The sequence below is a fragment of the Podarcis raffonei genome, chromosome 8, assembly GCF_027172205.1.
Source record: "Podarcis raffonei isolate rPodRaf1 chromosome 8, rPodRaf1.pri, whole genome shotgun sequence".
Taxonomy (NCBI): Eukaryota; Metazoa; Chordata; class Lepidosauria; order Squamata; family Lacertidae; genus Podarcis; species Podarcis raffonei.
In genome coordinates this window covers 46,089,877-46,161,965 of record NC_070609.1, presented here as the reverse complement: position 1 = coordinate 46,161,965, position 72,089 = coordinate 46,089,877, and the positions used below count along the sequence as shown (strand labels likewise).

Sequence of the window (72,089 nt, the reverse complement as noted above, 5' to 3'; positions counted from 1 at the left end):
GAGAAATTTGCACTGCTCTGGACCTATGATGTTATTCTCATCAAGCCAAGTAGTTAGTTTATTTAACAGATGTTTGGCGTACAATTTCCCAATGTTTGACAGTAGACTTATTGGCTGATAGTTGGGACGGCAGCTTTTTGTCACCCTTTTTAAAGACTGGAATAATTATATATTGCTGCCATGAGTTAGGCATAATAGCAGATCTATCTATCATAGTGAACCTTTATTTTATTTTTTATTATAGTGTAAAAGAAAGAACTGGAGAAAACAACAAAAAACATTGTGGGGTTATTTTTTGAGATTCTATGGACAGCTGTCTCTCCATTTTAAAATGTGTGGTTCTGAATTTTCTGTTATTGGGTGACTCCTGCATTGTAAAAATAGCCTATCATTTGCAGCACAGTCTTCAGGGAAGGGAGAATGAAGGAAGGAGACTGTTGGCCCCCTGCAGAGGGAACAAACACTCTGTTTTAGCAAACCACTTCAATGCAAACTGCTTCAAAACAGAGCCCCCTCAGATGCACTAGAGAACTTCCTAGTATAGCAGATCTCTATGGTTCCACCTGTCACTGCTTATTAGCTGTGATCACTTTTCAAAGGAGAAGTGGAGAGCTCACTTTAAGCTCCTGATTGTTCTTTTGTAGCTATATCCTTCCTTGGCCAACAGATGATGACAGCGTGGTTTGGGGGAAATGACCTTGTGGGCCAAATTGGGACCTAATTAGGCCCAAGGGCTGTAAGTTCCCCACTGTTAACACAGGGTAAATCAGGCTGAGATGTAGGTTAGAGTCTAAGATCTCATGTGAAATGAGATATAATGTGAGACAAGGTCATTTCCTTCCTCTCCTCAACTCACTCTCAGACCCACAAGAATGTGAGAATCCAGCTATGTCTGGTCTCCAAGCCATGACCTCAGACCAAACTTTATAGCCCTCCTCTCCATCTCACAGACATCTGGAAACCTTTGTCTGGTTGAAATTGATTGATTTCTGCAGCTTACTGAATTTCTTAGTGCGCCCTTATGAATCAAATGCGAACTCCAATTTTTTGCCTTTCTTATTCTAAATCTCTGAAAATTCTTGGTCACGTTTATGGGAAATTTGTGACTGAATAGTCTGAATAGATCTGAATAGACTAGCAAAACAAATGGATTGATTATTTGGGTCATCAGCTTGCTGTTGAACTGTTGCCAGTGCTGCCTTTGCTTAAAAATTTTTTAGATACAGTATAATAATTCAGAGGAATCTTTACATTGTAAAGTAAGTATCTATGTGTCTGATCATGTGCATGAAACCTCCAAAAATTAGATGAGCCATAAACTTTTGTCACAGCTGCAGTGCCATACACTGGATAGTCATTACTGGAATGGAATTGATGAAATGCCAAAACTAATCATAATGAAAGGGTGTGGCGATCTGTAACCCATCATCATCACCATCATTATTTTAGGACATTGGCATTTTGAATATGCAGCCACAGCCCCATTAATCCTAATGGGTGATTCACATGCCCGGGGCATGCTTTTATACTGGAGTAATGACAGCTAACACCTATATCGTAATTCAGAAGACAACAAATGAAATATAAATACTTGGAAAATTCAGAAAATGTGACTCATTTGCTATGACAATGGATTCCAGCTAGATGGGGTGGAGTAGACACATATAGGCAGAAGGTCTAGTGGTCATATCCATACAACAAATGTAAGCCAGGCCATATCTGCAGCATACATTTAAAGCGGTATTATACCATTTTAAACACTCACGGCTTCTCCACAAGGGTTCTAGGAAGCGTAGTTTGTTAAGGATGCTGAGTTTTTAAGAGATTCCTAATTCCATCACAGAGCTACAATTCTCAGAGGTTTAACAATCAATCTCTCTTCCCATGAAACTATAGGAATTGTAGCCCTGTGGGTAGAATAAGGGTCTCCGAGAAACTCTCAGCAACCTTAACAACAGCTGATAGGATATTTTAGGGAAAGACATGACTGTCCAGGTGGTGTAGTAGGGCTTTAAATGTATGGTATGGATGTGGCCCTAATTTAGAACCTGTTCATTCTCATGACTCTTAGGCTCCTTGGAAAAGAGACCTGTCGTGCGATAAACTGTAACATGCCATAGATGGTGCTAAATAGGGGCAGTGTGTCTCGTTTTGCTGCTTGAGGTGGAACAGGAAGTGCTACTTTGCAATGTCGCCAGCCACCTGTTCCTGCTGCTGCCATGCACCTTGTTGCATCTGCCACTGGCGGAGAAGTGGCACTGCCGATGGTGCTGATTTTGGGCAAGTTCATGCTAATTTCGGGTGAGATCTCACTCAAAATGTATGCAATCTTGCCCGAAATGGGCGCTGCTGGCAGTGGTGCTTCTCTGGCGCTGGCAAATTGGTGCGGCACCTCTGGGTGTGCCGCCGGGGTGCTTTTGCCACCTGACACTGCAGCCTCACCATGGCTAATGGCTGGGCTGTCTCTGGTACCACACACACACACACACACACACACACACACACACTGCATTAATGGTAAAAAGCTTTCTTTCACTATATCATCACTGCTGACAGGAAGGTCCAGAGAAAAAGCATGTACTAGAGGAAGCTGCTCTATAAACCAGCACAACCAGCAAATCATATTTTCTAGTGAGTAAAAAATGCCATCCTGGAAGTGGTACAGTCCACTTTGCTTTCTCAGACAGCTATCACCTTGTTTTCCAGAAAGCCTGAATTTCTAAGAGGAAAGGAATTATGGGGTTTTGATTTGGAAAGCTGATTTTAAAGCAGAGTTCATATGAGCAGCAAATTCTTTTGGAGGAACGACAAGGGGAGTCTAATAGATTTTGGCATAAACAAAGTGAGTAAAAAGAGGGAAGGAGAGAATGTGAAACTTAAACAGCAATTAACTGTGGCTGACCCAGGGGGGACGATAACGACACAGCAAAATGCCTACTTCGCTCCCCAAATGGAATCCCTAATGGTGCAATTTTATCTTCCAGCTCAGCAGATGGTCAATAACCTTCCCGGGAGATTGTATTTCTTACCTTCCTTCATTTGCTTCTCCAGCAGAGAAATTACAGTTCAGATTTCACCATATATGTGTGTGTGTGTGTGTGTGTGTGTGTGTGTATGTATATATATATGTGTGTGTGTGTGTGTGTGTGTGTATATATATATAAAAAAATTTTGGTAAAGAAAAAGGTGTTCTTTCCCCACCCTTAAATCTATGTGCATTAGCATGGTCTGCTTAAAGATGTGAGGGGATCGTGGCCTTCATGCTACCCCCCGTTAATCCAAACAAAATGATTGAGAGAAGCATCTGTATAGACGTGGAGCGGGGGGAGTAGAGCAAAGAATGTGAAATTAAAATGTAAATCAAAAAGTAATTGGCTTTTTGTGCATAGTTTAGATAAGATTTACTTTTGAAAAATGGCTTTGTGTTGGAAACTCAGCGGGCCCATCTCCATGTGGCACGTTCACACTTAATAATGGCAACCAATCTAGGCCATAAATATTGCAAACAACGCCATTTGAGTGAGAAGCCCTATGAACCATAATAAACCCCCCGTGATTAATTCCAAAATGGCTCTGTTCGTATTAGACCTGCGGTGGCCTCCCTGATGAGATCAATACAGTGTAGCCGAGTGGTTCTGATAGAAGCGTTATTATCTTTTAATCTTCAGGAGAATGGCAACTTTCTCCTGCTTCTCTCTCTCTCAATACTTTGCCTCACTTGCTCTCTTTTTTTCTTTTCTCAGAGCAACCTTGAAGGTGCTCATTTTGAGGTTGGTTCTCTTTTTCTCCCCAGCCCCACCCGCAACATCTCCTGAAATGAAGATACATTAGAGCCTTTTCAAGGATTTATCAATAATATGACACGGTCACTGTTTGCAGAGCCAACAGCTAAAAGGCACATTTGTATGCTGAGACTTACAATTGGTCACAATGACCTTCCCTGTCAGCCTCGATTTCTGCAGCAGACAAATGCCTTCAGTGAATGAGCGGTAAAAGGACAGACATTTGCAAAGGGGTGGGGGGGGGGAGAGGGAGGGGATTGGCGGGGAGAAGGGGAGGGGAGACGGCAACATATTGTTCTCCAAGAGGCCAGAAACAACTTGTTAGAAGCTCGGCTGCATACATTATGCTTAGCACAGCCATCTCATTCCTTGACATATAGCCTCTGTTAATGGCAATATACAGCCAGTTTACAGTTTCCTTTGGTTAAACAACGAGATTAAAGCTGGCATTAAAGCTGCAGCTGCAGAGGCACCAATTAGGAAGCAGAGGCTTGCTCTGCTCTGGACTCCTGGAATCCAAATAGCATGATGTAGCTAAATGATCAGTCCCCTTTCTCCTCAGTCCCAAATATTTTGTGTGTGCACACACACACACACACAATTTTATTTGGGAAAATAGTGGGGTCGCGGCAAGGGGGGAGTTGACTGCACAACCACAATTCCCCTGCCGCAATATAGGGAGGGGAGAAAAGAAAAGGATATAAAGAAAATGCTATTTTTAAAGGGCAGGGTGAAAGTGGTAATAGTCAATTTCCAGAGAGGAAAAGCAGACCATAGAGAGAGAAATGGCTAGAGCACATTAATGGTGCACATAGTCCAGAATAGCTGTGTGATATCTCATCAACACCTAGGGAAATAGTACAGCTGTTTCAATATGCAGAATAAGTCAGGTTTTTTTGAGCTCTCAAACAAATGGGGGGGGGGGTGAACAGGGATGACATGGGAGGAAAAAGTCTTGCTCACCACATCCTGCAGATGTTCCGTAAAAAGTGAGTGAGTAAATCATGGCTATTCCACATCAAATGCCCAGTGTGGAAGAAACCCTTCCCTTTGTTTCGGATAAAATGTGATTATTTCTCTGACACAGTTATCTTTGTGGCTAACACGCAGCTTCTACCCAGTGAAGATCTGTTTAGATGGCCATGAAGAATACATATGTGTGAGGCTCATGTCCCCTGGGCCATACCTAATCTCTACTAGGGACTGGATGGAGGATGGCTTGGTTCAAATTTCAATGTGAACGTACCTAATTCACACATTCCAAAATTATACTCAAACTGATACCCAGCTATCTTACTCAACTTGCACTTCCTCAAATTTTTGAAGCTGTTCTCCAAAGAAACAAAGTGCAAAAAAAGCACACACTAGGATAAAGTGTGCAAAGAAATGCATATATTAATGAAAATAAATACATAAATGCATTGTAGTAGGGGAAATCACATTAAAATGTGTAAATTAGGATAATTTCTCAATATGTTGCTGATTAATTTTCATGAGAGCTTTTTGTTTTTTAAAAAATCTGAAACTGACGTGGAAATGTGGAGAAATGAACTTATGACTGAAAAAAATGGATCCTGAGAGAAATAGAAATTGACAAATTCATTGATACCTAGTCATGCCCACTTTTGTACTTTTGATATATCAGTTCAATAAATATTTATAGTTTGTTGCCATAGGCCATTGCAGATTAGATATACTGGTGGAATTGCCATTGCCAACGGTCACCTTAAAGAAAGGTGATCATGTTGTCAGATTCCTCAAGCCATAGGATTGAAAAATAGTTGGTGGCTTGGAATGTTGCCTTTGTGGATTTTGCTGTTATTTCAGATATGAAGAGGACTGATAAGGGATCACTGGAAATTTCTGTGTAAGCAAATGGTCTCCAGCAGGCTCCCACTAGCAATGCTAAGTGGTTTTGCAAGTGTAATCCCTCTTTTTAGTTTTGTTCCCATTTAATTGAATTAGGAACGCATAACAACTAAAAGAGGTTACTTTCATGTCCTTTACTCTGCGGTATGTATTTGCCGCATAATGATTTTCAAAAAAAAAAAAAAGGGAAAAAAGTGATGCTGTGCTTGGCAAAGAATGCTTTTTTTGGTCCCCCATAACAATTATAATTCATATTCATGTCCCTGCTTCATGCTTTAAATTTTAATCAGTGTTAATTAAAAGTATTTTTTCCAGGCTCCTTTTTTCATTTTAATTTGTGAAAACACATGCGGACTTTCTGACAATAGTTAAGCCTTCAGAGAGATGTTGCTACCAATTGTGATAGATGTCTACAATAAATAAATAAATTAAGACCAAGTTGTAGCCCGTCCAAAATCACTGGAGGTTCTTGCTGTCTACTCAACTTTTGCTGACTTTATCTACTGACATTAAAAAAAAATTGTCTTTCTCCTCCCATTTCATTCTTATAACAACTCAGTGTGTTAAGCTAGGCTGAGAGTCACACAGTTGAGCTTCATAATGGAATTGGGATATGAACCCACAAACAATTCTGTGTATTCATCTTCTCTATATGTTCTTTTCTAGTGTGGTAGGATTGGGGAACAGGTGGCCCTCCAGATGTCATTGAACTACAACTTCCATTATGCCTGACTCCTGGCCATGATGGCTTGACATGTTGGAAGTTATAGTCTGAAACATCTGAAAGGCCACAGGTCCCCAGCCCTGAGACCTAGATTTGAGTTGTGCGAATGGATGTCATGCTAGAGCAGTAAGTAGTATAGTGTTCCCTTTTTGCTGAGGCTGATGGTCTTCCAAAACATATGGGGGCCATCTGGTTGGGAAAGGCTTCAAAGGTGTAGAGGGACAATTATGCTCTGGTAACTGCTAGGTTAGATTACTATAGCGCATTATATGTGGGGCTGCCTCTGAAGACTGTTCGGAAACTTCAGCTGGAAAAGAAATCCCAGAACTGTGCCTAAAAATGCAGCACAAAAGAAAGTGTGGATAAGCCCTTATCGGTATTATTTTCACCCCACTTAATAACCCTTTTGGATTCTCAAAACATTTCACAATTAAAAGCACCAAAAATTCCAATAAATATTGTAGGCAGTGTCATGACTGGGCTATTGTCCTCCCCATTATATTTCTCTTTCCATTCTCTACATTGTCTCTCAGAACTAGCAGCTGTAGTACCATGTCTTGTGTACTTTTCCTACTTAATTAACTTAGCATATAACATATAGAGATTTCATTCATAAGTTGCTCTCATGTGGTGTATCCGAAGTTGCTATGGTTTCATGGCTCTATTAGCCCTGCGTGTTTTCAAGTCCCAGAAGAAATGAACGAGAAATTCTAAGAGACCTTTTTTTGTTGAAAAGCTGACATTCTTGAGAGATTGCAGCAAGAGATGTTTGTGCTATGTTTGTGTTTTTGTGTGTGATTTCTAAAGAGTGTTCTTGGTTAGGAGTAACCCTTACAGACTTAGATAAAACTGATCACTTCTGTTTTTATGGATGAAAGTTCTCTTGATGATCTACTGAGGAAGTCTCTAACACTTTCCCCCTTTACTCTGAGAGGTGAAGATTAGGTAGTGGTAATTGGAACTTTTTAAATTGGTAAGAATGTGCTGATCTATTCATGTTCCAGCTGAATTTTTTTTAATCAGATCCTATTGAAAGATTCTCATTAGATTTCCTTTCTTCCATCTATACTTGTTTAGAGAAAAGTATTAATCAGCCCAGAGATATAAAGAAGCAGAGGGAAAGTAGATATTCCAGACTGTAGAAATATGTAGTTTGATCAAGTTGGTTGGCTAAACTTTTTTAAAAATCCACCAATTCATTCATAGCAACTACTTTAACATATTAGCTCCTGGAAATGACTTACTTCAAACATCTTTTGATCATTTCTCATGGTGATTCTTATGGCACCTGAAATCGTATGAGCTTTGGGTTTTCTGACAACATTCTTTGACCCCAGAGGCACATTTGGGGATGTACTGGAAGACTGCCACATATAAAATTTTGTTAATATGGATGAGATCTATCAATTATTGTTAGTGTATGGAAGTTCATTAATAGGGTATTCATCGTACCAGGTTCTTAGGCAGAACTATGAAAATGTATTTATGAATTGACTGGCTTTTTATCAACATATGATCTGCATTCAACTACTAGCAACTCTAAGATGAGTCCTGCTGGACCAGACCAAAGCTTTGTCTAGCCCCACATCCTGTTTCTCACAGTGGGCAAACTAATGCCTTTGGGAAGCCCACAAGCAGGACACAAGCGCAATAATCCACACCTGTTCCCCAGTGACGGGAAATTCAGAGGCAACCTCAGCACTTTGAGGCACCATGTGACCATCATGATTTGCAGCCATTGATATCTTTTATGAATTCATGTAATCTCCTTTTACAACCATCCAAGCTAGTGACAATTGCCCACCTAGCAACTGCATGTCGCTAACTGAATGCTAGGTGAAGAAGTACTTCCTATTGTCTGTCCTAAATCTCCCACCAATGAGTTTCACCGAATGACCAGTTCTGGATTCTATAATTTGCATATGTAAATGGAATTAGACTAAGCAGTTCAAAAGGGTTCTATTTTTAAAGCTCTTTAGGACCATTGCCTTCCCCCTTCTCCAACCAAAGTTTCAGGGATTCCTCTGTCTCCCTTCTGCTTACTCTTTTGTCTACCTTTTATTTGTTCTCTTTTGACATGGCTGTGTTGGTGACTGTAGCATTGTGATTCCATTTCCTGCAGCCACTCTAGCTTGAAGCCACATTGAATATCTAGCATGGAACCATGTTTGACCCTTCCTTTGGTCAGCTTGCGCTTTGGTCAGCCCAGTGCCAATGTGCTGGGCTAGTCCAAGATATTTTACCACCTGAGGCACAAAGGACAGGAAAGTGTCCTTGCCCAGGTTACAAGTACAGAAGCTGATCAGACTGATGATGGAACAGTCTACTCCACTATACCTGAAGGTAGCAGTCTAGTTTACAGGGTGCAGGGCAGGCACAAAGGGCACACAGTTTTGTCCTCTAACACATTGCCACCATTCTTATTCCTTACTATCTCCTGCCTAAGATGGCTATCTCATGCTATGTTCATGGTAAGGCTTCTTTAACCTTTATGCAACTATCAAGAAAAAAGCTGCCATTGGAGGGATTCCTAAAGGCTGTGGTGGTGAACCTCAATTCTGGATGTCAAACATGGCCACCAGGCCACTTGGGTCTCTCCTCAGGCCACACCCTCTCTCTCCGGGCCATGCTCCTCACTGCCCTTGTTTCACACCCTTATTTAGTGTTTTTGCCTGCCTGGAATGCGTCCTTGAACTCTGATAATGACACTTGCTTCCCTGGATAGAGGGAGAGTGTGTGTGTGTGTGTTGAAATTAGCCTAGTGCAAAAAGCAACATTCATTTTAAAAGCAGATGCACCACCTATTTTGGCCACCACTTGCATGTGGCCCCCAGAGGGCAATGTAGCCTTCAGGCAGAAAGAAGTCTTCCTGTCTGGCCTGAATTTGCACCAGAGCAAAGTCAAAAACAACAGCATTGTAAATACCCTCATTCTCTTTCTGGATATGGAGCTCTCTAGCTCTGTTCCTGAAGGGAGTTTTTTTTTTTTGGTACTGCTCTCCTGTGCAAGAAGCCAAAGCAATCATCCCTGCGATGAATAAGAGGACTGAAGCTGCAAGGGGAAACCAAAGGTCTGGGTGGAGTGTCAAATTGCACTGCTGCTGTGGTGGTGAACATAGCAATACAGGCTCCAATAAACAAGGGGAATGCTGTGCTGGTAAATGAGAGAGGGAAGTAGGTTATAATTACTTTAAGCACAAAAGGAAGCAAAAGTATTGGTTTTGAAAGCAATTTGTGCATGTGTGTGTGTGTGTGTGTGTGTGTGTGTGTGTGAGAGAGAGAGAGAGAGAGAGAATGCATTTGTGTCATGATAACAGCAAGGAAAAGAGGGTGAAAGAGGCAGACAGAAGTAGCATGCAGGGGACGGAACTAGGCAAGGGAGGCCATCAAGTCATGTCAGCCACACTCAGGACCTGCAAAGTGGCTTGAATGGAAACTGGCATTAGAGACAGTAGGGGTTTCATTTATCGAAATAGGAAAGGCAGAAGGTGCCAGCAAAAGAATTTTTGTTGTTTGTTTGTAGAAGGGGCGGCGGGGGGGGGGGGCGCGGAGCAGACAGCAGGGAAAAGAAAGCATATATTGGAATAGTAACTCAAGTATAACCAGCAATAATCATAGTACTGCTGGACACTCACTCAATGCATAGAAGCCTACCATCACTGCAGAAAGAAGATGAGTATGTTTGAGCTTATTTCACTGATTTGCAAGGTTGTGTAGAGGGACATAAAACACACCCAGAAGTCAAGCAAATTCCTTATTGAGGATATGGCTTTCAGTGCTTAATGGCTATGCTCTACCTCCACTGTCCGAGGCAGAATGCCTCTGAATATCAGTTGCTGGGAATCACAGATGGGGAGAGTGTTGTGGTGCCCAGGACCTGCTTGCAGGTTTCCCATAGGCATATGGTTGGCCAGTGTGAGGAACAGGATGCAAGACTAGGTGAGCCTTTGGCCTGATCCAACAGGGCTCTCCTTCAATTCTTTCCCCCTCCCTTTTTTGGGTGGCAGCTTAGTTTTAAAGCAGGTTTAGGGAACCTTTAGCCCTCCAGATGCACCAGAACTACAACTCCCACCATCCCTGGCTTCCTGTTTTTAAACGAGCAAGGTTGCTGAGCTCTTGATTTAGGTGTTTCATTTGCAGCCACAAGACACTTTGCAGCCTCCCAGACATCTTTCTTGGACTGGAATGCAGACTTTTGAAAGAGGTAGCCTGTATGAATTCTGAAATCTGAAACTTAGAAATCCCTCCATCATTGTTCATAACTTCATTTAGACCTGTGATTAATATCTATTTGACAAGTTGTTTCAGTATTGGCTTTATACAAGTTGCATTTATTTATAAAACTTGCAGCATTATGTATAACTATCAGAAAGTTCTCAAATGAGAACTTAGAGCTCGGAAAAGGGGGGAGATTTCAGGGGAGAGGTTTTGAGGAGTTCTTGGGGACAAAAGTGGGCTTGTGTGATATGAGGTAAGGATGAGGGGAAATCCTGGTTTTTTTTGGGGGGGGGGAGGCCTTGCTAGTGGTGACCAGTGCTGCATGTTGTGCTTAAATAATGTTTGTCTTACCAAACCTCTTTAAGGCTATTCTCCCCACCCCCAATGCCCCAGTTGTAATTAGAATACAGTGTTTTTAAGGGGTGGGTTGGCAGCCCACCAGAAGCAGCCACCACCACCCCGATTGCCCTGTGATGTTGCTAAGTTCTGTGGCATGCTTGGTAAAAATAAAGGGGGGGTGTCAACTAGCAGCCATTAAAAAAGAGGCCACAGAGTAAAACTGTGTTAAAAAGTAATGTGGTTTTTCTTTTCTTTTAAAAAAGACCACTACTGCCAACACAGTGGCATGCCCAGTGTCATAAAAAACAAACAAAAACCTTTAAATAACTCCCTCCCCAAAAATCTCCCACCAAAATGTCCTTCAGTTCAGCACCTACAAATGAGTATTCTTTGTTCAGTACTAAATGGGTATTTTCATCCAGTGCTAAAAGTAAAGCTATTGAATGCATAATAGCAATTCTAGTTAACAATAAATGTTATGTAACAGTCCTATGAAAATTGCAAAACAAATTATGTCAATATTTCAAGTCAATAAAATATTCAACAGTTTGGGGACAAAATCGGTATTTTGGGAATGCAAGATAATGTTCCTCTAAACTTTTTTTCCAATTGAAGAACTTTTACTTTTTTCACATTCATTCACAGCTTTTGTTCCTTTGATATGTTACTGCTTTGATACATTCCCTCCACTTGGATGTAACTTCTTTCTCTTGCTGCATGACCCTCATCCAGTCAGGGAGCATGAAGCCACTTGTAGAGTAAATAATAATCACAGTGTTAAGTAGCAAAGGATGTTTTGTGTGTGTGACTATATCACTGAAGGCAAACAAAAGTGACCGTGGATGAGTATCACATCTCCTGGATTCCTCTCGAGGCCAGTCAAGGGGGATTCCTGATTGCTTTAATTCTGAATGGGAGAACACTTTTGTCACAGTCCCTGAAAAGTTTCTGAAAGGGAACTTCTTGCACCTACAGAAAATGCTCATAAAAAGCAACACACACCCTTTTAGCTCATTCCTGACTTGATGGTGTGTGAAACCTCAGAGATGAATGATCTCCATAGGACCGCTCTTGGAAAGAAGGCAAATTGTAATGTGAGCTGAATGGATTCAGTTTTATGATCCTCTTTGCCATTTTGTGTGACATTTTTTAAACTTAAATTGATAATGGAATCTTGCAGCAGGCATAAAATATGAATTAGCAGAGGTCTGGAGAGAATGCAAACAGAAAGGCAGGCACGGAAAGCCCCTCCGAGAAATTCAAATGAGGTGTGTACTGACACAGTTTGTTGCTGAGGTACCATACAATTATCGTCAAGGTAATAAAGCACGACAGAATATTTTCGGGGTACTTTAAAGTCAATGGAACTAATATTGTTGACAGTGGTAGTTCACAGGGCAATAGAAAAGAAGAAGTCACAGTTCCGTCAGCAGGGAATATTTGCTGAGTTGTTCTTTCAGCTCTTTCTTCTTGTAGGGTTTCTCTTCTAGTCTGTTTTGTTTTTGTTTAGTAATGAGCAGAGTATCTAGTTCTCAAGTTTTTCAAGGTATATTTGAAAGCGTGTGGTAAAATCTCAGAGGCTGAGTTTCTAGTCATTGTCGCAAAGCTTCAGTGGCTACATGATGGGATTCCACTCTAGGCATCCACAGTTAAAGGATATCAGGGGATGGGATAGGAAAAGAATTCTACCTGAGGAGAATTCTGTGGCCTAATTCTGTCCCATTTCTGTTTTGCCTGCACAATTTCAGTGGTTTACAATACATTTCTCCTTAAAATGTACATTTTCTACACTTTGCACATACTTTTCAGCATAGGTTTTGTGCACCAAAATGGCATTGTAAAATCTGGAGAAGTGCAGAATTTGACAGAGAGCTCCATTCTAATCCACAAGAAAGTTTGGGAGGGTTGGCTTGGGTCAGTCCATTGTGAATATTGGTCCAAATGAAGTCTTTCCCCATCCATAAGAGCGTAAAAGTGATAAGCTAAATTAGTGGTGGGGAACTGGATCCAGCCAGCAAGCCCCCACTTCTTGCAGGCCAATTTTGATAGGTAAGTGGGACCATTCATCTGCCCATCAAAGGAGGTCACAGCTGATCCGTGGTTACAGAAAAATCCTTTGAAGGTGTGCTTTCAGCATCAGTTGATTAGTACTGAGAGGCAACCTTTGATCAGCCTTTATAAGGAGTCCCTTCAGAGTTTGTTTCAAGGGAATGGTTTGAATCAGATACATTCCTTCCAAACGCACCATTTTCCATTCTGCAGATAAATTAGCCCTATGTTTATTTATTTTATAAAATTTATAGACTGCTTGATTGTAAAAACAAACATCCAAGTGATTTAGGAAGGTGTCTTGCGCTACTTCCTTCAAATGGAACATCCCCCCCATCCCTACAGACATCTGCAGGGGAAGAAATGCTCCAGTTGGAGGAAGAGGTTTGAATCCAAACACATACACACAGATATTCTAACACTGTATTCCTGGGTGGCAGACATGAACACCCACACACAAATTAGAGGTCCCAGTTCAAGGTGAACATCCCCTTTGAGTTTGATTTGATTTGGTTCTCACACTCCACCTCCACAAACATTTGCAGACAGAAATTGAGGATTTCCCAGTGAAATGATCCTCAACTGTCCAGGAGAGGCTTCATGGAGTCCCAGATAATTCAGACTATGTGACAGCCCAAACACCAACAGCTGCAGCTGACTGCACCACACTTTGGTGTGTAGCTTGTGTCAGTTCAGAGCAGCCTAGGAGCAGTTGCAATGACCCATGATCTCTGCTTGCAGTATACAAAGATTGCAGTGGAGATTATGGTGCCATGTGATCTCTGCCTGTGAGAGATGCCACACAGTGCTCTCAAGTATTTATAGCTGTGAATTGTGGAGCTTGCTAGCTCCTTGATCCTTGGCTGCAAAATGACAGCTCCATGCAGCCCAGGTGAGGTGTTCTGGGATTCTCAAAGATTGTAGCTGGAGATTGCATAACTGGCACACCCCATGATTCCCATCTGCAATCAGTGACCCCAGGATCTCAGCAGCGCTTTTGTCAATAGCGGTCAGGGGATATACGGCAGGTGGCGTTTCCTGGAGTAGATGGAGCTGCCTGTTCCATTTGTGTGGTCTCCAGTTGCTCTCTCCTTTCTTGAGGTAAGGATGTGAACTGGAAGGGTGTTAGATGCAGGAAGGAGTCAGCTGCTTCAGTGTTCAAGTGGAATGCTCAATAATAATAATAATTCCCCTTTCATTTTTTAAAGTGTTTGACTTGAACATCCCACTAACTGACTTCTAGAGTATGTGTGTACATGTGTGTGTGTGTTAAACAGACCTGAAGGGGTTGTTTATTAGGATGCTTTGAATGAATCAAATAAAGCGACATTCAAACAAAAATACATATTAGTAGTGGCCTTACACTGAGTCAAACCCTTGGTCCATCTACCTCACTATTGTCTACAATGACTGGAAGTGGTTCTCCAGGATCTTGGCAAAGATATCTTTCCCATTTCTACCTGGAAATGATAGGGAATGAACTTGGGAACTTCTGTATGCCAAGCAGATGCTCTACCACTGACTTACAAAAGTAAACAACATGGATGAGATGTTTTGACCATATAAATTGGAAAGAAAAACAAACTACCCTGCCGACTGCAATGTCAAAGTCTCAAGAAAAGCTGAGCTTATGTCCACATATTTTTCTTCTTTGCACTTTTGTCAATATACTGCCAGTTCAGATAAGGACAGGGAGTGCAAATTGCTAATCCCTTGTTTTACGAAAGGCCAATGACTTCTTCATCCAGTGCTGGAACATCATGTATTTTGTTGTCCATAATGCACACATGGCCCATTTGTTCACGGTCTGGTCATAAACCCCAAGCATGAGGGTCAGAAGTGGGCCAAAATATGTGTATCTTTGAAATGTACTGAGGTTTCCAGGACCACCACCACCTCCTCCTCCCCCTCCTCCTCCTCCCCTCCCCCCTCCTCCTCCTCCTCCTTCTTCATCTTCATTTCACCTGAACAAAAGCTTACGACTGGGCAGCTCCACTTCATATGACTAAGAGACCAATTTCTGGATCTACCCTGCCTAGATGTCAGTAGATCAGAGTTGGAGAACCTCAGAAATGAAGGCCAAATGTAATCTTCCAGGCCTTTCATCTAGCCTTCAGACAGTGGCTTGGCATTGGGGGAAGGGGGGGGGCTGGTGCAGCCGCAGCGGGCTGCCTCTGTGCCTAGCCCCCTGCATGCCCTGTGTGCCATGTGTCCACCCCGGATGGCAGTAGCATACGCTCCACCGCTGCCTTTGGAACCCTCTCCTGTCTGCAGTCCCCACTGCCCCTGCTTCACACTGTCAGGTCTTCCACCTCCCGAAAATGAAGTCAGGGGTCACAGATCCATGGGGGCTATGGGGCTGCAGATTGCTCACCCCTCCTTCAGATACCAGGCGAAAGCAGCCACATTATCCAGCACCTTTAGCATGGATTTAATTATGTGACTCTTTGTGATATTGTGCTTATAACACACTGCTTTTATGCTTGGTTCTAGCTTGATTTATTTTGTATTTTGTTCTTGTATTCTTGAAATTGTGTATGTAAGCTACCCTGGAGACTGCTGATGGAAAGATGGGGGTCTATTTTTTAACAATTTATTACAACTCACCCTTGTGACAGCAGCATCATAGCTGATGGAAATGTGAGAAAAATGAATCCCTGAGCAAGCAGAGATTCATTGCAACCCATTGTCCAGATAAAAATGTCCTATGTGCAGACAATTCATGGGGGACAGGATGGTTTCATACAATGGAAGACAAGTACAACCAAGGGACGGAGAGACACCAGGTTGGTCTTGACCTTTCTGAACATTAATGGGCTGCTCAAAATGTCAAATTAAATCACAGGAGTCTTTTCAGTTGACTTCAGCAGTCATTAATAGACCTACCATCAGTGGCCATTATCCATGATGCCAAGGGACAGGATGGCTGCAACTCGACTCATTTCATAAGTGAGCATCATAATATATTCAGTTTGACCTATATGTTCCCCATATTTAGTTGTTATTTCAGTAGTTCTTTGCATGCATGACTATGATCTCCAACAGAGGCGAATAGCCCTGGTACTTAGGGAGAACAGCTAGGAGTCTGTTTTCACTCTTCACCAGCATCTGCTATCTGAGGTGGTTGCTTCACTTTGCCTAATGGTAGGGTGGCCCTGACCTGATGTGGCTGGAGCAACAGGAGAGCAGTCAACCAATGGCTTCAACTTAGTCCCTTTGGCAAATGCGTCAAAAAAGAACTGAGTGACAAGATGCACCTCAGTTGTGCCGAAAGTAAACAAAGCAAAGATATGGTTCAGAAAGAGCAATGCAGCCAATAGAATATTCACTTCTACATTCCTAAGGCTGTCATATAAAAGGAGACATGGAGAGGTAACTTAAAGGTAGAAGGAGGATCACATAGCTTGAAGGGAACATCAGGGAATTGAAAGGTAGTATGCAGTCTTGGGACTTGGGAGCCAAAGTGCCATTTGAGATTTGGGGTAGAGCTGGAAAGGTTGCTTTTCACACATACCCCAAGAGAGGTAGGGCTTGTTGGGCTGGAAGAGATAGAACAGGGGAATTCATCCTCTGAGGTAAGTTCTCTTGGAATGTACTTCAGAAGGGTGAAATAAGGAAATGCTTCATGCAACCCTCCCTCTGGGACATATTTTGTTTTTTGGAATATGTACCTGAAACCAACCAATTAGACAAAGAAAGTGGAAATTTCCAGATAGCTTGATTGCTGAGGCAAAGACTGGATTTTATGAGCACGTCTCTTCATGTTCACAGAATCACAGTATTGTTGAGTTGGAAGGGACCCCAAGGATAAGGTATCCTGGTATGTATAACGAAAGTCCCTAACAATATGTAAGCTAAGGAAAACTGTAATGAGTTTAGGTTCTCTGGGCTATCAAGCAGCAGCTTGGTAATCTTGCTGCAATGCAGTAATGGGTTTAATGTTCAATCTCTGGTCAAATTAAAAGGAACAAAGATTTCATATCATAAATGAAAAACTAAGTATACTTTTGTTCAGCTTTAAAATAATAAATGTATCCAACTGGGAAAAGGTAAGTCACTTCCATTCCTCTACCTACTTTTTGGCCATACGGCTCCCATAAAGTTCCCAGTGAAGGAATGCAACCCTTGGAATGCAAGGTTTCCCACCCCTGTTGTAAAGGCAGCTTGGTACGAAATGCAAAAAAGTGACTACAGTGGTACCTCGGGTTACAAACGCTTCGGGTTACAAACTCTGCTAACCCGGAAGTAGTTGCTCCGGTTTGCGAACTTTGAACCAGGATGAGAATGGAAATCACACGCTGGTGGTGCGGTGGCAGCAGGAGACCCCATTAGCGAAAGCGCACCTCAGGTTAAGAACAGTTTCGGGTTAAGAACGGACCTCTGGAAAGAATTAAGTTTGTAACCCGAGGTACCACTGTATTTTAAAATGTATGTCGTGTAGAAAAACAGTGCAAAACTAAAAGGATGCATGGATTTCACACCTCTCAGTTGTTTAACTCAGAGGTCTTGGTAACCATAACTTGAGAGATTTTTGGAAGCTTATTCCCTTATAACTTCAGGACTTATATTTCGAGACTTGGATAGGAAATCACTTGCATCAAGTTCAAGTAATACGATAGTTGCAATGCTGGCACTTTCAACCCTGACATGTTATGTTCTCCTTAGGAGGGAAAAGGCCCATTAAAACATTTCTCCAATTATTAACATTTTCTGCACTGTCTAGACATTTAGGATGCAGGAACACACTGTTTATATGTCTGCCTTGTCTTGCTAAATGTACACATTTTAAGTAAAAACAGCTCAAGATTTTTCCCTTCTACTACAATATAACCTTTATTCACATTTTCCTCCCAGTAAAGAACCAGACAAATCCCAACAGGCTTAAGACTTAGGTTTGGCTCCAGTTCGATCAGATAGTCCAACTTCTCTGTCTCTTTTCCTGAATTTCATATGTCCAAAGTTGAATTGTGTCAAGTCCAAGGTTAAACATGATATGCAAATTCATTCCAAATAAGGGCCAAAATAGATCTGACATGAAGATGTGTTGTAGTTGGTGATGGTTGCTGCTGTGGCAGTGTTTTATGCTGGCTGTTGTGGCTGGTTGCTCTTGTTGCTGCTGCTGTGCCTAATTAACAGCATTTTGGAGGTGTTGCTTGGCTCCTATTTTCAAAGAAAAATTATTATTTCCCTCGTGTAAAGTCATTGTTTGTTTAAAACCATTTCTAGTTCTGAATTAGGTAAAGGTAAAGGACCCCTGGACAGTTAAGTCCAGTAATGGGGTTGCGGCGTCCATCTCGTTCCAGGCCAAGAGAGCCACCATTTGTCCACAGACAGCTTTCTGGGTCATGTGGCCAGCATGCCTAAACCGCTTCTGGCACAACAGAACACTGTGATGGAAACCAAAGTGCACAGAAACGCCGTTTACCTTCCTGGCGCAGCAGTATCTATCTATGTACTTGAACTGGTGTGCTTCCGAACTGCTAGGTTGGCAGGAGCAGGAACTGAGCAACGGGAGCTCACCCCGTCATGGGGATTCGAACCGCTAACCTTCTGATAGGCAGGTCTTAGGCTCTGTGGTTTAACCCACAGTGCCACCCGCGTCCCAAATGTGTGTAAGAAACATAATTAATAAATAATGCATCCATTCCAATTTGAAAACAAGACTAGGTAATTTGGAGCCTCAAAATCTGGGGGGAAATTTTGGAGAGGAAATTTGAAAACATCCCTCTAGCAACCAGAAAGTATTCCCAACTCATTTCGCAACACTGAAGAGAGCAGGGAAGCCTCTGCTTGCATGGATCGCTGCACTTGCCTCGACAGCCAGCATACTGCATAACTTTGTGGTCCAAATCACTTTGATCAAACCTTCAAAATGAGACTCCTAAAGAGCTAATTCATCTGTCAGTTCAACCTGCAAGGTGCTTTTCTTCTCTCATTACGTTTTGAAATCAAACCTCTCTTACGATCCTTACACAACTTTCATTTCCTTAAGCATCAGCAAGGTTCCACATTTCAAAAGCTCTTCACTCAACTACAAAAGGCAGCACATCATATTTATTTCTTAATCAAATGTGGGGGAAAAATAAAAGCAGCAGGACTCTCACTGAAACCTGTGGGTAAAGGAAAGGAAGTTTAAAAAGAAAGAAAGAAAATTATTCATATACTAAATCCCTAGCTTTCCTTTATCTTTGACACAAAGGAATAACATAACATGGTCAAAAAGATAAAACAATGTTTTTCATGAAACAATCAAGGTGAGAGCTTTGTTGTTGGCATCTGTCTGGCTTAAGAGACAATGGAGTGCATTTCTGGAGGTGAAGTCAAACAGTTGCGTTTGCAGTGGGCACAAGGCTGGGCAGTGTGTATGGAACTTTTAGGCTGCCCAGACCTCTCCCTCAGCCTGGCTGATTTGTGCTGCAAGGGAAAGCAGAGCATTACGTTTGGCACCAGCTTGGCTGCAGGAGTTGCCAGAAGGAGGCATGCAGGGTGGCGCTGTGGTCTAAACCACTGAGCCCTTTGAGCTTGCCAATCAGAAGGTCGGCAGTTCAAATTGCCATGACGGGGTGAGCTCCCGTTGCTCTGTCCCAGCTTGTGACAACCTAGCAGTTCGAAAGCACACTAGTGCAAGTAGATAAATAGATACCACTGCGGCGGGAAGGTAAACAGCATTTCCATGCGCTCTGGCTCCATTGCACTAGAAGCGGTTTAGTCATGCTAGCCACATGACCTGGAAAGCTGTCTGTGGACGAATGCTGGCTCCCTTGGCCTGAAGAGCAAGATGAGCACCACAACACCATTCCACTGTCTTGGGGACTCAACTCTGCATTTGTGTAGGGTTTACTCCTTGGCTTTTTCTTCTCCCCAAGATGTCTTGCAAGGCAGGATATTTTTTCTTCCCAGGTTGATGATCCCCATCTGCCCATCACTTCTTCCTACAGCACATGCAGAAACTGCCTTCTTGAGCACTGGATCCAATGTTGGTCTGTCTGCTCAATCCACTGGAGCCTGTCTTCGCTGAAGGATTGAGATTCATCTATGTGGCGTTCGTACGGAGCCCCCATACGGAGTCGTACGGACTATTGACCCATACACCACCAATCTGCTGCCACCAACCAGGTGCTCCCCAGTTAGTCTCGGTCAGGTTCTTAAGTTAACAATGAAGATTGTAGTTTACTGCAAACACAAATAAACTTTAATGCATTCGAAACACTGTTACCCTTTACCCTCTTAGTCTTATTTTATTCTGTCTCTAACTCTTCTACCTCCCCTCACACAAGAACCAACTGCACTAGCTGTCTCTCTATTTCCATCTGTCTGCCAACTGCTTTCCCAACTGCCTTTTCCAAACCAACCAACCCTCGGGCTAAGCCCTTTTATAAACAGGTAGGCTCCGCCTCTGGCTTTTCTATTGGTCTACCTATTAACTCTTTCTTTTCCCCTGTACAGACATTTTCAAAAGAATGGGCAAACACCACAATCTGCTACTCTCACCTGGTGTAGTCCAAACCATTCCTGGGGTGTGGTCGCTGTCGCATGCTGACAGCCTCTAGAAGCCACAGGTGAGAGCTGAATACAGGGTGGGAAAAAAGTTGGATGAACTAGATGAAGACATCTGAAGGCAGCCCTGTTTAGGGAAGCTTTTAATGTTTGATGCATTACTGTATTTTAATATTTTGTTGGAAGCTGCCCAGAGTGGCTGGGGAAGCCCAGCCAGATGGGCAGGGTATAAATAATAAATTATTATTATTACTACCCCAGAAGGGGCCTGACATGTCCCCCACCAGAGGTACTACCCCTCCCCTAGCTTCCCATACACCCCAATGAGAGCCTTTGAGCTTATAAAATTCATTGTTCTACTCTTGGAATCCAAAAAGGTGTTTGAGAAAGAAGTGCCCCCCTCCTAAAAAAATAAAATAAAATGGAGGTAGGGAAATTCCTTAACAGTTTTCTGGGAGATCTAAATCATATTCTCAGTTTTGCATACATAACATGTAGAGAATATTTTTTTATGCTTAGAAGTGAAATACTAACAGATGGGGAAAGTGACATGCAAAGAGAGCAAATAATTAGGAAAGATGGATGGTGGTATTTCAAAATCCCCAGCTTCAGCATTGTTGGAGATTTTCTAATGGCTCTTAAAGAAAATTCTAGGTTCTCCCCCACATTCTTAATAACACGTTTGTGACAATACGTCTTGTTTTGATGTTTCTGCCCACCAACCATGATATATCTAAACAATTTACAATTATTATCTCATGCATTTCCCCAACATTTATGACTCACTCTCTTCCAATACTTCAGGTCTAAAATAGATCTTGACTTTGCTTTCTGATGTTATTTGGCTTGAATAATCTAGTTCCAAATAGTATATTTCAGGCAATGGACCTGTGGCTAATTTCAGAAGAGCCACACCCTCCTGTGACATAAATGGCTGTACCTGGAAGACTTTGGACCCAATTCTTAAATGTGTTAGAAGGCAGGGGGAAGCCTGAAATTTGTATGATCGTGATCTAACACTGTGAGAAGGTGACTATATCAGTTTTTGTTTCTCTCATTTTTTCAGTCTTCAGTTCCCCACATTTCCATATCAGTTTGCAAGTTCTTTTTTTCCTTCCTTCCTTCCTTCCTTCCTTCCTTCCTTCCTTCCTTTACAAAAAAAATACTTCATAAAAATGCATTCAATTTTTCTAACATTTTTGCAAAGCAAGTTCCCTAATACAATGCATTTTTACATGTTATTTTCGCTAATTCATGCATTTGTATTCACATTTCGCCTTTGCATGTGCATCTTTGTGCACATCCCTTGGCAGGCAAACTGCATTTCAAAATAATTCAGAGAAGTAAAAATGTTGAAAGCTGGCTGTGTGTCGATTCATATATCGCTTTGGAAAGTGGGAATTAAGTGGTGCGGCAATAAAACTGCTAGCACAGTTGCAAAGCTAAGCAGGGTCCACTATGGTTTCAAATTCGATGGGGAACGGCGTTTTGAGATCCTTGCATTGCAGGGGGTTGGACTAGATGACCATTAGGGTCCCTTCCAACCCTATGATTCTATGAAATGTGAATTGAAATTGTCCTCCAAATGGCGCTTGAACTGGAAACCCATGGGTCTGGGGCAATAAGATTTTATTTATTTATTTATTTTAATATTTTTATTAAACAATTTTTATAGCCACACAAACAATCAATACATAACAACGACAAATACATAAACAAACAATAACAAAAAAAAACAAAAAAAAGACAAGTACCATTTCATATCCTAATTTCTTAAACCTTTCTTCCTCGACTTCCTCATGCCTCCCTTTTCTGTATTCCAAATTCTAATCAATTACTCAGCAAATCTTCCCTTATTTTACTTCAAATTTAAGCTAATCTTCCTTATTCTCCTTGTCTTAACCATTGCTAATAGTAACCATTTACTTTCCAGTCCAACATCATTCTAACTTTCATTAATTTTGTAGTATTTCTTTAAATAGTCCTTAAACTTTTTCCATTCTTCTTCCGCTGCTTCTCTTCCCTGATTTCGGATTCTGCTCGTCATTTCTGCCAAGCCCATGTAGTCCATCACCTTCATCTGCCATTCTTCCAGTGTGGGTAGATCCTGTGTCTTCCAGTACTTTGCAATGAGTATTCTAGCTGCTGTTGTAGCATACATAAAGAAAGTTATATCCGTCTTTAACACCCCTTGGCCGACAATGCCCAAGAGAAAAGCCTCTGGTTTCTTAGTGAAGGTATATTTAAATACCTTTTTGAGTTCATTATAGATCATTTCCCAGAATGCCTTAATCTTCGGGCACGTCCACCAAAGGTGAAAAAATGTACCTTCCTTTTCTTTACATTTCCAACATTTATTATCAGGCAAATGGTAAATCTTTGCAAGCTTGACTGGGGTTATGTACCACCTATAAATCATTTTCATAATATTTTCTCTTAAGGCATTACATGCCGTGAATTTCATCCCGGTGGTCCACAACTTTTCCCAGTCAGCAAACAAAATATTATGACCAATGTCCTGAGCCCATTTAATCATAGTTGATTTAACCGTTTCATCTTGTGTATTCCATTTCAGCAGCAAATTGTACATTTTTGACAAATTCTTAGTACTGGATTCTAACAATTCAGTCTCCAATTTTGATTTTTCCACCTGGAAGCCAATTCTACTGTCCATTTTAAACACTTCATTTATTTGGTGATAGTGCAACCAATCTCTCACCGTCTCTTTTAATTTCTCAAAACTCTGCAATCTCAGTTTGTCCCCTTCCTTTTCCAGAATTTCCCAATATCTTGGCCATTTCGACTCCATATTTAACTTTTTAACTGCCTTCGCTTCCATTGGCGACAGCCACCTTGGGGTTTTGTTTTCCAGCAAATCTTTATATCTGACCCAGACATTTAGTAATGCTTTTCTGACAATATGGTTTTTAAAACTTTTATGTGCTTTAACCTTGTCATACCACAAATATGCATGCCACCCAAAAATATTGTTAAAACCTTCCAAATCCAAAATGTCTGTGTTTTCAAGAAGCAGCCAATCTTTTAGCCAGCAGAAAGCTGCCGCTTCATAGTACAGTTTAAAGTCTGGCAGGGCAAACCCCCCTCTTTCCTTTGAATCCGTTAATATCTTAAATTTAATTCTGGGCTTCTTGCCCTGCCAGACAAATTTAGATATGTCTTTCTGCCACTTCTTGAAACAGTCCATTTTATCCATTATTTGTAATGCTTGGAACAAGAACAACATTCTTGGCAATACATTCATTTTTATAACTGCAATTCGACCTAACAAGGAAAGCTTCAAGTTTGACCAAATCTCCAAATCTTTTTTCACTTCTGTCCAAGTTTTTTCATAATTGTCTTTAAATAGGTTCACATTCTTAGCTGTCATATTTATACCCAGGTATTTCACTTTTTTAACCACAGTCAACCCCGTCTCATTCTGAAACCTTTCTTTTTCAACCTGTGTTAGATTTTTCTCCAATACCTTAGTCTTTAACTTATTCAATTTAAATCCTGCCATTTGACCAAACTCTTGAATTATTTCCAAAACTCTTTTCGTACTAGCTTCTGGCTCTTGTAATGTAAGTACTAGGTCATCTGCAAATGCTCTCAATTTGTATTGTTTAGCTCCGACCTGGATCCCTTTAACCAGCTGGTCCCTCCTGATCATATTAAGCAAAACCTCCAGGACCGATATAAAAAGTAGTGGGGAGATAGGACACCCCTGACGTGTCCCTTTTTCAATCTTGAACCCTTCTGTAACCACATTATTTACAATTAATTTTGCTTTCTGTTCAGAGTATATTGCACCTATACCATTTTCAAACCCTTGGCCTACCCCCATCCCCCGGAGGTTCTTCAACATGAAACTCCAAGATATATTGTCAAAGGCTTTCTCAGCGTCCACAAATATCAAAACAGCCTTGGTATTTATATTCACTTCCAGCTTCTCCAAAATGTCAATTATATTCCTTACGTTGTCCGACAAATGCCTTTTCGGGAGAAAGCCCGCTTGGTCCCCATGAATCTCCTCCATCAAAACTCTTTTCAGTCTCTTTGCTAAAATATCAGCAAAGATTTTGTAATCCACATTTAGTAGCGAGATGGGTCGGTAGTTCTTAAGTTGGGTCTTTTCAGTCTCTGTCTTTGGTATAAGTGTAATGTAGGCCTCCCTCCACGTATCGGGTGCCTTCCTCCCCTCCATGATCTCGTTGCAGACTTCCTTCAAAGGTTGTATCAACCCTTCCTTCAAAACTTTGTAGTATTTGGAAGTCAGTCCATCAGGTCCAGGTGATTTGCCCAACGTCATGCTTTGAATGGCATCTTCTATTTCCTGTGCTGATATCTCCTGGTTCAAAATTGTCTTACTTTCCTGCGAAATCTTTTTCAGCCCATTTTTCTCGAGGAATTGTTGTATGTCCATTTCTTTCTGCGGCCCTTGTGTATACAGTTGTCTAAAGTAGCTCTGAAAACAGTTCCTAATTTCCACTGGGTTACATATGTTCTTTCCTTCCACTTCTAAGTTTGTTACCGTGTTGAGTTTTTGTCTCTTCTTTATTTGCCAAGCCAATAACTTGCCACATTTATCTGCAGATTCAAAAGTCTTTTGTCTCATTTGTTTAATTTTCCATTCTATTTCTTGATTCATCAGTTCCATATATTGTGTTTGATACAATTTAATTTCTCTTAAAATCTCTTGCGATTTTGGCTTCAATCTTAGTTTCCTTTCCCCTTCTTTTATCTTTTCCAAGATTTTCTCTTTCCTCTCATTTTGCTTTCTTTTCTTTAATGAATTTTGTTGTATCAAAAACCCTCTCATCACGGCTTTACTTGCGTCCCATACTATTCTTTTTTCTACTTTAGTCCTTAAGTTGATTTCAAAATAATCTTTCAAAGTTTTTTGGGCCTTCTTGCAAATCTCCTCGTCTCTAAATAAGGTGTCATTCATTCTCCATCTGAAGGAGCCAGTTGTTGTTTGCTTCATCACCATCTTTACTGCGTTATGGTCGGAGAAGGTTTTTGGGCAGATTTCCACTTTCTTTATGTTCGACGCCATGTTGCTAGTCACCCAAATTTGGTCAATCCGAGTCCATGTCATTTTGACTTCAGAAAAGAAGGTTCCCTCTCTTTCTAATGGGTGTTTTGTTCTCCAAATGTCAATCAAGTCCATATTGTCAGTCATTTCAAAAAAAGTTTTTGGTAGTCTTCCGTCTTTTGTGATTACCTGTCTTTGTGCTTTGTCCATATTTGTTGAAACTACTCCATTCATGTCACCCATCATGATTAAATTATAATCCATATAATTTTAGAGCTGTTCTGCCCACCCAGAGATTGGCCATTGGATAGCTTTGATCAAGAAGGACTATAAAGTAGGGTTGGGAAATTTGTGACCCTCTAGCTGTTGTTGGAATATAACTCCCATCATCTTTGACCATTGACCAGACCTTGTGAAACTGTCTCTAGATGTGAGGGCTCTTCCACATTTCCAATTGTCTGAGCAATTTTCTGCTTGTCTTGTGCTTTCTAGGCACAGGTCTGATCTGAGCAGTTTTGCCTTCCCCCAGAAAACCCACTCTTTAGTGCTAAATCCTGTAGGCACCCCATTACGACCTTGTCAAGCATCTTGCCCCAAAGTGGAATAAATTCAACTGGGCAGTACTTCTTAAATTCTGTTGGGTCCAGGGTGCCCCCCAAGAGTGGCTGCAATATCAAGGGGGCAGGCACCACCACCTTCACCACACTTTGAACACACACAGTCATATCCCCAGCTAGCCTTTATCAGGCATGAAGGGCAAGGGTCAACAGAGCATGCTGTTGGGCATATACTTGCAAGCACCTTGCCCCATGCCATTAGACTGCAAAAATGGATTCTGATCCCATAAAGGACAAAGCTCACTCGGAGCTGCTTGAACTAGTTCACAATGGAGACGAACAGTTTTGTCTCGAAAGTGCCCAGTAAGCAATTCAGAGAGGTTCTCTGAGCTGTCCCAGACCCTATCCAACCAATATAGGTGCCAACAGCTTATTGATCACTTTGAAGAGCTCTGCTGGGTGGTTACTCAAGGATGCCCCCCTTGCTGCTTTCATGACAATTCAGTAGGCACAGTTATGTGCTCTAACATGCGTCAAATCATCTCAGAAATACCCCCCTCTGTCCCCCTTCCAAGTGAGAAAGAGGCATTATCAGAGTTCAATGACACATTACAGCTGTGCAAAAAGCCACAAGGAAAGCAGGACGGGAGAGGGGTGTTACTTGGGCAGGTGCATGGCCTTGGGAGAATCCTGAAGGCCATGTAAGAGAAGCCAGGGGTGCTACATTTGGCCTTCAGCCCTGCAGTTCCCCGCTCCTGTTTTAGACTAAGATGAAACAGCAACAGATTTGAAATCTGCCAAAAGAAGACGACAAAAATATGTGGGGTGGGGAGAGAAGATGGGAGTCGTGTCAGCTGTGCACTGTGCCAGGTGTTGACTTCATTAGCATTGCAAATCCCACAGTCGGATACACAGGAGATATTCTTTTCAGGAGAAGTTTAGATGGAAATGTAATTAGAACCTGTAAAGTAAGTGCTAGGAAGCGCCGTCTTGTAAGGTTGCGTATTAATATGAGGCTGAGTCAAAACTGTTCTTACCATTTCGTGTTCTTTCATATATATATATTTTAAAAAATGTCATCAGTGTTTTTATCTCCCTCCCCTTGCCTTGAAATTATGGTAATTTCTGTTTGACTGTTTTAAACACAGTAGGTCTGAGAACCTGCAGTGAAATTTCACTAGAAAATGCAGCACTTGGTGGGTACTGCGTCTTTTTGTGTGTGTCAAGAACAGCAAGTACAGCAAACTTTTTTAAGTCCTGAAGTCTTTCTGGAAAATAGTAATGAGATGACATGGCAAAGCATTCTGGGAATTATACATTTGTGGTGAGCACCATTCAGAATGAAGCTTAGCGCCAAGGTCACACCACGACTCTGTCCCCTAACATATGCATTTTTGTAAACAGTGTTTGGTTTGCGAAATTCTTTGTAAAATTTGGATAAGTGCCAATTTTGTTTTGCGTATTATTTTCGAAAGTGTGCGTTTGAGAGATTTGGGTTTAAATGAGACCTGTATCAAATTTCTCCTCCATCCCTGGTCTGGACAAACTGGTTGAAGTGCTCCACTTCAGAATTGTGGCTCTTGAGATTCTTCCTCCATCCCTTGGTTGTGGCTCACATGCAAAACACATAATTCACAAGCAGAAGGTTCCAAGTTCAAGCTCTAGCTCAAAGGATCGGGCAGCACCCCTGGGAAAGACCAGTGTCACAAATCCAGGAGATTTTCTGCCACTCAGGATAGACAATATTGGACTGGATGTTTCAGTAATCTCATTCATACTTTGGGGTAAAATTTCACCACCTACTTAAATTTCTAAATGAAATCAGTAGAACTTAAACATGCTTAACACTGTCTGGATTCTATCCATCATCTGCCGATCTATTTATCTATCCTCTAGGCCAAAAAAACAAGCACAGTAAAGAAAGGCTGAGTCATAATAATAAGCTGCATCTCCGTTAGAGTCTTTTCTGTGATCAAATTAGAGGGAAAGTGTTAAGTGCAAGGGAAGCAGGGAGGTGTTCACTTGGGAATAGCTTGGTTAATATACAGGGCTGCTTTAAACCCACTGCAAGTGTAATTTACGCTTTGACCTTTCTTCCTGCCTTTGCCAGCCAGGTTTCCTAAGCATTCCAGTAAGACCTGACAGATTAATCATCTGCTTCGGACCACAGCCCACTAGAGACATAATATGCTGAGCCTGCTGTGTTTGACAGACCACAGCTCCAGCGCTATGCTTGAGGGCAGCTTGGCAGCCACTTCCTGCTAGGAATGGAGATGGCGTGCAAAGGGATGTTGCTTAAACACCATACATTCTTGCCATCCCTGTTTAACCAACTTCCTTTCAAGGGAATAGGATCCAGCTGAAAACACAAGACCCTTGGGTCTGACCTGTTCACAAGAAAATTCTACAGGGGAGGGCCTTTGTGCATCTTCAAGCAGATATGATATTCAAATTAAGAAACACAGTGTGTGTTTTTTAAAGCCATGCTTCTGCAATATAATTAAAATGATGTATCACACCCTAAAAGTGCCCACTACCAATTCCCCTTTTTATTTTTTATAACACTTAGCACTGAGTGACTAGGGAGCAGCCATCTTGATTTCCTACTATGATCCCAAGGGCTGCCTTTTTAACTTTCCACACTTCTCCAGTGATATGCTATACCAGGGACATTTGAAGCCCTGGGCTGTCCTCTGTTGAAAAGAACTCTTGAGCAATAGGCAGCCTTATATAGGAATATCAGGTCTGTCTCAATTGTAAGCTCCACTTTTATTAAAAGGTGCCTCTTCAAGTAAAGGGCCCTGATCCACTCCAGGAATCTTTTGCTCCAATGGAATGGGGGAGATTCTGGTTGCCCTGGGAATTCTGCCATAGAGTCTGCTGAACTGTTCAGCAGTGGAATGGACTACCTTGGAAGGTGATGGACTATGTTTGATGGGAGGTTTTTAAGCAGAGGTAGGATGGCTATCTGACAGGGATTCTTTAGTTGTGATTCCTGCATTGCAGGGGATTAGATGAGGTACCTTTGGGGGTACCTTTCAATTCTACAATGCTACATTCTATGAGTCAGAATGTGGCAGTGTAATGGTATTGAGTAAGAGTAGGCTGGCCCTATGTACAATCTCCCTTTTGCAGGGGTTGGGAATATCACACTCAGGGGCCAAATGCAGTTCTCCAGACATCCCTATCTGACCCTTAGGACTTGGCCACTTTCCAAAGTTAGAGATACAGATCGGATTGTCGTGACCAGTGTACACGCCTATCAGATACTCCTTTTGAAAACTGAGAAATTCATTTGAGTCCACAGAGGAGATTTCTGGAAACGGTTTAGCCATTTTTGCTCCTGCTGTCGGAAACTCATCTCTTACTCTGGTGTCCCTTGAGACTTCTCCGTTAGGACAGTTCTACAAATAAATCCACTTCCCTGCTTATGGCTCTTTCTATTCTCCTTCACAACTGTCCAGAATATCAGGTGCTGAATAAACAGAGGTTGACTAAAAGATCAATGAAGCTTCATCTGGCAAAACTCCACACTGTACAACCGTGTCACTCTGAAGAACTTTATTTAAAAACACAACGTGAAGGGCATACATATGAGTCCAAGTTCCTGGAACACCCGACTTTCATGCAAAAGAATAAAAGCTTCTACAAAGGGAGAACATTTTTGTATAAAGATTTCTGGCGTTTTATCAATAGATTACAGCTAACAGTAGGCTGCTGCCCACTATCTGATTTGGAATGGGGGTATTTATTCCAGTTACCTTGGAGAGCATCTTACATTGGATGCCCTAAATTAATTCAGGTTAAAACTGAACCCATTCTGAATCAGTTCTATTGAATTCACAGTGATGTATTTGGGAATGTGATGGGGCCTGGAAGCATGGCTGAAGCATGTGCCTCCAACGCTTTGCATTCCTTATCAGAGGTGGGGCATCAGGGTCCTATCTGGCCAGGATGAGTGCAAGGTGAAGTTTAATGAAGGCCTAAGATGTGGCTGCTGTGCGTGAACAATGCATCTGATGTGAAATGATTTGCTGTGTCTGAACCCTGGGAAGGCAGATTCCTTGTGGGTGGGTGGCTCTTGTACTGAGAAGATAAGGATGGGGTTGCACTCATTCTGAAGGAGCAGGTACATTGTTTGGAGGTACTCTTTGTGCCAACCTTGTCACTTGAGGCTCAGGTGACCTCTGTAGCTATGAATGCCTATTTTCAGCTTTGTCATTGGCCTCATCCAGCAGGGCTGTTCCAATGTTCTTATGTAAGTCCTTAGGTTTCTCAGTTGTTTTGGATATTGCTAAGCATGTGCAGTATATCAGAAGCATCCAAGGGTCAAGGGAATTACAGCCCCCATAATCCCCAAGGTATAGCAACATATAAGACCATTGTGAATGAAACCTGATGAGTTCCTGGCCTTATTGGAACCATATCTGCAATTGCCTCCCGATGACATTTCAGGTTCTATAGTTTTGTCATAGAAGCAGAAATAGGTCTGAATAAGCTGCCCTCCCCCCAAAAAACCCTCAGTGGGTGAATCTATAGGGCCCCTGATTTGAGCCTAGGGTTCCTACCTGTCAAGATAAGCCAATCACTCAGGGCTGAGCCTTGGCCGTAGGTGCATGAAAGGGCAGAGTGCGAGGGGGGTGTCCAGTTTTGAAGCAGAGGTTGCTCACACATCTCTCATTGACTTCTGAATTGGGAAGGTGTACAAGATGTTAACCAGGAGATTCACGTCTTAATTGTCAGAAGTAGCCAAAGCCACTTTGTCTCCCATTCTATGACTACAACAATGCAGTGTTTCACCCAGGAGATTATCTTGGCAAAAGAGGGTTCACGGAAGGTAGGAAAGAAGGTTTGAGAAGGAACTGGTGAGACAGCCATAACAAATATGTCAAATTCTTCCAAGGTACAGGCAGGATCTCCAGGGCCAGCTGGCAAGTCTAAAGGAGCAGAGGCAGATGCAGGGAATGCAACCAGTTTGGCGGCACTAGGCATGAAGCCTTAGAAGTGCTGCAGGGGGAAACCATAATTATTATTTAGAATATGGCATGAGATGTGGGGGCACTGAATTTTGGCATCACACGGGATACTGCTGAAATTTGAGACTCCAAGATCCACCACTGAAAAGAGGCAGAATTTCAGCACATTGTATTGCAAGCACTCTTTCAGGGAGTAGGTGTTTTCCTAACAAAGATCTATCATTTAATGCTAAGGTATTATACCACTCTGATATTATACCACTGTACAGGAGAGATTAAAATGCTGAGGCTATTTCTCTTGCCCTGTATTAAAGTTTTCTCATTTTACTAGGTTTTCTTCACCACACACACACACACACCGACCATATTCTTTTGGGACATTTGATTGGCATGGTTCCTTTAAGTAGAACAAATCAATATGAGCTCAGCCCTGGGATGTACAGAATGCTGATAAGGAATTAGTAGGAAAGGCCAGGTAAGGTTTGGTTTAAACTGTAAAAAAAAAAAGTTTCCTAGAATCCTGCTAATTAGCAGTGGTGGAGTAATGGTCCTTTATAGTGACTTTAAGGATTTAGAATAACATGCTTAATCTGGAAAGGCACATTAAATGAAATGAAATGAAACGAAATGATGAAACTCAAAAAGCTGAACTGCAATTATGTTTTCCAGTTTCAAATTGCAAGTTAAAAACAACAACACAGTTTTGGTGTTATGAAACAAAGACCTTCTTTATTTTGATTCTGTTTGACTTGTCCTGGCTGCTATTACGCAACATGTTTTCCTTTTGGTTTGTTCTTTTCCTTTTCTGGATTAGCTCATAGTTGACTGCAGTCAAGCAGGGATCATAGATGGTAAGACAATTAAGTAGCCAATTAAATGTGTGTGTGTGTGTGTGTGTATGGTGATGTCATTGAAGGCACATGAAAGCAGTTGTAAGTGAGAACAATGGTTCCTGAATCAGTCCCATGGGAGATACAGCCAATGGGATGGGAGTGACACATGACCAATTAGATTACCAAGAATGGATTGTGTCAATTGAGAACATGAGTTTATAAATTGATGTTGGCATTTCTCAAGAAAGGATGGTGTTTGTTTGGTTTCTCCCCCCCCCCCCAAAAAGGGGCACTACGCTGTCAAAATCACTTACTTGACAAGTTAGGGATGCTTTCTTTGGTACTGTTCATGATCCTTTGGCTTAGATCATAATAACAGTATTGATTTACTAAAAACAACAACAACAACCCATGAAGATGACATGGTTTGGGGCTGGCTTTATGAAAATCTAAGGTTTTATTCACAACATCAGGAGGTTATACCCCAAAATGGGTGGAGGCAGAGCCAAAGGATGTTGGCACCACCCCTTTTTACTTTTTATCCCATCCTATCCCATCCTCTCTCTCCCTCTCCCCCATTTCCTCTCTTTCTGCCATCCATTTCCCCCCATGTTACCATCTGCAGAAAAGTAAGCTAAAGGCTACATATGGACTATAGCATTGAGTCCTTTCAATTAAATTTCATAGGTCTCTGCTTCTCATTTCCAGTTTGCAAAATACAGCTAATTGAAAAAAATGAATGTGAATGTTTTGCAGAAACACCTTATCTCATTTAGTAATGCTGTGTCTCAGTGTATACGTGACCTTCCTTGCACACTAGCAAGCTTTGTTCATTGTACAGTCAAACTACAAATAATGTTGAGCTGAGATACATGACAAAAGCTCCATAGAACTACAATCATGGTTCCCCCCTTTTTAAAATCAAGACTTTGCTAGCAGTCCATATGATTTATAAAGCTCTGTAAGTCTTCCTTGCTGTTGACATACATGCATACATTGCATTGCCCATTCTGTTTTAATACCTAAGCCTCTGGGACAAAGGCTGAATAAAAAAGCTTGTCAAATACCAAAGGAAAAGGCAGTATTTCAACAGAAATTGAATATGGCAATCTTGAAGTGCAGTATGGATCAACAGACTGGTATATTTGTGCTCTAGAAAAGATGTTTAGTTAAAGGGGTATAACATATTTCAAAAAGTAAAAACAAGGACACCCCCAAAATTATTGAGTCCCCCCCAAAAAACACACACCCAAAACCACATTTTTTCAATTGACTTCAATCCAATCTTTTGGAAATCCCCCCCTGGACGTCAATTCCGCCTTTGAAAACCGGTAAAGTCCAGGAAAATCCAGATGTATGGCAGCCCCAGGTATGACCCAGTCAATGCATATGAAGAGTTGCTTTAGAAGAAAATTTCCACGTGATATATCTCTGGGACACTTTTCAGGAATTCCATCTTTTAAATATGTACATGTATTTATTGATTACTACTGTATTAGTGGTACTCAGGTACTTAAAGCCGACTGCCGCATTCCACAAGTCTGGTCTAAGACATTTTGCTCCCTGAGGTGGAATTGCCCCATCAGTTCTACCCCCACAACTCAAGGTACATAAACAGCTGTGCCTGGTGCAGAAAATCACACAACTGCCTCTCCATTTCCCTAGCAGTAAAAATCTAACAGTAATAAATAAAGGAAGAGGCCATTTGCTATCCTTTCAGGAAACCCAAAACTGTTTTTTGGGGGGCAGCTGTCTTACTCTGCCTAATGAAAAAGCTGGCCCTGCCATGTCAATTACATTCTTGCATGGATCTTTACATTCTCTCCTGTGAGAATGGTCAATTCAGTCAACAGATTCAGAAAACAAAAACAAAACCCTGATCTGCCAGGCCTGGAACCACCATCATTTCAGAGTGAAGGTGGATGCCTGAACAATTCCGTCCTCTCCTTCACCATGTCAAAGTTCATGGCACATTAAAAGCTAATAACCCAGGGAAAAGCTTTGGTTAGAAAATTTATCAGTGCAAAACTGTGTGCAAATGGCCTCTCTGGTATGGGGTGTGGTTGTGAGATTGTTTGTTATTGTTATGCACAGCTGATAGACGGAGAAAGTAATTTTAAAAATAATAATACAACATAAGCAGCTTAAAACTCTCCTGTAGAACAGGTCTGCTTGCTTATGGACCACAAATCAAAGGGAAGTTTGGATGTACTGGGGCTGCTGGAGGCTCAAAAAGCTGCTTAGTTTGCTGTGGCTTCAAAAATGGTGGTTTTGTCAAGTATCTGATAGGCCACAACAGATGATTGATGGATAAGTTCTGGTTTGGTGCACTGCAAGTTTGTAGACCTGGCCCATGGCTGGAGATATGCTACAGAAAGGAAGATATCAGCTAACATTTGGATTTATTGTACATCTGAATAATACAAATTCCCATATTTCTTTTGGGGAAATAACTTAATCCTTCAGTGGCTCCGCACCTCTGACTCTGAAATGCACAGTACAATCCAAGCAGGTTTTCTCAGCAGCAAGTACCACTGAGCACTGTGTAGTTTACTCCTTAGAAACTGCACTTCCTCTGCTCAATGGGTTGACAGTGGTCTTATTCTTTAGAAGGAGTTATATATTTTTCTACTTGGGTCAGATGACTTGGCCTCGGAGGACAGCTGCTTATGAATCCCAGATGGATTTTAATCATTGTTATGGTGCAGTGTTGTATGGATAGTGAGAGCCTATTATGAAATAGCTTTAGGAGTCAATAGGCTGTTTCCATTCTGGAGAATTTCATTAAATGTAGTTTGTAGCTATTTGGATTATATTATACTAAACATTTAAAGTAGCCTCACTCTCACTGGCTTCAGAGTAGTCTAGAGAGCCACTTATCTGTATCATAATTGAATGTTTTCAAATCAATATAAATTTTCAGAGTCTTTCCTGATCAGCCTACAACTTCATAATAATTTTATTTATAATAATATATTTATGGTAAAATTATAGTGAGCTAATAATAACTTTAAAAAATGCTAGTAAGAAGCTAAATTTATTTCTGGTGGAAGCTAATTTCAATTCCCGAAAAATAAGTGAGGTCAATTTGGAAATGATTAAAACTTATGCTTTCAGAAGCCTTTTCTTAGTCAGATGAATGGCTTGCCAAGGCTAAAAAAAATCTATCTCATGCAGTTTCATAAAAATATAGGAGGACAGTGGTCTTTCCTGAAGTGACATAGAACTGGAGTAACCCAAAGCATAGGAGTAACAGTGTTCTCCATACGTTCTTGACTACAACTTCCATAATCCCTGATCATTTCCCATGCTGGCAGGGGCTGCTGTGAGCTGTTGTCCAACCACATGGAGAGCACCATATTGACTACTCCTGACTTAGGAAGAATCCCGTACCAGGTGCAGAGTCAAGCCCAGTTCTACCCTTGTCACTCTTGCTATGGACATAGTGAACATCCAGCAGACCAGAGGGAGACCAGCTCTCCATTTCCTATCATTGCAAGGTACTTGTCCTCATCATAACAGCCAATGCAGCATAGAACTAAGACTGTCAGACCAAGACCAGAGTTCAAATCTCTCCTCAACCATGAAGTTCACTTCATCAGTTTGCCTGCTCCAGAAAAAAAATGGGCTTAGAAAAAGCTTGCTCATTTCATTTAGAAATAGAGGGTTGTATCCAACTAAGTTATATTCTACATAGGCCTGCTGGAATTAATGTATCTAAATTAGCCATAGCCATTAATTTGAATGGGTCCACTCTGAGTAGAACTTAGTTAGCTACCATCCACAGTTTTCATTGGCTGTGCTGCCAACCCCAATGCATTTTTGGTGCAAAAAATGGGAAATGCACAACGCAGTAGCCCTCTTTCAGCGTTCAACAGCATCCTGGAGAGCTCATATTGTGTTGTGGCATGGGTGCATCATGTGCCGCCTGCAAGCCCATCTCTCCTCTCCTGTCCTTGGTGCATTCAAAGCAAAGACCTGACTGCATTGCAGCTGAATCCTTCCCACAATCAGCAGCACAGTGCAATCAGTCTTCCCAATCAGTGCTCTGTGTTGAGCAGAATATGGTTAGAATATTCCTGCTGGCTTTGTCATGGAATGCATGAAGGTTGAGAGAGGAGAAAATGAGGCCAGTGTATGCAAGGATGTTGAGAGTGGGGGCTTATGAATATATACCCCTTTCCTAGTTTGACCCCCTCTCCCCATCTTCTGAAGGACTGAAAAGGGTTAGTGGTATCCTTACATACGTTTATGTTACCAAATGCCACCAGAGGAGAGATGGTGAGAGGATGGAGACTTGATAGCAGCTCCACTTCTTTGGAACTGCCTTCCTGGAGAATCCCAGTTCCAATCCCTAAATTGGAAAGTTTCTGGATGTTCTTGTTTATGTTCTTGTTTAGAAAGACCCTTTGAAATATTCTGGACATTTTAGAATTTGCATGAATGCAGCCATTTATATGTTCTGTCCCACGAGGCGTTAGAATAATCAGGATTCTTTTGGATACTTAGGGGTAGTCAGTTTAAGATTCTATTTAAGGCTTATTCTACATTTGCTTTCTGGTTTTGACATCCTGGTGCAATTCCATTAAGCCTTGGAGTTTGTTTATTAAGAATGCATCAGTAAAGCTGGGAAAAAACACACAAAACTTTCCAAGTCTCTCAGTGCAAAGAGCCTCAAGAGAACCAAACACATAGTCCCAGAATCCTACATGGAGACAAAGCGAATTTCACATAAAAACACGCTATTCAAAAATGTTGATTGCAAGCTCAGTGTAATTAGTGTGGCTTGAGTATCCATTGCTAATTGTTCTCAGCCATCGTGAAGTCTGGGCATTCATGAACAGCCACCGCATTCAGTTTTAATTACTGAGTGAGTTGTTATCATAAACATCCCTCGGTGATTACTAAACCCCAGCAACGGAAGCCTGTTTTAAGAATATTTAGGCACACACACACATTCATACACACACATTGTTGAACATTCTGGGTTAAATGCCATTTAAAAACCCAGAGTAGGCCTCTTGCTGAAAGCTGCTCATTAGGAAATATATCATCCTGTCTATAGGAGAAATAACTTTGCAATTTTCCTCCCACACGTGTTAAGAGTCTATCCTGAGCAGCGCAAAATATTGTCATGCAAGGGAAAACCATAGCATTACTTTTAAGAAAAAAACAAAAACAAAAAACCCTACCTAGGCTTTGATTTTTAATCTGGCTGTTTGTGAATGTGTAGGCTGGCCTAGCATGGGGGTCGCAAAGCCATTTAAATTTCATGAGGAAGAAACTGAAAGCCATTTGGCTGGAGGGGCATTATCCTGCCTGAATTGAGTATACATGAATATCTCATTTCAGGCAAAGCAAGGTCTGGGATTTTATTTGTTAGTAAGACAAGGCTAGGGCTTCTGACAACACAGGGGGTGGCAGCTTGCCATTTTTAAAAATACATGAAATGGTGCCTTTGTTCTGTGGTATGCAGTACTAAAATAGAGACAACAGTCAAATCCCTAACCCACCACCCACCTCAGTTGCCGTATAAATATAGCATGAATTCTGGTTAGTTGGATGTTGTTATCTGAGACTGCAATCTGTTTGAACTCCGAACAGGGTTGTAAGTCCAATGGACCTGATCGATGAGTGACAGGCACGTCCCTTAAAAAAACAGCCATGTGAAGTGGAGATAGTGGAACTAAGAAATGAATTGAGGTGATCCAGGGAAGGCTGTCATGTTTCCATGCCAGATCGCATCCTTCACAAGTCAGATCAGGGACTTCCCAAGCTTCTGAGTCACTAGGGATATCGTGAATGCTGACAGAAACAGGAGTGTAAATTACCAATCTTCACTTACCCCATATTTGGAATGGAAAATCGATCTATTGAATGCAATTAATATTTGTGGTACTTGGTTTTTTTTAGTCTGCAAATGATTCATAATCACGACTCCCCCTCCATTTGGATTGTGCTTTCTTTGCATTGGAATGAATGGTGTGAAACAATTGTGTAATTAATTGTGTAAAATTATGCAGACAGTGAAGCAAATAATGCAGGGTTTTTGCTAGAAGCTGAACTGCAATGTTGCAAAAACAGGACTGCACGGGACGAAAACAGGACTGAATGAATATCAATGCCTTCTTACATGCCTGCAGGTTGCACTGTGGCCTTGGCTGTCCAATGAAGTGAAGGATAAATGGGAAGGGGATTGATAGAGGAATACAAAATTTTACACGGCGTGGAGAGAGTGTATAAAGAGAAGTTCCTCTACTTAATGAAGGGTCCTGCAATGAAGCTGAAAGGTGGGTGTCAGGGGCTCAGGAGCAGAAGCACAGGGGAGAGAGGAAATGGAGAGCGAAGGGGAAGAATCCGAGGGCAGCGTGGGGGAGTATGACAGTGACCCGAGAGATTCCATGAGCTTCTCCAGCGAATCAGAAGATTCCCAGAAGGGGGCGCCGATGGTCAGGGCAAGGGGGGTCCCAGGGGGGACGCACCAGAAACAGGGGGCCAGCGGGGACTCCCAAAGCAGCAGCGGGGGATCAGGACCAGCTCCCCCACCAGAGCGTAGTGGGGGGGAAGAGTCACATGAGTCAGGACCAGCGTCTCCTCCAGCGGGGAGAGAAGATGAGTCAGGGCTGACCACGCCTCCATCGGAAAGTGGGGGAACGGAGGGGAGGTCAGTTCCAGCTAGCCTCCCCGAAGGGGGAAGCAGTGACAGCAGCAGTGCAACGGTCAGAAGGAAAGTTGCCGGCTGGGCGCGCGCGCCAAGTTCAAATGTACAGGCGCGCGGGACAGCAGGAAACCCGGATTGGGAACCAGGTCCTAAAGCCCGCAGGAGGGAGGGGGAAGACTCAGGGGACTCAGCGTCAGAAGAGTCTAGGAAGGGCGAGACCCCGACAGACAGGCGGACCCAGAGGAGGAGAGAGCAAAGGAAGAGGTGGAGCAAGGCTAGAGTCTTAAACTGGTGTCTGGGGGGAGGAGATTCAGACGGAGCTTCAGCGGTCTAGAGTTTGAGACGTAGGGCTGCACGCTGCGGCTGTGAAAGTGAAACTGAACTTCAATAAAGACTTTTGTACTTAACAATGAAGCGGCGTTGGTCCTTTGTGAGCTGGGACCTCGGGCAGCTCTGGCAGTGGGAGATAAAGGACAGGAAACAATGAACCACATAGAAAAGTATGGAATTTGCTACCAGAAGATGTAGTGATGCCCATCAGTCAGATGACTTTTCAAAGGGTCTAGACAATTTCATGGAGAACAAGGCTATCATTGGTTCCTAGTTATAAAGGCTGCATGCTTTGTTCAGGATCAGGGGAAGCATGGTTCTAAATACAAGTTGCTGGGGAACATATATGGGAGAATGCTCATGGGCAGCTAGTGGGCCTTCCATCTGGTTGACTTCTGTGGAAACTATTAGTGCTCAATTAATTAGGTCTTTCATTTGAACCAACAAGGCTCTTCATAAGTTCTTCCTCAGACTTGGGTAGTGGCTTGCACTGGTGAAGAAAAAAATGCATAAGAAAGCAAAAACTTTCAACATGCTGAAGTTTCTTTCGATAGCAATGAGATGTGTTATTTTTTTTCCTTGAGCAGAGCAGCCAGCTTGGTTTCTGTGGAACAGCTCTGTTAGTCTCCACCGAGTAGAATTGTGATTGACAGAATTAAAAGAGAAAAGGCTGTTTCATATTTTCCCTACAGGCGCATATAAAACATGCTAAAACCTCCCTCAGCTGGCACCACACCAAACATTAATCTCAATTTACTGTGAGTTTAGCTCACGTCTCATCCGTGGCATCTGTGCCAGGCATGGCTGGGAATTGGAGTAACACCTGATTTACCATGTTCAGAACTGTCCTGGACTTGGAAGGGATTAAATTGTGCCACTGAAGCGCATCATAGCATGACAAACAAAATGTGTATGGATAAATATAGTGAATTAAACTGGAATCTCAGTCACCATGCCTGCCCATTGCTGGTAGAATCCTCGTGTCCCCTTTTCACCATCCTCTTCATCCTTAATTCAATGCCCTCCTGCTGTTTATATTGGCCAAAGCAGACTGTCTCTATGAAAGAGACCAATACTTTAACAGCTATGAAACGGAGACAGCTCACCAAGCCCATGGCAGTTGCCATCTTGCCTTGCCGAAACCCCAACCTTCGTAATGTATGTTTTAAAAACTGCTGATTTTATTTATCATTTGGGGAAAAAATAGGCTTGTTTGTTTATTTTGCTAGTAAAGTTAATTTACATTTTGCATAAACTGCTTAGAAGTGGTGTAAAAAGCCTGTTAAATAAAGAGAAATACTGACATCAGTTTTGTCTCCTCTTTAACACTCAGGGTCTGAACCTTTCAAACTTTGGGTGAAAAGGGTGAGATGTTTCAAAAGTAGTAGTAATCTCTACTTTTGAGATGTTAGTTATTATGCGGGTCCAGTTTAGAAATGCTCAAGATCATCTTGCCAAAGCCAAGCCAGTAAGACTCGAAATGCAGCCTCTTTTTCTAATGCAGATGCCTCTTTTGTCTGAGCAAGCCTTCCTCTGATGCATGAATGAGCCACCTGAACTTTCACCTCCTTCAGGTAATGTATTGCTTTTCAAACTCAATCACATTTGATTACCCTTCAAGGGTTTGGCTTCTGGCTCTGCCTGCTCTTCCGCAAGACCTGGAGCCACACAGCAAAACGGGATGCTCTCTCTTTTTTTTTGAATGGCATCTGCTTTTATAGCTGAGTTGTAATCATAAATGAATATCAGCCAAGCAGTCTTTTCTTATCTATATTTATTGCTGAATTGGTTGGTAAATAATAGGCTTTTGCCTTAGTTCATTGCTTTTTGAAATGAAGCCTCTTTAGTAAAGATTGTTAAGTAATTGCTGCTGCAGCTATTCAAAGTGTGTTGGGGGGAATAAAAGGAAAATGAAATAGCTAGAATTCATATATTAGTGCAAGTGTAAATATGCTGTAAATTGAGGTTTGTTTGAACTTTTTCACACAATATTGGGAGGAGGAGAAGATGGATGTATTTACACAAGTAATATTGATATTGTGATTATTAATGGGTTATTTAAACAGGGCAACTGTGCTCCAAGAATAGCATACACCAGCTTTAAGCTCAAATAAATTTCCCTCCAAAACTTCACATTGGTGTTATCTTTTGCAAATTTTGATGGCAAGTATTGTCTAGTTAGAAAACATTCAAGCAAGCAGAGACTGACTATTCTCTGTGTAATTTATACCAAACTTTGATGTCTTATATTCCATAAGCAGCCTACAGAACTACTTGTTTGTAGCCAGGATAGAAATATTTCAAGTAAATAGATCGACATCTATCAGATGATGGAAGCACTTATAACTTTATCCCAGTGAGCACCATGCTCACAAGTACACAACTGATAATACGCAGTTCAACTAAAGGGCGAATATCAACAGCTCCCAAATTATTCTCTGGTTCTGATTTCTATCCAAACTGGAGAAAAATTCTCCTCCAATCTGTGCTCTTTGCCATCTCTTTAAGCCATGTTTTCTTCAGGGACTATTTGCTGCCTTTTGGTGCTGGAGAGGAAAGAGGAGAACTTCTGCCCTTCCCTTCAACCACACCTAGGACAACTAGGAGCAGCACTCAGGCAGTTGTGACAAGCCATAGTGATGGGAAGGACTGATGAGTAGAGAGAAATTAGAATCAAACCTGAAGCCAACTTGAAAAAGTTGGGTTTAAACTTAGCTACTGAGCTGCTTTTAGAATATTCCTGAAATGTGTCTGTTATGGTGGTGGAATACTCTCTTGCCTAAGTGTTGGTTATTTTCACATACAAGACACCAGTGGGACAATTCAAGATTCAGGTTGAAATGTCATTGTTTAATACTATGGGAATTATGCAAATATTTACTTTAATAGCTATGAAACTCTGGTGCCATTGCTAATGAAGGTCAGTTTTCCAGCCACTCCTAGTCAAATAGAGCCGGGTGGAAAATTTATTGAAAACATTTCCAACTTTGCTTATCTTAAGCAATGAGAACAGAAAGGGACTCCACATTCTTGTGCACAAAGAGAAATCGCAGATGCTTTGTAAAGAATGTCATATAAACACAGGACTTAAGGTCCATTTCCCCGTGATGTCCTCTGTATATTTTTTATCCACCCCACAGTTTCTATTCAGTGTCTATTCTGCTGCACTAATTTCCTGATGTGTACCAATACATTCCCCACTATCTTGCAGCCAGTTGCAAATGGCATGAAAATCCCCGGTTTTTCCATTCAAATCTTAAATTGTGAAATTTCAAGTTGGGTTTAGATGTGGAATGTTTGAAGTAAGGAGCAAACTTGTTTCCTCCTGCTCTGGAGGGTAGGGCTTGAACCAATGACTTCCTTGTTACAAGAAAGGAGATTCTAACAAAACATCAGGAAGAACTTTCTGACAGTAAGAGCTGTTTGACAGTGGAATGGACTCCCTTGGGAGGGTGTAGACTCTTCTTCATTGGAGGTTTCTAAGCAGAGGTTGGATGGCCTGTCATGGATGCTTTAGCTGAGATTCCTGTGTTGCAGGGGGTTTGTCTAGGTGATCCTTGGCGTCCCTTCCAACTCTATGATTCATTAATTCTAACAGATGCCCACAGTCAAAGCAAAGAGGGTTTACCCCTTGTTTGACAGCCAACAAGTGGGGATTAACCTGCCCTAGAATCTTAGGGTGAAGGGTGAGTAATAATAACAATTGTAACAACAATTACAATCATTGTAATAATAATGATAACAACAATAACAATCACCATCTATTTGGTAATAACATTCACAAAGAAAAATCTAGAGGTGAAATTTAGGAAGCAAATTAATTTTGCAGATCTAGCTTGAAAATTATTTCTAGAACTCAGTTTAGCCTATCCCTCCCCCCTTCCTACTCTTTTCCGTAAGTTCTTTCCACCAGTTCCTCCCCTGTTCTTTTTCTTCACAGTCACTGCATATCGATATTCCGATCCAAGCTTCTCACAGTAGGATCCAATTGACATGGTTATTTACAGCAGATTTCCACTTGTAAACACACAGAATTTAATTGTCTTTCGTGTTTTGGAGGCTGCTTTCATAGCAGCCCTGTTAAATCTCACAGCACAATTTCTCTGATGACACAAATGTGAGTACAATTTGCTCCAAATTTTGGAGATGATGGGGAGCTTCTTCTATAATTTGAACTCCCAGGAGATATTGATGTTATCCAAGTTTCTCTGTATGGGGTCAAGGGGAGGGAGATCCTTTGTATCACCCCCATATTGATTCATTAAGATTTTTTTTTAAAAGCTACAGGTGCTGTGTGTTTTTTTAAAAAGAGTATCGGCTGAAGTGGTGATTTGGCTTTCCGTTCAGCCATAAAAGGGGAAATCTGTCAGGATAGTTTGGATGTAAAATATCTGTTTTCTGTGTTCATGAGACAGATGGGAAATGTGATCCCCAGCACTAACCTTGCAGGTGGTACTAAGTAGCCAGCTGCCACCTCCTCTGCCTCTGCTCTTTTGGCTTGGACATTATTTTCTCAGTTCAAGGAAGGACAAACTTGGCTTGTGATTACTAAAGCGACCATAGGCCAATTGTATTTTACAAGGCCCAGTCTAGACAAATAGTTCATCATGTTGGTAAAATGTTTCTGGAAAATATCAGTTTGGAATGAAATCAGGAAATCATGATCAGACGTTCTCTCTTTCTCTCTTTTTAAAACCCTACGGATGGAAAACCAAAAAGGTCTAGGTTACCTTTACCTTCTAGTACCTTCTAGATTCTAATATTTAGGAATATTTGAACATGCAATCTCCTCTGCAGTCTGAAGCAACACAAGGTTAACAACAGAGGTGGATGGCCACACTGACTCAGCCCCGGACACACTGACCAGATACTTGGAAGCTGTGGCTGGATGGTTTCATGGGAGCCGATTGAAACTAAATCCTTCAAAGAAAGAGGTCCTCTGGCTGGGTTGGGATGGTATGGGGATGAGGGACCAACTCCCTTCTCTTGCGGGGCCCAATTAGTGCCATTGCCTTCCGTTAAGAGTTCGGGTGTAATCCTTGACACCTCCCTTTCCATGGAGGCGCAGGTTACAGCAACAGCCAAGGCGACATTTTTCCACCTTCACCGCATCAAGCAGTCGGTCCCTTACCTTTCCCGCCCTGATCTGGCCACAGTGATCCATGCGACGGTCACCTCCAGGCTTGACTACTATAATTTGCGGAGCTGTCCGTGAAGCTGTCCCAGAAACTCCAGAGGGTCCAGAATGCTGCAGTGAGGCTCCTCACGGGGTGTCTGCCATGGGAGCATATTCACCCAGTGCTTTTCCAGCTGCACTTGCTCCCGGTGGAGTACAGGGTCAGATTTAAGGTGCTGGTTTTGACCTTTAAAGTCCTTCACAGCCTAGGACCCTCGTACCTATGGGACCGCCTCTCCCGGTATACCCCACGGAGGACCTTAAGGTCCATAAATAGCAACACCCTAGAGGTCCCGTAGAAGTGCAGCTGGAAGGGCAACATTATGCAGACCCCATATACTATATGCACTTGATCTGAGCATATGTCCCATACATACTGAATGGAACTTTCTTCTATGCACAGGATTGTTTTGTAAGATCGGTTTCAAAAATGCACTCCGTCATGCTTAATTCACTGATTGGATTTTTTAATTTATGGCATTTATATTGCACCCTTCTCCTCTCCCCAGAAAAGGGTAACGGTGGCATATATGGCTCTCCCACTCTCCCTATTATCCTCAGAACAACCCTGTGAGGTCGGATAGGTTGAGAGTTAATAATTGGTCCAAGAGTGGTCAGTGAACTTCATGACTAAATAGGGATTTGAACCTTGGTTTCACAGGCCTTAGTCTGGCACACTAACCACTTTGCAACACTGGCATGATAAGCCTCACATCCCAATCTTCTCTTTTCAGATACATGTGTAACAGGTAGAATATACTATTTCAGAACATGGTGAGCTTTTGGGTGATGTGTTACTTTTCAGAGTAGTAGAAATGGGTGCTTCAAGTATATGTTTGTATAGGTGATGGGAGCACCATAATGCACACAAAAGGATAGACTTTCACATGGTAAATGAGCATCCAATGCAGTCATGGATATGTGTTCCTGTCCTTTAAGTAAAATCAATGCTGTAAAATGCTACTTCTGCCTAGCATTTGTGTGTTTCCTTTAGATAGTGCTGTGAAGTCTATTGACCACATCTGAGCAGGAATATGTGTTTTCCTCATAATTCTCTGTTCTGTAACCATTGATCCAAAATGCATGCCATAATAATGGGTTTTTAGAATCTGTTTCCATGGAAATCTTTGTAATGCTAGCAACACTGGTAAATGAGCTCACTGTGGTAACTAGATTCTGCACAGTGTACAATGGGGGTGGGGGACCTGTGGCCCTCCATAAACTGCTGGACCCCAGGACCCAGCAGCCCCAGCCACTTTACCCTGTGGCCAGAATTTATGAGAGTTATAGTCCCACAACATCTGGAGAGCCACAGGCTCCCTATTACTGATGCATAAAGACAGGAAAATTATTGTTGAATGTTTTGCACGTGGAAGCAGCTTCATGGGAGAATTCAAATAAATTGAGGAGGAGAAAGAAATACAATTAGCAGCATTGGCAGGGTATTTTTGTTTTAAAAAATGTATTAAAATGTACAAATATGCACCTTTTTAATGCAATTGTTTCCTCAGCTAATGTCTCTTTCCTGAATTAGTCAAGAATTACCTACTTAAAGTAAAAAGCAACATTTCCAGTTGCATGTCAAGGTCCCCAAGCCACCCCTCAAATAACTCACAACACAAACATAATTTTTGTTTAAGGTTTTTGGCATAATTTTGGCCACAACTTTATTGAAATACATAAATGTGAGTGGTTGCTTAGGCATTGGTTAAGACTATCTGTTCCCCTGCCTGGGGACAGAACTGACTTCCGGGCACCACCGAAAGCCAGTATAAGGGAAAAACAATATTGGGGAGAAGGAGCTGAGTCACAGACCCTCACCTCTCCCCGCATGCTCCCCAGGGCTTGCCGGCCCTAGGCCCATTCCAGGGATTCTGATGAAAAGATGGCAAGCCCCTGGATTCCTTTAATGGAATTTCCCTTTCCGCAGCAACCATGGAGGGGCAGGCCCAGCCAATCCTAACCCCTCCTCCAACCAATTGATAACCAATGCCTAACTGCAACCTTACAAGTTGTGACGATTTGCTACGCTGTAGGCAAAAACCAAATGGCCTAGCCAATCGGCCAGATGGACTAAATTCCTACCAGGCCCCTGCCCCAACAGTAGACGACCCCATGACAGGCATAGCAAGGTCAACACAAACCGATAAAATTAGGGCGGGTTGGCGGGTGTTCCGTAGCTCGCAGCGAAAGAGAACACTCAGGCTGCAAGCACAGGATTTAAAACATCCGATCCCTCCCACCAAATTGCAACATAGAATTTACTCCAGCAACCCAGCCATCCAATTGTTGCCACAGGCTTCCATAGGAATCCTGCCTGGCAACAGAGGGGTGGCCTGGTAAACCCCACTGCAACACGTGCTCTCCATGAGGGAGAACACGCTTTATGCCCACACCACTGCCACCCCAATGGAGAGAGCTGGAAATGTTGGTTGTGTGTATGTCTGTGTTTGCTGTATGTTAATGAGAGAGAGAGAGAGAGAGAGAGATTGATTGTGTAACTGCATATAAATTGGCCCCTGCTGGCATGTGACCCTTGGAAGGGTGGTTGACCATCAGTGCAGACCTTGGGCTGGAAAGAGTATATAATTTCTATATGTGACAGTGCAATACTGGAAGTAATTATCTACAAACATACACACCTCAGCACAACCACTGTTACTTATGCACTCTGCATCCATCTGCAATTAACAGTGATTTTTTTAAAAATAAAAAACTTCCTCAGTAAACAACTGGAATGAGCCTTAAAGTACCCAATCTACTCTGCACTGCAATGTAGCTCTTCATCACACTCCCATTATTTTCCTCCTACTTGTGCTTTACTGCTCTCTTACCACCTCCGTTTTATAACCCCACTTTAATGAGTCATTATTAAACTTTTCCCAGCCTAAACCCAACTTTAAAAAAATGACTCCTTGCAGGCAGACAGTCTATAGCATCCCCTGGTGAGTGACTTGCAGGCTCTGGAGTTCATAATTATGGGAATGACAAAGAAAACATATAAACACTTTTTATAGGAATCCTCTAGTGGCTGTGGCCTGGCATGTAAAACGTCAGCAGACTTTATACCTTTAGGGATTATTTGCAGGGGTGGGAAGTTGTTGTTCCTCTAACTTTTTATTCTGCTTAAAAAATGAAAAACAAAAACAAAACCTCACTGTGTTAAGCTTGAAAATGTGGATCATATTGATGTGGGGGACTTTTGCAAATTGTATGTGACTTCCCCGCACCTCATCTGCTCCTGAAGATTCCAGCCAGGAGAAAGGACATTAAAACATGAATGTGTGCATAAAATAACCACTTAAATCAAAGCAGCATAACAAGTATTCATCACCACATTTTGCTGATGCACAGGTTAGTGTTATCTGTAGTCTTACAAAGCAGTGAATTCTTTGCTAAAGAATCTTATACAAACTTGGACGTGCTGGATAAGCGATTCAAGAGCTGAACTGTTAGATGATCTAAAACAAAGCTCTTTGCAAGGGGTTTTTTTTTTTTGCAGGTTAATTAAGATAAGCAAGATAAGATTTGCAGCCTAGAAGTGTATTAATTGAGAGCTTAAAATTTTGTGTGTGTGTGTGTGAGAGAGAGAGAGACGAGGGTGGAGGGAGGGAGAGAGAGAGAAGGGGAAAAGAAACACCCTATCCAAATTTTTGGGATTTGCTTTTAGCATAGGTGATGGGATGGTATATGGTAGGAAGAAGTGATTTTAAGGAACATTTATTTGCTTTTTCAAATTTATAACTCACCTCCACCCCAAAAGTCGCTCTTGGGAATAAAATTGCATTTTAAAAAGTGCAAAAGAACTTTGTCTCCAGATTAGTATACATATTACTTTGCTTTTTTTAAAAAAATGAAATAAAATCGTGCAACATCAGGACACAGGAAGCTGCCTTATTGTGAGTCAGATCATTGGTCCATCTAGCTCAATATTGTCTGACTGGCAGTGGCTATCCAGCAACTGAGCCAGCATTCTCTCCAAGCCCTACCTGGAGATGCCATGGATTGAACCTTGGGGTTTCTGCATGCAAAGTAGATGAGACTATTTATCCAGCTGCCAGTGGCTCTTCTAATGTCATGTCCCTTGCATCCAAGTCCCAACATTGCTTGAAATAGAATTCAAATTTGGAAGAATTACAGGTCCCCCTCTCTGGACGGAACCCTCACCATCCCCTTTTACACCACCCTAGTCTGAGGATGTAGCTGTCCCATGGTCCTCAGATTCTGGAGGAGAACTTACCTGTAGCTTCTTCTGCTCCACAGCCATGCAGGAGCATATGACTGCAGGATCAGCCACAGGCCCTTTAAAGATGGTAGTGAGTCCCAGGGAGGTGGAGTAACTGGAAGGTCAAGCTCTACCTGAGGCACCAAACATTTCTTTTTTGTTTGTTTTTAAATAGAATTTTAAAAATTGATTTTCAATATATTATAAAAATATATTTCTACAGCTCAGCTAACAGGATGCTTTGGAGCTGTCTATGGTCCTGATTGCTGCTCATCAGAATCTGTTGTGACTGAGCCAGTAGGGAACCCATTTGTCTTGGCCAGAACTTAACGTGACATACGTGGACTAACCTGACTGGACCTGAGTTTCCCATACTCAATGGACCTCTTCCGTTGCATAACCCAAGCCCCAATAAAACAAGCAATGGTCTAAGTCAGAAGTCTGTCACATCACTTGCTACCGAGAAGTTTTGAACACAGAACTTTCTTTATGCTATACCATAAAGACACTCCCAGAGAATATGAGTAGTTTGACCCTTAGTGAGGGAGGGAGTGTGAGAGAGATGGCACTACCAACATTACAAAATACAGTTTCCGTAAAGAATAGATTTGGCATGCCCAGCTTGGCATGGCCAGTTTCCCAAGAGACATTTTAAAAAAGAACATCATTTGATTTAAGAATGTGTGCATCTATTTAGAACCTAAGCTAACATGACATAACCTTTTAATCCCCCCCCCCCGCCAGTTTAGTCCAGCCTAAATTCCCAAAGAGGAATTTTAAGCAAGAAGAGGCAATTTGAAAGAGTAACTTAAATCAAATGGTTTTCTTCTTCTACAACAGTGATTGTCTTGTTACTGCAATGCTTTTCTAAAATGAGAGAAAATGGGACTATTTGAGCCCTCTTCAAAATGAGAGGTTTACAAAGAGTGAGACACCTAATTAATGTTCCACTTTGTAAAAGTTTGCATTGTTCACTGTCAGCTCTCAATAATTTATTTAAAGTAAAAGGCTAATCTAATTGGCAGTAATGAGCCAGTAAAACTTATATTGGATTACTGGCAACAGAAGCCCACAAGAGCTCCCTGGGCAGTTTAAATCAGTAATATTCTAGTCACAAAACTTCATTGTTTCAGCTCAGATCACTGGCACTGCCTCTGAGCTTGCCTAGGGTAGTAAGCCTGATTGATTCCATTGCCTTCATGTCACTTCTGATGGCTATTTGCCTCTGCAGCACTTTTAACTAGCAAGACACCGGTGCTGAAATATTTACCAATTGCTTCTTCGACTGGAACATCCACCACTAGCCCTCTCTGCAGAAATAGTTTTAGGAACTACATTAAAAACAATGGAAAAGAACGAATTGCATAAATCCTAGTACACCAGACAACACATGAACCACTATACATAATTATTATTTACTAATTCGCATAGCGCTTCCTACCCAAATAGGCCTCTAAACGGTTTGCAAGTATAAAGTCACAGCAGCAGTGAAATATGAACTTCTATAGTTAAAATACACAATCGTATAAGAAAACATTTATGTATGAATATCTATAGACAAAATGTGCAATGAAACAATAGAGTTATTAAAACAGGAGACTCGGGTGGAGAGATAAAGATCTCGCACAAGTGCTTGATGCACCTTCTGGTTTTGCAGTCCCAGCAACAGACAGATAGCAAAACAAGCCTGGTGAGCTGTCTCCTCCCCCTCCATCCAGCTGTACCAAATGTTTTAAATGAGCTCATATTAAGGCCATTCATGTTAGTGCTGGACTGGAGATTTTTTTTCAGCGCTTGTAGATGAGATGATGAAAATTCTCCCCCAATATTGTCTTTTCGGGAGGGGTAGATTTGAAAAGATGGTAAAGGATTGTTTTGACTTCTTAAAAAAAAAAGGAGGAGGCTGCAATCCTAACCCCACTAAACTGGGGATAAGCAGTGGCGGAGCTTCATGCTCCGGCACCGGGGGCAGAGAGCAGGCAGGGGTGGGGCGCGCTGCCCAAAGGGCTGTGGCATGCGTTCTGGGGGCAGGGTGCCCAGCATGGGGGGGCAGCTGCGATGGAACCCCATGGGATCGCGCTGCCGGGGGCGGTGCGCTCCCCCGTCCCCCTCTTCCTCAGCCAGTGGGGATAAGCCCCATAGAATTAAGATCTATTTATCCACAGACATGGCTAGGATTAGAGTCTAAGCTGTGGCTCCAAAGTCATCCTGTGATTTCACTACTGGTTGGAGGTTGTGTGGAGTAGCATATATGAATGGGCTGCTGCTGCTGTGGTATGCCTTAAAACTAACATAACATGAAACACAAGCCAACAACTACTCCTACTTTCATTTCAAAAGGGTTTGCATAAATCCCAGGAACTGGCCTTACTGAACCATATAGATGGGGCATTATCGCCGGATGGCATCCATGGTTTCTAAGGCTCCATTGCTGCAGTAGTTTGCATTAGCCATCCCTCACAGTTATTTTTTAGCACAGGGGCTATAGGAAAGGGGTGGTGCGAGCCGTGCCTCTTCTTGTCTTTGCACAGTAAGGGCAAAGCAAAACTGGCAAGAGTGCTTGAATGTATTTGCATTCTATATATAGCCTCCAATCTATATCTCCTGGTGCTCTCATCACATTGGGGTGTCATTGTTGCTTATGAGGTTGTGCTCATGGATGGTGTATACAAAGTCAATCTTCATGTCCAGATAAATAATGCGCTAGAGAGTTTGTAAGGCTCTATAGTTTCAAACTGATGGGGCACTGAATGGGGCACTGATGGGGCACTAAATTTTGAACCACATGGGGGGGAATGTTTCTGAATGTAGAAACTACAGCAGGTCATGGAGGAAAAGGAGCCAAGAACCTTCTCCCAGTCAGGCTAGCTCTGTGTGCTCGCTCTGTGTGGTTTTGATGTGGAAGAACATTTAATCATGCAGTCCCACAACCTGGAATGGTACAGTCCCAAGGATGTTTATATTATGCAACTGAGCATAATATAGATTGGCTGTTAATGACACAAAAACCAGAAGTACTAAGTCATATATACCATAAATCCAGTACTTTAAATTTTATCTTTAAAATTACATTGCCTCCTAAACTCCTAATGTTAGTATATTAGCAGAGAGATTTCCATTATACCTTTTTTTTTGTACCATTTTAACTGCTGTAGAGTGCTACAGCAGCTGTACACAAAGAGTCGTCTGCTATGAGCTGAAATGTGTCCTGGGTTCATTTCTCTTACCTCTGACAAGAACTTGCTAAGTTGCCTTTGGCAAGGCACTATTTCTCAGCTTCTGACTTCCACCTACAGTATAGGATAGTAATAATGACCTACATCATAGAGTTGCTGAAAGGCAGTCCTGCCCCCCATCAGCCAGGCAAGATGGCTCATCAAGGACTCTGTAAACTTTGTATGCACATTTGCACTCTTCCTGTGTAAAACTCATATGCTAATAGCAGACACATTAACGAAATGTGGATAGTTATATTGCCAAAATGATATCATCTACACACAAATGAAAGATAATCACAAACTTGGGGGATTTGACAAAGTACAAACATTCTTTGCTGGTGGGGAAGGGGTGGACCAAAACTGAGCCCATTGAGAACTGAACATGCACATTTGGCAAAGAACGGTTTTGGAGTGGTGGTGGTAAACTAGGGAGGAATGGAATGGAGTATCCTGAAAGAAGGCATGGCTGGCTGGCAGACACATGGAAACAAAGCACTCTGTACTGCAGCATCTTTTCCTCAGTGCCACCTATATCCCTTAAGTTGCAAGTATTTTTTAATCAGCAGTTCAACTTGTCATATGAATAACACTCCTGTGAGTCTCCCTAAGTGTAGAAAGCCAGCATGGTATAGTGGTTAGTGTGTCAGACTAGGACTTGGGAGACCTGGGTTCAAATCCTCAGCCATGAAGCTCATTGAACTACTTGGAGCCAGTTAGTGACTCAACCTACCCTACCTCAAAGCGTTGTTGTGGGGTCAAACGATGAGGGGTAGACACATGTAAGCCACCTTGAACTCCTTGGAGAAAAATTGGGATAGAAATGCAACAAATAGATTCATAATGAATAAATAGGTTGTATTGACTTTGGCCTTGACTTCTGTCTGTAGAACTTGAAAAAACTGGTAGATATTTTTTGCACAGAATAGTGTCTAAAAGACTACATGGCTCAGATTTAAAGGGGGAAGAAATAAAAGCTTTTAAAAGCTTTTAAAATTGTGTGTGTGTGTGTGTGTGTGTGTGTGTGTGTGTGTGTGAAAGGACTGCAATAGACAGTAAAATAATGCAGCAAATAGAGATTTTTGACCCCATAGGAGTTTTGAAATAGGCTTGTTTGAGGAACATTTTAATCTGAGTAATTTTGAGCTTTGGCTCAAGACTTGTACTTTCTTGTAATCAGAGTTTTCTTTTTCAGTCGGAAGTGGTTCTATGCTATGAAAAGTATCAACCTAAAAAGATGTACGAATAAAAAAAAAAAAATCATTGTCACAATAATGAGACTTATTATGAATTCTAATTTTTCATTTGTTCTATTTTCAGCACAGCTCTTCCCTCTGTCTCTGGACAGCTAACCTTGTTCCTAGCAGTAACCTTTATCTGATAAGCTAAGAATTACACATGTACTCTGTAAACACAGCAGACAAAATACCAAACCCACCATTATTCTGATAGATCTGTGTTTATCCTGGGGAGAATAGAAGCTTGACGTGATTGACACTTTTTAAAAATTACAGTGGCAACTTTCTCTTCCAGGCATTCTCATTGATAAGTACCACCTCATCTTTGCTGGAAACTTATTGGGGGGGAAATGAAAGGGGATTGGGGGAAGGGTTGGCCTAGTCCTACAAGCTGCTAAGGAAAAACAGCAGTTCAATTGGTTCCCCTGTGTATCTCCTCAAGCTTGATCCCAGTCCCAGAGCTCATGAATCAGCAACAGTAGCCCTTGGCATTGTGGCTTGAGTACTCCTCTATTCCACAACAACTCTGCTGTGTTTAAGTTAACTAAGGTGAGAATTTTTAAAAAAGATATCAGTCATGAAGACCAAGAATCACAGAACTGTAGAGCTGCAAGGGACCCCAAGGGTCATCAGATTTTCTAAAGCAGTTAGAGCTGCTGCAGGTGATGTGGACTACAACTCCCATCAGCTCTGATGATTGACCATGCTGTCTGGGCTTAGGAATGTGGGTGGTGGATTCAATTTACTTCACTTGTAAAGGTTAACATATCTAATTCTCACTTCCTGAAACAATGCACAGACATCCTTCAAAATTTGCACTTTGCCAAATTTTGCAATTCAGTTGGCCATCCAAGCAGTGCTTAAAAAAGAAAAAAAGGATATAAAATGCACATATTGGTGAAAATAACATACTAAAATGCATTATATTGTAGGAAAGTACTTTGCAAAAATGTGTATGTTACTGGGAATTGCATATAAAAATGTTGACAGAAGAACTTCACATAAAATGCTGCTAAATTGTCAAGAGGACTGGTTTGTTTGTTTGTTAAAGCTAACTGGTGTGAAAATATAGGTAACTGAATATTGGAAAAATGTGGAACTCAGACAAACTGAAATTGAGAAATTCACCCAACCCTAGCTGGACTTTATAGGAGTTCAGCAATATGTGGAGGGCACTTCATTAACTACCATATTCTAAAGGATGATTGAAACATGCAAAAAGAGCATTTCCCTCAGACTTTCCCAAGACTCTACCTAGGCAGGGGGGTGGGCTGGGGAATAACATATCTGAGGCCAAACCCACCATTGAGGACAAATGAAGGTTTCTCCCCTTACCCATAGCGTGAGTCAGTTTGATTTAAAGAGTTGTGAGGAGTATAAGAGCTTGTTTTACATACTCTTCTAAACTTTAATTGCAAATGCGTTTATTTCTGCAATTGATTTTGCAGTCTTCTGTACAACTGTTTATGGGAGTGCGACTAACCTTACAATAATATATTAAATTATTTCTAGTTTCTCACTTGATTGCTTATAAAAAAGAAAAGAAAAATGAATTAGCCAATAATGTTTTGCAAGCACATTTCTTAATAGATTATAATTACCCTATTTGTTCACTTGGATGTAATGAAACAAACTTGTGGAAATGGAAATTTAAGGCTAGCTAAAGTGGATGGATGTACCCTTGGTCCATTTCTTCAGAATTTTCCTGGGTTGGTAAGAGGGGAGATGTCAGGGCTGTGAGGAAGGCACAGGTCAGAGGGAAGATTGAGACTCAAGGTACAACCAACTTTTTCATTTAAAAAAGTCAGAACACAACAGAGTTCAAATAGACTAAACCTCGCAGGCAGGTGTAAGCTACAGTGAGAAGGAGGGACCCCCCTCTGGGCCTGTCTGGTCCATTGCTCAGCAATGTGCAATGCTCTTGTGTTCTCAGTGTGAGGGGAGGAGAGCTCACTCTAGAGCAGCCTTTCTCAACCTGTAGGTCCCCAGATGTTGTTGGACTACAACTCCCATCACCCCTAGCTAGCAAGGCCAGAGCTCAGGGATGATGGGAGTTGTAGTCCAACAACATGTGGGGACCCACACGTTGAGAGCTGCTGCTCTAGAGTGACCAGCCCATTGCTGTGAAACTGAAACAGTCCCTGGCTCCTCTCTGTCCTCTCTTTCAGAGTCTGTTCTCACAATGAGACCCTCAGCAACCCCACTGTCCTTGATTGGCTTTCTTCTTCTGACTCTCCATGCTCACTCATGCTTCCTCCTTCTACCACCTCCCAGCTTGTTCCCTCCTCCTACTGGTCTCCAGCATCCTACCACCACTCTCCTGGGTCTTCTTCCTCTGAGTCGTGCCTGGACGGTGCTGGGCAGGAGGCACACACCACTCTTCCTCACCCAGCCAGTCCCTGAATGGAGAAGGTTGGAATGGATCACCATAGGCCAAACTTTCCTAACCTGGTGTTTTGGACTACAACCCCCATCATACCTGATCATTGGCCACGTTGGCTGGTGGCGATGGGTCCAAAAATCTGAAAGTTTGTTCTTAGTCTACAGCATATGGTTTGTCTGGAGTAGATGATGGGTTGAGCCAAACCATGACATAACCCTGGTTGGTGCAGCAGCTGAAGGACTGTGGGAGGGACTCAGCAGCCTCTCTGGGAACTCACATAGTCATGCTAAACCATAGTTTGTGCAAACTGAGTCTCACCATCTCAGACTGTATAGCCCATGAAGGGTTGCCTCTGGAATTCTACTCCTAATCCAGAACACCTTTGTCATCTTAGGTTCTGTCTCCTGCTATAACAACAACAACAAAACTTTATTAGCAAAGCCAACAGGCCACAGCTGTACAAGAGTTAGAAGTAAAAATAGAGATAAAAGGAGGGAAAGAACAGGCAAAAGATGGTCCGTCGGATGAACAAGTCTGTCACTCAGATGGTGGCCCTCAATTTCGCAGCTCTCTCGATGTACCTCGCGACCTTCTCTGTTATCTGACTTTCCGTATCAGATAATAGAAAATACAGTGTAATGTCTGATGAACGGCCGGGGTTGGAGAGAATGAGTGGAGTAATAATCTCATTCCTTAGGTCTTTGTAGAGGGGGCAAGAAAGAAGGACGTGAGACACTGTTTCCGTGTTACCATCTCCACATGGGCAGAGTCGTTTTTCAAATGGAGTCTTTTGGTAACGACCTTCGAGTACAGCAGAGGGAAGAACATCCCATCTAGCCAATGTAAAGGCACGTCTGTATTTCGGGATGGTTAGTTTAGACAAGTATGAAGCTGGAGAGTCAAAATGAGAAGGGGGAAAGTAGGTATACCATGGGCACAGTTTCTTTAAGATGGTCAGGTTGTTTTGTCGTTCGATGTCTTTCAGGCGCTGGCCTATTAGACTCTTTGCTTTGATGAGGCCCATTGATAATAGGGACTGTGAGTGCAGACCGCATGTAAGGAGTTTTTGATGCACGGTTTTGAACCACTTGCTTTTGTGAGAGTCTTGCATTACTAAAGGCAGTAGACCAGGTGGATTCAGATTAAGACGAAGCCAATAGTTGAATGTTCTCTGCCAAGTCCGAGTTTCCACAGATGGAAGGCAGGCCTCGAGTCTTAATGCTGCGTTGGGAACACAGGGGGGGACACCGAGAATCTGCCTTAGAAATTTAGACTGGACAGACTCAAGACTGGAGCAGTGGTTCCCCGTCCAGATTTGGGCCCCATACAGTAACTGCGCCAGAGGTTTTGCTTGATAAACTTCAAGGGCTGCTGGGATGTATCTGCCCCCCTTCGTGTAGAAGAAGCGGGACAGCATCTTGATACTTTGAGCTGCTTTTTCTTTGGCACATTTTTGATGGACATCCCAGGACCCAGTCGACTGGAAAACGATACCCAGATATTTGAAGGCTTTGACTTGTTCAATTGTCTGGTTATCCATCCTCCAGCTATACTGTCTGTGTTTCCTTGCAAAAACCATAGTTTTGGTTTTCTGATAGTTTATTGCAAGTTGCTCTCTCCTACAGTATGCTGAGAATTCACCTATGAGCCTATTTAAGCCTATTCTTGTTCGGGATAGGAGTATCGCATCGTCAGCGTACAAAAGCACTGATATTGCTTTGTCAGCCAGTTTGGGGGCGTGGAAGTCCGGAGATGACAAACAGTTAACCATATCGTTGATGTAGATGTTGAATAGAGCTGGGGCCAGGATGCAACCTTGCTTGACCCCCTTACTGACAGAAACTGGTCCTATAAGATGGCCGTTTAACGAAGTTCTTACATGCAGCACCGTGTCTTTATACAAACAGCTCATCAGAAATAATAGTCTTTTGTCTCCTGCTATCATGTCATGACTGTTGCCATGGGGCCCATAACAGGTTTTCCCTTAATGTGGCCTTCAACAGATAAAAGGTTGCTCACCCTTGGTTTATAAAAAAGAGTCACACTCATTCAGATTAAAGAACTAAGTAGAAGTATACAGAGCTATGCAAAATAATAAAAATAAAATAAACAAACTCTTGAATGGAATAATTAAATGTTCTCTGGGAAGGTCTAACTGATATTCTAAGAGCAACTCATCACTTCTCACTTTAATGGACTAAACTGCAGGTATAATTTATAAAAAATTTAATGGATCTAATGGAAGCTATTTCATTATTTCAACGAGCTCCTAAAATATTGTTGATGAGTAGATGTCATGTTGCTACATAAAGCTGGCGTTCAAAAAGCAACATACTGCTTTGGAGGAAAGGATAGATTTATTTCACATTGTTTTATGTGTTTTATAGCAGTTTCCAGGAGAAAATAAACTTGGTATCAATTTGGGCTTTTTTTTTTTAACAGAATGACCCCAGTCATTTTTACAGTGCACCAATAAAGTGAGGCTGCATTAGGCAGAGAGCCGCTGACCCACACATGTTTCAGTTCCTGGCTAAAGTATCGCCTCGGCGGTCTTCCAAAGCATAAATGTAGGTGCCAGTTGCAGCAGTGAGGTGCCAAATCAACCAACCAACTCATGCCCTAAATTGCATGAGAATCTGAGTACCTTAAAGGGAGAGCAGGGCCCCTTTGTCATACAAGGTGGCCATTTACACATCGTCAAGAGAGAGGGCAATAATTTGCCTAAAATTTGCATATTCTCATATACAGATGTAAGCTTGGAAATTGTGGCTACAATTTTGTTAGAAATATAAAACATCTTGTCATACTGGAGAAGACTGTGGCCCCCTGACCTTTGTGCCTGCTAAGTTTGCTGTCCAGTTGCTAGCTGTTGGTGGGAAAATTCAGAGCAACTGCTCTCCTTTCTGAGAGTTGCTTATCTTTAAATTGGACTTGGAGCAGACAATACTTCAAATAGAGGGCTCTGTCAAATAGATCTTTGTCCTCTGAGACCCCATCAAATAAAACACTGTTCTTTGTAACATGGGAGTCACAGCCACCCAATTTCTGCATGTTCGATCTTATGTATTCCGGTCAATAGCCAGTGTGTGTAGTGGTTAGAGAAGATGTAGGGAACCTTTGACCCTACAGGTGTTCCTGAGGTACAACTCCCAACACCCCATGCCCATTGGCCAATGGCCATGCATGCTGGGGCTGATGGGAGACATAGTTCAACAACGTATGGTGGGCCAACAGTTCCCAACTCCTAGGTGTGAGGGTCAGACTAGGATCTGGGACACCAGGGTTCAAATCGCCCCTCACCCATGAAGCTAACTGGGTGACTTTGGGCTACTCTGTCTCTCAGTCTAACCTGCCTCACAGAGTTGTTGCGAGAATTTTAGAAGAACAAACGAGGTCCCTGCAGTCTGGAGGTGGGCAAATGTTGTGCCCATTTTCAAAAAGGTGGTGGTGGGGACAGAAGACCCAGGTAACAACTGACCAGTCAGCTTGACGTCAATGCCAGGAAATGTCCCAGAACAGATAATTAAATGGTTGATCTGTGAGCAGTTAGAAAGACATGCTTTGCCTAGATGACCCTCAGGATTCCATCCAACTCTACATTTCTATGAGTCTATTGTTGTATATACAGCTATCATACTCCACCCCCTTGCTAAAGAATCACTGACAGATGGCAATCCAACCTCCATTTAAAAGCCACCAGTGAAGAAGTCTCTACTACCTTCCGAGACAGCTTATTCCACCATAGAGCAGATCTTACCATCTAAAAGGTCTTCCTAATGTTTAGTCAGAATCTCCTTTCTTGTCATTTGAATTCATTGGTTCAGGTCCTACACTCTTGGAGCAGGAAAAAAACAAGCTTGATCCATCTTCCATATGATAGCCCTTCAGATCTTTGAAGGGGGCTAGCATATCACCTCTCAGTCTTCTCTACTCCAGGCTAAACATATCCAACTCCCTCGACTGTTGCTCATAAGGCATGGTTTCCAAACCCTTGATCATCTTGGTTTGCCCTCCTCTGCACATGTTCCAGTGTGTCAATATCCTTCTTAAACTGTAATGCTCAGAACTGGACACATTGTTTCAAGTGTGGTCTGACCAAGGCACTCTAGAGTGGTGGTATTACTTCCCCTGACCTGTACACTATACTTCTGTTGATACAACCAAGAATAGCATTACCATTTTCTTCCTGCTGCATTATGCTGTTGACTCATGTTAAGTTTGTGGTCTACTAAGACTCCTAGATCCTTTTCACATGTACTACTGTCAAGCCAGGTGCTTCTTTCACATATCATTTTAACCCTGACAGAACACCACCAGAGTCCTATTGTTTCAGTATTTTATTGCTGATGCAGTCTTCAAATCTCCAGCTTTTTTTTCTTTGTCTCTGTCCCCAACCACTGCACTCAAATTCTAAGCACACTCCTGAATGTCATATATGCCTCTTTGATTAAGGTGTACAGCTGGCCAAGTCTATCAAATAGAGGATTATGGCGTATGTGAAGTCTCAATTGTAATAGAATCATAAACTACAGAGGAAACCCTTAACATAGCCTCATATACGGCTTATAAATTTTGCAGCACCCTATCAAAAGGAGAACAAGAAGGAAAAGCAGGCTAGGCACACACACACACACACACAGCTGGTGCTCTGCTTTCTATGCGTATTGGAAGCCCAAAACCTCTCTCCTGAAAAGTTATGAACAGAAGAGGGTATTTATTTCCATATGTGATTGACTTCCAATCTGGCAAATACATACCAGGTGTGCATGGAGGAATGCAATAAAAAAGGCAACTATATAAACTTAGGCACCATCTGCGCTATGCATTTAAAGCAGTATGATTGTACAGGCATGGCTTCCTCCCAAAGAAGCCTGGGAATTGTAGTTAAAGGTGCTGAAAGTTGTTGGGAGACCCCTATTGTCCTAACAAAGCTACAATTCCCACTCTGGGAATTGCAAATCGTGTAAAGCCAGGAATGAGGAACCTTTGGCCCCCTCAGAAGCAGCTAGACTCCAATTCCCATCAGTCCCAGCCAGCATGGCCAATGATCAGGAATGGTGGGAGTTGTAATTCAGCAACATCTGAAGACTCACAGGTTCCCATCCCTGTAAACTTTGATGTAAACCTTTCCAATTTGTAACATATTAATTGGTTGATTAAAACACACGGCAGCCATCTAGTGCATATTGGAGAAAGTAGAGCTGGTGCTGTACATGGTGTCACCTAAGGTGAGTAGACTATGCCACCTCCCCCTGCTCTCCACGACTGTCTCCTCCTCCCTGATACTTCTGCTTTCCCTCTTCATCCTCCTCTTCAACCACTGCTTCTTTTATTCCCTGCCCCTGTCACGGTTTTTTTTTAAAGTAACTTGCTGCCACCACAGGGAAGTGAGGATGGCACTTGGGATTCTCTTGGTGACCAAACCCATAACAGATCACACCCTTTCCTCAGAGTGAAGGAGAAAAGAGGAGCAGCAAGAAGAAGAGTAGGGTGAGTGATAGAAGTAATGATAAGGTGGGTGGGTTGTCCAGCGGCTAGCTCTAGAGGCATGCAATCTTCTGCCCCCCCCCACAGTTCACCACCTGAGCCATCTGATTTCGCCAGCCCTTTCTTGAGCTACACTGAGCCATTTGACTCAGTGTAACTCAAGAAAGGGCTGCTGGTTGTGTAAGGAGGGACCTCAGCTCAGTTGTTGACAATAAAACCTGAGTGTATTAGGTCCGAAAGGAACCTTGGGCACAGGGCAAGACTCCAGTTGCAAACCCTGGAGAGAGGCACTGTAGGCAATAGGGCGCTAGAATTACCAATGGTCTCACCCAGCACAAGGCAGCTTCCTTTATTAATTGATTTACAAAAGTAAGGATGGAGAACCTCACACCTGAGGGCCAAATGCAACCCCCCAAGCTTCTCTTTCTGGACCTTGGGACTCTCCTTGCACACCCTCTCACCAGCCACACCCTGCATTGGCCCTGATTCACACACTTCTTTGCTGCTTTTGTTTGGCTGGGATGTGTCATTGAACTATGATAATGCCTCTTGCTTGCCTAGACAGAGCACAGAGAGGGGTGTGTGAGTGTGTCTAGAACCTACCCTACTGTGCAATGGCAAAACATACATTGGTTGCTCCAGCCACTGTTACCGCTGGATGAACACACTGCTGGCATATGTGGCCCTCAGGTGGTTGTACGGAAGGGAATGTGACCCTGGGACACCAGCACTATAAAGCAAACTGCAAATGATCGATTCTGGATTGTGTTTTCTGCACTAATCACAATGGCCAAGGGGCAGGGCAAGAGATGAGCAAGATTAAAATGCAATATAGAGCACCTTGTTAACCATAACAGGAAGGGAAAGAAACCTTGAGTTTGCTCTGTGGCTTTAATGAATGCACTGATGCATCATGTTGCATCGTATTAGTAGACTTTGACAAAAGACACAGATGCACACAAAAAGGAAGTTTGTAACCTTCAAGGTTGTGCCAAAGAATTAACAGAAAGAGAAGACAATGGAGGGAAAGTCAGTAAACGATTCACTACGGAGACCATTTAAAGCACAACACTTATGAATACATGGAAAGCTACCAAGGTGCAAGACCTTGAACATGATACCCCATAAAATTAATTAAAAATAAAATAGGTCCTCCTAACTTTCTCCTTTCCAAAGGAAAAAAAAAAAAGACGACAGAGAGTTGTGCCCGAGAAGTTTGCCATTAAATCAAATATCCTGAGGTAATCCTGAAAGCATAGCATTAAACTGAACTCAAGTTATTTGATATTGGAAACCTGGAGAGGAGCCAAAATGGAGGCTTAAACTCCATTTTCCTTGGCTTTAGAATACACACAGGCAGCCCTGGAATTATTTCGTAGGCATGAGCTGCTGTCTTCAAGAGAACGCTGAGCCCATGTGAATCATTTAGCCGTCTGCAATATTTATTGTTTGCACTGACACTTGGATGCTAGTAAAAAATTTTTTTTAGCACTGTTAAAAATAAAGAGGTAGTTCTAGTAACTTGATATGCGTGGTTTTTGCACTTATGTTCTCAAATAGGCATAGTTTTCTACAGAGAAAGGGTGTGGCTCAATGGTAAAACATCTACTTTGCATACAGAAAGTCCCAGGTTCAGTTTTCAGTGACATCTCCTGGTAGGGCTGGAAACATCCCTGTGGGGCTGCTGCTGGTCAGTCTAGACAACACTGAGCTATAGGGACCAATTGGCTAACTTGGTATAAGACAGATTCCTATGTTCCACAGGTGGCTGGTGTCCACTGAGGCTGGTAAGACAGAAGATAATGAAGTCAACAGGAAGTGAAGCCAGAGTGATTGATAGGCAGAACCAAACAATTCTGTTTCTTTCTCTCCATACACCTGCTTAATTGCAACTTTGATTTTTTTAAAAAATAATATTTATTAAAGATTTTTTTTAAAATTATAAAAAAGAAAAAACAGAAAAAAAGACAAAACAGAAAAATAGAAAGAAAAAATACATCCATCATTCTCAAATTTTTAACTTTCATTACCTTCTTTCTTTGACCTCCTCCTCCTCCCCTTTCTTGTATCCTGGTTAATAATTATCACAGCAAATCCTTTCCATAGTTCATAATATTTTGTCCTTACATTATCTTAATCTATTTTCATCTTGTCTTATAGCAAACCTTAAAACTTAAATCTTAATTTTACCAGCTTCTCATAACCATATCATTAACCTAATTCTTTAAACATTTTTACTAGAACCAAATAGTTCCATTTCAACATTTTTCTAACATTTTTCTAACATTCATCAATTATTTTAAAACAGTCCTAATGATAAAAGAAACAATCCAATCTTCATCCAGCGTCCCTTCCTCCTGGTCCCGGATTTTGTCAGTCTTTTTTGTCCCATTAATCTAGTGCATTAACCTGGTATCCTTATATCCGAGGCCCTCAAGTCTCTTCCATGTCCCTTCCGCGACTCTTCTTCATATTTTCCTTTCACTCGTGAGAACTCCAGCTTAGTAATGTTTTTGACCCTTTTCAGCAGATCAGTCCCATTTCCATAGTCCAGACTAAACTCCATGTGATATTTAAACACCTGTTTCAGATTCCCTCCAAAATTAAGAGCCCCCACAGCTCCAAACATCTGACAGCCCATTACCAGACTCAGAAAGTCCAAACATCCCTGCATGGGAGGGTCAGTCCAACCCCCCCATTTCCAAACCAAACCAAACTTTATCTTTCCAAATCTGGTTTTTTCCAAATTCATTTATCAAATCCAAAGGCTCATGATCCTGCAGGGCCGCAACTCCCTCCATTTCTGGCACCCAGGATTCAGCAGTATCCTCTTCTCTCATCTGTGCTGTCATAGCACACTCCTGTTTTAGTTCCTGGGTAGGCTCCTTGTAGTTTCCTACTGCCTGTTCAAAATTTCTGGCCGCATTAGTCATCAAATCCGTCTTCTGGCTTAACTGATCCAATAGGGCATTTATTTTACAGAAAGCACCCAACAGAACTTCTGAAAACATTGTCCTACAAGGTCACAAGTCCTTTCCCACGATTGTAATCTGTAACAGCTGCAAGCTCCTGAAGTTGGTTACAATTTCACAGTCTCCCTCTAGGGGGAAAACTTCTGTTTATTCTTTCTTTTAAGAACAATAGCAACAAAGTTTCTTTTTTAAGATATTCAGTCATTATTTGTTCCTTAGAAATGTGAAAGGAAACAATGGAGTCACTATGTTACTTTTCTTTTAGCTGTCTGTCAAAAACATTTGTCTCTGGTCAATGAGCTTCAAACGTCAGTCCTGACACTCCGCTCCAGGATCAGGACGGTGGAAAGTTACTTTACTTTAAACTCACTTCTGCAGGTTTAAACAGTCCAAAAAGAGATCCCCCTTCTTCTCCTGCTACCGAAGGGGGGTTCCACTATTTTAAATGATGAAAGCCAATCCTTTAAAAGTAATTTTCTAAGCTCTAGTTTACGTTGTCTTTGCTTTATTCTGACTACAAAGAAACGGAAGGCTGACTTCCTGTTTAGACCTTCCCGTTTCAGTACCAAATTGAAGTAAATTTTAAGTCCAATTCCTCTCTACTGGCCAGTCCTTATTTAAAGTCCAATTGTTCAAGTTTTAAGTACTCACGGGTGATTCTTTAGATGCCAAATTGTCCCAGGAAAAAGGCAGCGCTCTCTGGCAACGGCTATGCAGCTTCGCTCCACAGAAAAAGCAGTAGACTCACAGCACCGCGCCACTTTCCCCTCTTTGCTTTGGAGCCCGTTAATGGGTTCCTTTGCGGGTTGGGGGGGCACTAAAAGTGCCCACCGAGTCCCATGGTCACAGGCTTCATCCGCCTGTGATTTTTTAAAGGGTCCCCGCTTCGCTGTAGCGGAAACGACCCATTTCGCGTGGAGCTGGTCCCTCCAGTTCAGAGGGAGTCCGCCATTGCCGATGGCGCCACCCCGGAAGTCCCCTTCATTGCAACTTTGAGACTTAAGGAGGAGGGATCTGACAGCCGGTGTCACCACCTGGACCGGATGTAAGTAACAAGGTATGGGCTGGGGGGTTGGCTGAGGGAAGACTGATGTTGGTGGGGAAGCACCCCACTTGCCCTAATGGATCAGCCATCACTGCTATCATAGCTGTTAACTTTTCCCTTTTCTTGCGAGGAATCCTTTTCGGAATAAGGGAATTTCCCTTTAAAAAAGGGAAACGTTGACAGCTATGACTGCTATGTTCCTACGTACTCTAGCTGTAATCTTGGCAGCTGTTGTTTTTCTCTTTTGTACTCTCTACATACCCACCATTTCAGAAGGAAAGGTAATGACCTAACACATCCAATGTTAAAAATGGAATTAGCAGCCACAGTGTGTGCTTTGGTTGCTTATTTTTAGTGGCGTAGAATTTTCCCTTTTTATTCTTGGTGGATAAATACCCTTATTATTGTGTTTTATTCTGTGTTGTGGATTTTCTATGTTAATGATCTGGAAGTTGCTTTGAGATTTTTGTAAAAAGCAATAGGCAAATATAACAAATAATATTAAAAATAACAATGGGTTTCAATATATTGTATGTGACCTTGAATGGACATTTGAACCTAGAGAGGCAAAAATAAAATTTGAATGTAAATAAGTTACAATGAGGAAACATCTAATTTTCTTGCAATATTGAACACATCATCCTGGGAATTATTTAAGTATTCCTTTTCATTTTCTTCCAGGCATTCTATGTGGAAGGATGCAAAACATGTGGATGGGTGCGCCTACAAGGGGGCTTGCATGGAAGATTACGTGTGGAAAATGTCTGTGGCCAAAAAGTGGGGGTTCAGAAAAGAAGCAGGATCTTGAGTATGTTACAATAATAAATAAATCCCCAAATGAGAGGTAGGAGTACATCTTATGCAACAGCGAAGCAAAATAAAAGGAAAGGTTTTCAAATCAAAGCCAGAAGATTGTTTGCACTGAAAGTTCACACGGCCCTAAAGATCATCATCAACTTGTAAAACAACATGCCCTGCTAAACTTTATTTTGCAGCTTATCTGAAAAACAGCATGATTCACACTGCGAAGTGCACCATGAACAAATTTTCTTTCCTTAGAGAGCTCCGTGCATCATTCGTACCCCTGCAGTTTTTTCTATTCTCACCTCCAGATGACTTTTCTTTCCACTTTGCTTCCAATAGCATTTATCTCTTTCTCTCTCCCCTCTATTTTTTATTTTAATTTTATAAAATCTCATAAAGTACATGTGTCAAACCATCCAGCTTTAAGAAATCCTTCAATTAAAATGCACAGAAGCACAGCAATGAGAAGCTGGTCAAAATGGAATGGAGGGCTGAAGTGAGAAGCAGCGGTTGAGAAAAATGTATGGTTGGTGATACAGTGAATGGGCTTAATTGAAATGCTACATGTTGCTAATGAGACAAATCTAATCCTGAAAGTATTTTCTTCCATTAAACATCACTTGAAAATAATTAGGAAGCTCTAATCAATGAGATGGCCAAGCACAGTGTCTGGAAAGTAAATTGCTTTTATGCTGCTGGAGTTATATGCCAGTTAAAAGTGGGTAGGCAGCAGAGGAGGGGTCTAATTTGGTGCCTGATTCAGGTTTTGGGGAACACTTGGGCAAGATGATATCAGTGAGTGGGTCTTCCTTGTTGTCTGTTGACTTGCCTGCTTTCTCTCAGCACAGTCTACCTGGTCAACAGGAGAAGCAAAGGCAAACAAAGGCACAGCCAGTTGGAAGTGATTGCATTTTTAATGGTTTTGATTATTTCTCTTTTGTGAGTTTTCAAAAACCGCTTCTCCATTGATTAGTGCCTCTGTTTCTGATTGTAATGGCTTAAGTTGTGATCATGGGCCAGTTCAGTTCCCACCCTCATAGAGCCTTTCATTCCTCCTGGCTTGTATACCCCCCTCCCTTACATGCATAAAGGATTGTTTTGTACCAGGGAAAATGCAAGAGCTTGCAGTTTCAATTAAATATGGACACAAAAATGTGTACTTTAGAGGAAGAGTATGTCCAAAAAGTATTCAAAATGTATATACTACAGAAAAAGAAAGTAAACCTTGTTTTGATACTATCTATGCCTAGGAGGAAAATGCCCACAATCACACAAAAGAACACACATCTTGACAGTTGCCAGTATTACACCCCTGCTTCCCATGTTGGAACCTAGTAGCATGGAATAAGTGTAATCTTTAGAGTCCTAGCCAAAGTTTTAATGAAATCATTGCTAGGACTGGAAACCACTCTTTGGAAGGCTGAAGAGGAACCTCAGGCTGGGGTATTTGTGATAAATACGGCCCTCCAGACCCCTCTGTATGGCTCTTGGGATTCTCCCCACACCATGTCCCTCTGCAGCCCTCTTTTATTGCTTTTCCCTGGCTGGAATATGTCCTTGAACTATGTAGCACCTCTTGCAGCTGAAGTGATGTGCCTGTAGAAACGTCTGGCTTTCATGTGACCTACTCTACAAAGAGTCAAGTCTGTTGCTCCTCCCAGTTTTTCCTCTGGCCCCACCCACATGCAGCCCCTGGGAGTTTGCCCATGACGAATGTGGCCCTCAGGATGAAAAACTCTCCTAACACAATTGGCAGGCTATGTTATCTCTGTCTTTGAGGCCACAAGGAGCGGGGCTATCCAATGACAGCTGGACATGCTTTAATACTGCTATAAAAGTCTCTGCTTGGAGTAAAATCTTTCTAGCCTTCTGGTCCAAATTGCTGAAGAGCAATTTCCACTGTGCTGTGCATTTCTCCATCGATTTATCATCCCCTTTAGAATCTTTACCTATCTTGGAACGTTCCTCCATGTAGGCTCTTTTATAACTCACAATAATGTGTTTATGTCATTTACAATGTGAGAAAAGTTTCAGTTAGAATAGTTTAAGAGTGCTGTTGTGAGATGAATGGAGGTTTACGAACAACATGCTACCTATTGTAGAATTTTCTGTCACCTACCCCAGACAAAATTTACAGGCAAGTATAGAACTTCTTCTGGAAGAAGCACTGTGGAACACAAACAACCTTAACTCGAGATTTATAGATTTATTGAATATTTTCTGTCCCAAACTTCCTCCAGTCTGGCGCACAGGACAATGAACACCAAGAATAATAAAACCACAATATGTCAGTAAAACAACACTAAAACCACAAAATCAAATCAAATAGGATAGGCAGCGACCATTGTATCTGTAGCCCCCCACCCCACCCCCCAGAAGAAAAAAAAAATGCTTCATGGATCAATTGCCTGGCCAAATAAAAATGTCTTTAGCCTTTTCATAAATATTGCTACAGTGGGGGCAGACTGAAAATCACTTGGAAGGGTGTGAGCAGTTGTGGGTCAAACACCAAGCATTTACTATCTCATGCCATCACCCTCCTTGTCAGGGGTGCCCCATGCCACATAATCAATCACAAGATGTGGTGCATGGACACCATTTGAATGGCAATGCCCATAAACCATTTTGGGGGCAGCCTCCTCAAAGATTTTATGGGGCAGCTGAAGGGACCTCAGCCCGTAGGAGTTGGCTCCTATGCTTCTAGTTTCTGATATGACCAGGGCAATGCACGAGACCTCTTCTGCTTAATGTATTGCACAGGTCAGTCAGTGGTGGAAGAAGATGCTCTCTCATATATTTATCTGAATTAGTCCATAACCTTTTATTCATCTGTGCCTTACTTTTGGGTGAGTTGGTTGGGAAACATAACTAAGGAGGGATTGCAATCCAGAAGAAGATGTTAAACTATATTAAAAAAATGTATTGGCTGTATATTTCATGTTGCAGATGAGTTAGTGTAATCCTGTATAAGAGTTTGACATCATTTCAAATGCATGAAAATTGCTTCATTTAAGAATCACCACCATGAATTTTACGCATGCTACTTGATTCCCAGATAGCATTTATAGCAGTGTTTGTTTAATCTGTAAAAAGGCTTCAGGCAAAGTAGACTAATATTTTGCTACTCTTTTGGAAATCATGATGCTCTGTCACTTGTTTCCATGATTGGCTAGTCTGAGACAAACGAATGCCCCAAATTAATGTGAATTATAGTGATGGATACTGTCAGCAAGAAAATTAATTTTGAAATTTTCACGTGGAGTCACAACTCTAACATTATGCTTGTTCCAGTGCTTTTGTTTAATTTTCTGCCCCTCCTTTCCATTCCTTGGCCAGAATCTAAAGATTTGCACCCAAGAGCTTCACATTACTTATGGCATTTTTTAAATTAAAAAAATCTTTTTATCATTTAAAGTTTCCAGTGCCATATTAAAAATGACATTTTGATGCAGGCCATGCAACTTGGAGAGCTGCTTTTTGGAGAAACCAAACTCTAAATTTTCCTAGGGGGAATAAATTCATTTCCTTGGTATAGAATTTGGTATATAATTCATTTCTTTGGATCTTGACCATTATGTTCTTCATAGTCCCAACTGGCTCACCATTCTTCCTGCCTTTCTTTTGCAAACTAGGTCTTATTTCCACCGTGTTATTATTATTATTATTTGAACACCTATATTCACTGTACCAGGGTGGGGAACATTATTCAGCCTTTTGGGCAGGGGCCACATACCAGTAGTGGGTGGGCAAAAGGGGGCACAGCAATGAATGTGAATTTTACCTTATGGTTTTCCCAGTAGTGATGTATGGAAGTGAGAGGTGGATCATAAAGAAGGCTGATCGCCGAAGAATTGATGCTTTTGAATTATGGTGCTGGAGGAGACTCTTGCGAGTCCCATGGACTGCAAGAAGATCAAACCTCTCCATTCTTAAGGAAATCAGTCCTGAGTGCTCACTGGAAGGACAGATTGTGAAGCTGAGGCTCCAATACTTTGGCCACCTCATGAGAAGAGAAGACTCCCTGGAAAAGACCCTGATGTTGGGAAAGATGGAGGGCACAAGGAGAAGGGGACAACAGAGGACGAGATGGTTGGACAGTGTTCTTGAAGCTACCAGCATGAGTTTGACCAAACTGCGGGAGGCAGTGGAAGACAGGAGTGCCTGGCGTGCTCTGGTCCATGGAATCACGAAGAGTCGGACAAGACTAAACGACTAAACAACAACAACAATACACTAGTTTCTACACACACACACACAGAGAGAGAGAGAGAGAGAGAGAGAGAGAGAGAAGTTGAGTTTTCTATCAGGAAAGCATCCATTCCAACAAAGTAAACAAAAGGAGACCTCAAAGCAAACTTAGCGAGGGATGGGACATGGGACGTGGGTGTGGCCCAGGGGAGAGTCTTGAGGGCCTGACAGAAATAACTCCAGGCTGAGGTTCCCCATCCCTACACTATACCCATTTTGTTTAATCTTTCCTCATGTAGTCTGCCTTCTAGGATGAAAGTATTATCACAGCTGTCTGTGGACGTGTGTCACACCACTAGATAAGAGACCACAGTTATAGGTGGATGAATCACTTTATTTCTAGTTGGTGTCACTTCCATATTTGTTCACCGATCCCATCCTTGTTTCTGCATTAATGTGTTTTTTAAAAAAACAATTAAAAAATTCCACTTGAAAAATTCCATTTAAATACATATGTGTTAAATTTTTTTAGAATATTTTATCTCAATGATCAAGTTAACAATAATAAACTAGATGCAGGGAGATGATAAAGAAAGACTAAATAAATGGAGGTCAGTTGGAATAGGTATGAAAAGAACTTGGAACAGCAAAGGGTGGGCTGGCCATCCACTTCTGCAATGCTTTAAAGCAGGGAGGGGAAACCTGTGCTCCTCCAGTTGTAAGTGGACCCCAGTTCCCACCAGACTCAGCCAGTGTGGCCAATAGTGGAGGATGATGACAGCTGGAGTCCAGCAACATGTGGAGGATACCATATGTTCCTCATCCCTGGGTTTCAGGGAGATAATGAAAATGCTGGTTTTCAGGTGGCTGAAAATATGAAAAATGAAGTACTTGCTATTTATTATTTGTTTATTGTGTATATATAGTCTATTTTCTGTGATATTTGTGTGTGTGTGTGTGTGTGTGTATGTGTGTGTGTGTGTGTGTGTATATATATATATATATATATATATATATATATATGACTTATTTCAAACATGTAGCATATATCAGGAATGGCATTGATGATACAAAATTAAATGCTGTTATGTATTAAAAATATAATAAAATAAATTATAAACGGAAGTGTTGCATATCAAAATGCTCATATCCAAATGTACCAGCTCACAAGAAGATGACTAAAATGTATTTTGATATTATTTTATTGATCCTTCGTATTTTGCCCCACTAGCCGTCATAATTTTCCAAGCTGTTAAAGTTAAAAATATGCTTAAGAAGACTAAGAAAACATCAGCACGCGCGCGCACACACACACACACACACACACACACTTGTTTTATTTATTTCCCCCCAAAATTGTGATCTTTAATTTTAAACAAGAGCATCTCTCTTCAGGTAGGTTAAAAATGTGGCCACAGTCAAACACAGTGTTTATATTATATTATTTCATTAATATATTATTATAATGCCTGCTAGTTTTGTATGTCAATCAATCAAAGTATGCTGGATTTCAAACATGGCAACCCCCTGCCTATAACCCTTAAGTGGTGCAGTCAGTGAAAATGGTCTCATGAGATTCTGTTCTCAATATGACTCTTGCTTTAACAGTTGTTAACTGAAAACGGGAAGCATTCCAATAAAACAAAAATACAAAAATACACCCCTGACCAGTAAATAACATAACACTTTTTTTTGCTCCTATTCCTGATTGTTTTGAACTGAAAAAATGCTTTAGAAAGCATATTTCTGTTGTACTCCAAGAAAGAAGAATGGCCTCAGTACACAGTAATTTTCATAGAAAGGGTTTGTCAGAAATTATTGTAAATAGCAGTCATTTAAAGCTCTGAATTCAAGTTTTAAAAAGAAGAAAATGTACAATAAACAGCTCTCTTACCACACAAGCCATCTTTTAAAAGCAAGTGGGGTTGGGAATTTGGATTGTGGCTTTATAGAGCAATTCTTATATGCACTGAAACACTTCTGGGCCCATTAGATCTCTGACAGTGTCTGGAATCCACACACTCCCTTTCAAACAGAGAATGCTATTGTTTCAGTGCAATTAGCAGCAGCACTTACTAGAGACGGCAACATGCTGGAAAATTAATTGAGAATTTAACCTTCAGATGAAAAATATTCAGTCCGTTAGATTTTGTTGTAATCAGCTTAAGCAGTCGTACATGAATTGAGGAATACAATGCCGGGTTTAGCTATTTCTCTTCTGATTAATGCAACAATGCATTTCGTTTTCTTTTTTTGCATAGGCCATTTAATGAATATTATGCAGAAGATATATCTATTATCTCTCCAAATGGCAATGTTCTAATGATTCTTGTTTCCATTTGCTAAGTGGATGGATAGCATGATTAACAGTGGAAATCTTTTTTTGGTTCTGAAAGCTGACAGCCACCATGTATGCAGAATGGGAACCTGTCACAGGCACCAATTCTCAACGTTCATTGGCAAATCTGCCCATTTCAATTTCTCGTT

The 72,089-nt window shown here is 41.8% G+C and overlaps 1 long non-coding RNA gene across 1 annotated transcript; it reads left to right on the top strand.

The window, feature by feature from the left end:
* The first annotated feature begins 20,325 nt into the window (after nt 1-20,325).
* LOC128419224 (uncharacterized) lies at nt 20,326-62,485 on the top strand. The gene is made up of 4 exons (XR_008331818.1): nt 20,326-20,363; nt 35,196-35,378; nt 40,374-40,443; nt 62,358-62,485. It is a non-coding gene; the product is annotated as an uncharacterized LOC128419224 (long non-coding RNA).
* Nucleotides 62,486-72,089: the final 9,604 nt, after the last annotated feature.